Source organism: the organism of the source record quoted next, unplaced genomic scaffold (assembly GCF_019419815.1).
Source record: "Pyrus x bretschneideri cultivar Hongxiangsu unplaced genomic scaffold, Pyrus_bretschneideri_v1 Contig3, whole genome shotgun sequence".
Taxonomy (NCBI): domain Eukaryota; kingdom Viridiplantae; phylum Streptophyta; class Magnoliopsida; order Rosales; family Rosaceae; genus Pyrus; species Pyrus x bretschneideri.
This window is the reverse complement of record NW_025999612.1, coordinates 13,280,323-13,349,410: the sequence shown is the minus strand read 5'-3', so window position 1 is coordinate 13,349,410 and position 69,088 is coordinate 13,280,323. Positions and strand designations below refer to the sequence as shown.

The 69,088-nt window shown below is 36.9% G+C and overlaps 10 protein-coding genes across 15 annotated transcripts in view; 6 read left to right on the top strand and 4 right to left on the bottom strand.

The window, feature by feature from the left end:
- Positions 1–4,282, bottom strand: part of LOC103946891 (transcription repressor KAN1) — a 5,022-nt gene extending 740 nt beyond the window's left edge. The window contains exons 1-4 of one of the 4 annotated variants that reach the window (XM_009357709.3): positions 2,641–4,256; positions 2,341–2,417; positions 1,463–1,508; positions 882–1,044 (exon numbers count right to left, since the gene is read on the bottom strand). In XM_009357709.3, coding sequence (XP_009355984.1) covers positions 882–1,044; positions 1,463–1,508; positions 2,341–2,417; positions 2,641–3,604 — 1,250 coding nt within the window. In that variant the 5' untranslated portion in view covers positions 3,605–4,256. Of the gene's footprint in view, positions 1–881; positions 1,062–1,462; positions 1,509–2,340; positions 2,418–2,640 lie in introns of those variants that run through there. The other 3 variants (XM_048589790.1, XM_048589789.1, XM_048589791.1) reach the window with 3 other exon arrangements.
- A 12,142-nt stretch (positions 4,283–16,424) lies between these two features.
- Positions 16,425–18,127, bottom strand: LOC103946896 (DNA-directed RNA polymerase II subunit 4-like). The gene is made up of 6 exons (XM_009357718.3): positions 18,027–18,127; positions 17,444–17,552; positions 17,209–17,286; positions 16,942–16,975; positions 16,797–16,865; positions 16,425–16,581 (listed from the first exon to the last, which is right to left on the bottom strand). Exons 1-6 carry the CDS (start codon positions 18,073–18,075, stop codon positions 16,504–16,506), a joined length of 417 nt encoding a protein of 138 aa, XP_009355993.2. The 5' UTR covers positions 18,076–18,127; the 3' UTR covers positions 16,425–16,503.
- A 2,271-nt stretch (positions 18,128–20,398) lies between these two features.
- On the top strand, positions 20,399–22,426 carry LOC103946897 (purple acid phosphatase 17-like). The gene is given in 8 exon segments (XM_048589704.1): positions 20,399–20,504; positions 20,507–20,592; positions 20,721–20,877; positions 20,998–21,105; positions 21,220–21,347; positions 21,507–21,635; positions 21,728–21,795; positions 22,055–22,426. Coding segments are annotated over 8 exon segments (996 nt in total). The 3' UTR covers positions 22,269–22,426.
- A 1,227-nt stretch (positions 22,427–23,653) lies between these two features.
- On the top strand, positions 23,654–25,938 carry LOC103946899 (purple acid phosphatase 8). Its single transcript, XM_048589499.1, has 6 exons — positions 23,654–23,926; positions 24,448–24,604; positions 24,816–25,051; positions 25,286–25,414; positions 25,516–25,583; positions 25,661–25,938. Exons 1-6 carry the CDS (start codon positions 23,735–23,737, stop codon positions 25,878–25,880), a joined length of 1,002 nt encoding a protein of 333 aa, XP_048445456.1. The 5' UTR covers positions 23,654–23,734; the 3' UTR covers positions 25,881–25,938.
- On the bottom strand, positions 25,884–28,153 carry LOC103946898 (UV-B-induced protein At3g17800, chloroplastic). 2 transcript variants are annotated; one of them, XM_009357720.3, is made up of 3 exons: positions 27,986–28,153; positions 27,360–27,667; positions 25,884–27,026 (listed from the first exon to the last, which is right to left on the bottom strand). In XM_009357720.3, exons 1-3 carry the CDS (start codon positions 28,127–28,129, stop codon positions 26,189–26,191), a joined length of 1,290 nt encoding a protein of 429 aa, XP_009355995.2. In that variant the 5' UTR covers positions 28,130–28,153; the 3' UTR covers positions 25,884–26,188. The 2 variants fall into 2 exon arrangements, with proteins under 2 accessions (XP_009355995.2, XP_009355996.2); XM_009357721.3 differs by having other exon boundaries at positions 27,360–27,664.
- A 9,329-nt stretch (positions 28,154–37,482) lies between these two features.
- On the top strand, positions 37,483–41,373 carry LOC103946900 (RNA polymerase II subunit A C-terminal domain phosphatase SSU72). Its single transcript, XM_009357723.3, has 5 exons — positions 37,483–37,633; positions 38,937–39,007; positions 39,520–39,661; positions 40,749–40,867; positions 40,955–41,373. The coding sequence occupies exons 1-5, from the start codon at positions 37,483–37,485 to the stop codon at positions 41,054–41,056; spliced, it is 585 nt and encodes a 194-aa protein (XP_009355998.2). The 3' UTR covers positions 41,057–41,373.
- Positions 41,374–41,683: 310 nt separating this feature from the next.
- Positions 41,684–46,701, top strand: LOC103946901 (extra-large guanine nucleotide-binding protein 3-like). Of its 2 annotated transcripts, none has more exons than XM_018647403.2 (8): positions 41,684–42,753; positions 42,841–42,978; positions 43,322–43,426; positions 43,545–43,730; positions 44,560–44,737; positions 45,289–45,521; positions 45,842–46,011; positions 46,099–46,701. In XM_018647403.2, exons 1-8 carry the CDS (start codon positions 41,707–41,709, stop codon positions 46,679–46,681), a joined length of 2,640 nt encoding a protein of 879 aa, XP_018502919.2. In that variant the 5' UTR covers positions 41,684–41,706; the 3' UTR covers positions 46,682–46,701. The 2 variants fall into 2 exon arrangements, with proteins under 2 accessions (XP_018502919.2, XP_009355999.2); XM_009357724.3 differs by having other exon boundaries at positions 45,286–45,521.
- A 5,522-nt stretch (positions 46,702–52,223) lies between these two features.
- LOC103946902 (U-box domain-containing protein 21-like) lies at positions 52,224–53,996 on the top strand. Its single transcript, XM_009357726.3, has one exon. The coding sequence runs from the start codon at positions 52,429–52,431 to the stop codon at positions 53,761–53,763; it is 1,335 nt and encodes a 444-aa protein (XP_009356001.2). The 5' UTR covers positions 52,224–52,428; the 3' UTR covers positions 53,764–53,996.
- Positions 53,997–56,313: 2,317 nt separating this feature from the next.
- Positions 56,314–58,456, bottom strand: LOC103946904. Its single transcript, XM_009357727.3, has 4 exons — positions 58,195–58,456; positions 57,862–57,944; positions 56,760–56,815; positions 56,314–56,620 (listed from the first exon to the last, which is right to left on the bottom strand). Exons 1-4 carry the CDS (start codon positions 58,364–58,366, stop codon positions 56,542–56,544), a joined length of 390 nt encoding a protein of 129 aa, XP_009356002.1. The 5' UTR covers positions 58,367–58,456; the 3' UTR covers positions 56,314–56,541.
- A 2,255-nt stretch (positions 58,457–60,711) lies between these two features.
- LOC103946987 lies at positions 60,712–61,233 on the top strand. Its single transcript, XM_009357813.2, has one exon. It carries the CDS (start codon positions 60,712–60,714, stop codon positions 61,231–61,233), a length of 522 nt encoding a protein of 173 aa, XP_009356088.2.
- Positions 61,234–69,088: the final 7,855 nt, after the last annotated feature.

Sequence of the window (69,088 nt, the reverse complement as noted above, 5' to 3'; positions counted from 1 at the left end):
CATTGGATTAGTTATATAGATTCATAAGAACTTTCTTATAATATGAAATTACTTGGATATCTTACTACATATCACAACTGTATAAATTAATGTAGTACACCTAAATCTATATCACCTTTTCATGATCAGGTTGGATAATCCATTTGACAATTTATTTTTGTTTCGAATGATAAATTTAGCATATTCTTACTCATCACCTTAAATATGTCACCACTGAGCTAACCCAGGTGACTTTTTGTCAATTATTATTCTTTTTTTTAACATGTCTTCGTGTATAAAAAAATTAAAAGTAAAGAGTAGCTAAAGGCTATCACGATTAATGTGGCATGAAGCTCAGAGAGAGTGAGTAGGTGATTTCATCATCAAGAAAGAGAGGCTATCTCTCAACAATTAAAGGCATGTTTTCATATTTTTTTTTCTAAGTAAAGAGCCTAAATTATAATTGGAAAATCAAATACAAAAAGTTGGAATGTACTATTAGCTATAAGCTATTATATTGCATTCTCTTTGATCTTATTCTTCCAGACATACGTATTTAACTTATCATGCTCTCAAGTTTCGAGATTTTAGTTTTGGTAAACATTTGCAAGAAAGAATGGTGATGCATGAACGACGCCACCGCATAGATTATTAGAAAGAAAACATAAAAAGAAAACAAAAGGAAAGCAAAGGCTGTAAAAAGAAGTACATTTTAGTTGCAGAAAAGGAAGGACGTGGATTCTGATTTCTCAAGCAAAAGCTACCCATACCCATGCAGTTATAGGAGAAGAAAGACAAAGCAATCACTCGAAAAGTACAACTTTAACCAATGATAATAACACAAAATCAATATATTAATGAAAGGTTATTGATTCATAAAGAGAGAGTTAAATATTAGTCACCTGGAGGAGTTGCCCCACAGATTGTTAAAAGGGCGGTGTTCCATATGATCGTGCTCTAAGTTTAAAGTTGCATTTGAGGCTCCTCTTTGGTTAAGTAAACCATTTGAATTTGAATTATGATGATGGTTCGTTATAGACAAAAGATCTTCATCCCCAGATCCATCTGTTACATATATCAAGCTAACCAGATGTTCATATCAATGTTCATGACACGAGAACAAAAAGTGGCCGTAGACGACATAACTTGTCGATGTTGTTTTCTCTTTTTACATTATATAGGTAATAAAATCAAGTTTAAGCTTTCTTTTATTTTTGGTCATATACATTACAAGTTATAACATGCCAAAAATCTAAAGAACAGTAAACAAAAAAAAGATACACTTTTGTTTCATGCATGCTTAGTCTGAATTATGTGTCTGAATACAATAGTATTATATATGTGGGGTTGTAGGTAGCTAGTGCAGAGGAATGGTTGTAAGAATTTCAAACTTCAAAAGGGTACGTACGTTGTCGCGAAATATTCATGGGAATAATTAGCAATAATAATTAGGGAAGTACCAGTGAAGAAAAAAATGAATTACCTGAGGAAGCTAGAGGTTTGTCAGTGTTCTTAACAGTTCTATACATCTACAAATCCAAAAAGAAGATATTTAATAAGAGAATGAGATAAATAACTGATTAATATGTAAAATCTCACTCAGTCAAAAAAGCAAAATAAAATAAAATAAAATAAACAAAACAAAATCAAAGGAGATGCTACATAATTCACTTTGTGGGATTTTTTTTGGTTTGTTTAATAACCACGAGGTTGATGTTTGGTAAGGTCAGTAAATGCTTTGTATTATTGAGAAATGATGGCTTGGCTACTTTCTTTCTTTATCTCTAAAAGTAGAACTTGTCCTGTGTATATCAGTTATCACAAGAACAGAAACAGACTCAACTATTCATTCATCCATTTATTCATGGATCAGTAATTCATCACAGTATCAGTAGCTGCATCTGCTGCGTCGTCCCTTGGCTGTCGTGCCACTTGGAAGGCCAAAGTCTTCAGTCTCCAGTCTTTCCCCAACACACAAACAAACACACACACACACAAGACACAACCCACAGAAAAAATCGTGCGTAGTGAAAGTCGACAGAAAAAAATAAGAGGGAGAGAGAGAGAGAGAGAGAGAGAGAGAGAGAGAGAGAGAGAGAGATTTAGAAAAAAAATATAGGGTTTGAATCCGAAATCCGAATGTGGTAGATATATCAAACATTTCAGAGTGCTAACTTTTTTTAATTTCTTTCAGTAAAAACATAACAAAAGAGGTCACTGGTTTAGCCTAGGGGTGAGGTGGGTAGAGTGATGGTTAAGAACTTAAGAGTAGCGTTGGTCCAGGCTTTGAAACTCTCCAATTTAATTGAAGAAATAAAAACACAACAAAAAAATCAGGTGATGAGATGAAGCTAGCTGTACCTGCAAATGGCTCTTAACATGAGCAAGTGTGAGATCCTTGACGTCCATGAGCTCCAACACTGACTTCGGAGTAGCCCCTATATATATAGACAAAAATTACCAAAGAATTCCCGAAAAAAATTATGAAAAAACTAAAAGTCTATTCAATTCAAACTAATTAAAGAAGGAAAAAAAAATTATTAATTTGAAACAAGCTAGGGTGATAAGTGTTGAGATTTTTCCGGCGGCTGGACGGGCAGCTGCCCACACTTTCCCTAATGTGCGTCCGCCCCTGAAGGTGTGTGAGAGAGAGGGACTTACTTTCATGACCACCAAGGAGCTCGACAGCATGAACAAAACGAGCATGAAGAGAAGTAGTCCATCTCATCCTCGGAGCCCTCATGTTCCTCTTGTTAATATTTTGACCTATGAGCTTCGGCGGCGTAAATTTCGATCTCATGGTGAAACCATTCGACGACAAGTCGGCGTTGTAATTTCCACCTCCTCCAACACAGTGATGCTGCTGCAGCTGCTGAGGATAATAAGGATTCAAATTATACGACGGAAAATGGTGTTGTCGTTGATGCTGCTGCTGTTGTTGTTGCACTCCTCCTACTCCTAGGCTTAGACTGTCCATCGTTATCCCGTTAAACCCTCCCAATCCCATTCCCATTCCCCTGCCACTACAATTCCGAGCAGGTGCCGCCGGTCTGAAGGAATTAGACAGATAAGGCGCCTTTTGGTACACAGGATTAGGGGAAAACGAAGGAGGAAAGGAGCAATTAGTACTACTAGTACTGTAAACGGGAATCCCTTTGATGGGTTTGAGTCTCTCAAGCATCGAAATCCCATTACTACTAGTTACACTATTACCGCTATTCTTCGCTTCGTCATTGTAACCGTCTCCACCGCCGAAATAGTTCTTCTTCCAGGCGCTTTCGGCCTCTAAGGCCGAGGGGTTCGCGAGGGAAAGCTCAGTGTCGGCGGCAGCAGCTACTGGTGAAGAACTGGTGTAGCTGGCCCTAATACAGCTGTCGCTGTGGGATTTGTTGGCTAGGGCAGCGCCGTTGGTGTAGTCCTCGTCGGTGTCTCTTCGCCATATGTCGAAGCAGCTGGTGGAGTCGTGATCGGGCGTCACTCGGTCGGTGCAAATGGAGGAGGGAGCACTGTTTGTGTTTGTGTTTGGAGGGCTTATGTGGAGTGAAAGATCAGGAATCGGATTCAAAGCTAAGCAGCTTCTACCGCCTGCAGCTGCTTCTGATGAAAGCCCTTTTTCGCGAAGCATTTTTGAAACCCTTTTATATATATTCCCAGATTCTATCTATGGCTACAAACCCAGCAGTTTTGGGTTCTTAAAACAAAGTGCAAAAAAAGCACACTACTCCTCTCCTGACAGATTTCAGAAACTAAATCACACACTCATAGTAATATACAGATGTGATTGTGAGATGTGGGTTTTTCTCTAATTTCATCCATCTTCTTGCTCCAAAAATAAAATCACTTCACATATATATATAGAGAGAATAGATATATATAATATAATTTAGTAGAGAAATAGTACTGGTGATTTTTCAGCCTAGGAGGAGTATGGAAGACAAATTAAGAAAGTAAAGCCTTTCAAAAGAAAATTGGAAAAGGGAGAGAGAAAGAAAGAAATTGCGAGTGTGCTGTAAAGAAAGTAAGAAAGGCTGAATGAAAAAAAAAGCAAGACTTTTCTCTTGCTCAAGAAACAGACATCCTCATCAGGAGAGAGAGAGAGAGAGAGAGAGAGAGAGGTTTGGTATTTTGCTAAATATGTAATAATTGGTAGTAGTAAAAAAAATAAGTAGGAGAATGGGGAAGGGATATTGGGAAGGAGAAAGAAGATGTGGGTCTGAGTTTGTAATGCCTCGAGAGTATATATAGGAAAATGACGCTCCAACAAAGCCTGTCTCTCTCACTCTGCTTTAGTCAATATATAAACTCAGCACGCAAAATGCAGCAAAGTTTTTTGCACATTTTTTTTAAATTTGTTTCTATAATTCTTTGGTATTTTTATCTTCCCCGGAGACGACGGGATAAAAGTTTAGAGGACAGGGTGTAAGAGAGAGAGAGAGAGAGAGAGAGTGAGCGACAAACAATCTAGAATTCCTATTCCCCCACCCTCTTCTCTATAAACCCTCCCTTCCTAGTTCCTGTAGTCCCTTAACTCTCGCATCTCTCTCGACATTCATAAATTGACACACAGTGTACGTGTACTACACATCTATATGCTTTGTTTTTCTTAATGCCATCTAAGTGATCAGTTTTAGTATAAATATCTCAATTAGTTTCCTTTCACCTTATGGTTAGTTATCTTAATTTCCTTCTACCTTTTTCTGGTGCAATGGCAAATGTCTTTGGCTCTCAATATCTTATCCTAAACCCTATCGTGATCAGTTTTGTGTGTAAATTCTCTTTCCTCTGACCTCGTTATTGTTTAGACTAGCTAGTAAGGAGCAGTGTACTCGTCGAAAAGAGTTGAGGTTTTACCAGTAAACTAATTTGCAATACGACCAATTTTTTATAGACGCATAAAAAGTTTGGTAAATTTCCAATGTAAGACATCTCTTCATCCTCACACCCACACCCTTAGATCCAGGTTCAAATCCTTATCGTTTTACATTTAAGTAGTTTAATTCGAATATCATTTTGTAAAAAAAAATATATATATATATATATATATATGTCACATCCTGCCCTGGGCTCCACCACTCCTTATCGTTTTAAATTTAAGTAGTTTAATTCGAATATCATTTTGTAAAAAATAAAAAAATAAAAAATAAAAATATATATATATCGTTGAGGTTTTACCAGTAAACTAATTTGCAATACGACCATTTTTTTATAGACGCATAAAAAGTTTGGTAAATTTCCAATGTAAGACATCTCTTCATCCTCACACCCACACCCTTAGATCCAAGTTCAAATCCTTATCGTTTTACATTTAAGTAGTTTAATTCGAATATCATTTTGTAAAAAAAAAAATATATATATATATATATATCGCTTGTGTCACATCCCGTCCTGGGCTCCACCACTCCTTATCGTTTTACATTTAAGTAGTTTAATTCGAATATCATTTTGTAAAAAATAATATTATATATATCGCTTGTGTCACATCGCACCCCGGGCTCTACCACATCCCAGGCTCGACTCCGTTGTTGTAGGATACTGTCCGCTTTGGGCCCCGACCACGCCCTCACGGTTTTGTTTCTGAGAACTCACACGAGAACTTCCCAGTGGGCCACCCATCCAAGGATTGCTCTCGTGCGAACTCGCACCCCAGGCTCTACCACATCCCAGGCTCGACTCCGTTGTTGTAGGATACTGTCCGCTTTGGGCCCCGACCACGCCCTCACGGTTTTGTTTCTGAGAACTCACACGAGAACTTCCCAGTGGGCCACCCATCCAAGGATTGCTCTCGTGCGAACTCGCCTAACTTCGGAGTTCCAATGAACTCCGAAGCCAGTGAGCTCCCAAAAGGCCTCGTGCTATATGAAGGTGGGCATGTACATATAAGGCATAGAGGATCCTCTCCCCTGGGCGATGTGGGATCTAACAATCCACCCTCCCTTAGGAGCCCAACATCCTCGTCGACACACTTCCAGCCAAGGATTGGCTCTGATACCAAATTGTCACATCCCGTTCCGGGCTCGACTCCGCCATAGCACGATATTGTCCGCTTTGAGCCCCGACCACACCCCACGGTTTTGTTTCTGGGAACTCACACGAGAACTTCCCAGTGGATCACCCATCCTGGGATTGCTCTCACGCGAACTTGCTTAACTTCGGAGTTCCAATGAACTCTGAAGCCAGTGAGCTCCCAAAAGGTCTCGTGCTATATGGAGGTGGACATATACATATAAGGCATAGAGGATCCTCTCTCCTAGGCGATGTGGGATCTAACAGCTTGTGCATATAAAACAAAAGAACTACATATGTATTTGTGCAAACAAATATTTTTCCATGTCTAGACCTTTGAAGTGAAGATGCCAAATACGATGTGTTTACACGCATCTTATCTTAATTAGAGTTCCAAAATCATTCAGTTGGTAGGTTCGTTACTACAACATATGTAGAAAGCTAAATGATGATTAGGCCCCAAATTGAGATCATTACACAAAATCCATCGTTTTAAGGTTATATAAAAAGACAGAAGCTCTTTCGATTGTTTCTCCTTTCGTGGAAGAAGAATTGCATCCAACCAAAAGAAAGCTGCAAAACAGCATAAAACAAGCCCAAAGAGAGCTGCAGAAAGTAACGGAACATGCACAAATTCTGTGGTGTATGGTATATATCCTATCATCATGTGTACATTTATCCACGATCTGACCCTTTCTCAATAATTCCCTTTCATTTCATTTATCACTTTAAAACGTGTTGTGATTTTTGTTAGGCCATCATGTGACACGTGTCAATGAGATATCACAAGAATTGAAGTTCCAATAATGCTATACAGGGGTCATTGTTGTACCATGGGAGAAGTTTTTTTTTATACAAGTATCTGCATCACTTGTCACGTGATTTATTTATTTATTTATATGTTATAGTACATTAATAGATGATAGAGTCGATATATTTTAAATTTAAACATATACTATAAAAAAAAAAGCAAATACATATTTTATATTAAGAACGAAATTATAACATCAGTATGATATTCTGAATTTAGAGAAAATCTTGATAATCTTGATCTCATAGCGTATATTGGCAAATGAATGATGGAACAGGGTGGGCGTTGTAATAGTCAAGAAATATTGATTAACTAGGTGGACCCTTTGACCGTAAAATTTTTATTTCGCGGACCCTCTAAAGTGTTGTTTGTTTGCATTCATATGGTTGTTATCGTAAACCCTAATTCCACATATTAGATTTCTTATATTCCTTTTCATCCTCCAAAATATTCCCTTCTAATCCTCCAACAACCCTGTCTAGTGTCTAGCATTTTGCGTGTGATATGTCATTCCCACATGACCTTCAAGCCTTCACCACAACCTCCCCTCATTGACTCGTACAAATCTTAATCAATTCCAAAAACCTAGCTAGGCCAAATCAACTTATTAAACATTAAAAAAAAAAGTAATCAAATCAATTCTCCCTACTAATTCATTTTTCTTTTGAGTAATGCTAGGGAGACCAAATTTTTTAAGCCAATTTGAAAACTAAATAATGTGGTTGTAGATGATTGAATTATTAATTAAGTGTCGATTAACGTGCTTATTTCTTATTGGAGACACATAATTTTGTTTACAATTTGATTTAAAAATTTTGATTTTCCTAGCATTATCCTTTTTTTTTTCTACTGCTCATCTCTTTAATGCATTCACCAGATGTAGATTTAAACATGTCCTCGACTGCTTGACTAACGAGTTACAAGGCCCTATATATTCCCCTATGTCTTAATTAATTTAACTAATTAATTAATTAGTAATTAAACTAGTTCAGCTGAGGCAAGTGTATTACATTGAAAAGGTGAAAGATTTAATGCATTTAATGCTTCAAATTTGTTTAGTTAAATTTACTTATTTCCATAATACATAAGTAGATTTAAAATTTTGAGCCATGCATCCTTTGTTTCCGATGCAAATTAAGATATTAAGAAATGGTAAGGAAGACTTTTTAATGTGGGATTTTTATGGATTTTTTGTCATTTCACAGTTTAATGTCAATTTTTGTGCTAATATTATTAAATATTATGCAAAAAAATGAGGTGATAGAAAGTCTATAAAAAAGTCTCACTTTAAGAGTCTTCACATTTCTCCAAATATATATAACACCTTAGACCATCTCCAATCCTTGGAGTAAAACCTAAAATTTTAAGCCCATAAAATTTAGGTTTTAACCCAAAAACAATTTTTTTGCTCCAGCTCTTATAACCTAAATTTTTTAGCCCGAGGTCATTAAAGAATAAATTTAGGTTAATTTTTTTAAGTAATTTAAAAAAAAAATTATGTAAACTATCCTAATTTAATTTTATGAACATTTTTAACCTAAAAATATTTAGATTCCAATAAATATTGAAAAATCATTAAATTTGGATGAATTTTGGGTTAAATAATTTCTTTTAATTATTTTAGCTGTTGGATTCAAATTTGAGCTGTTAAATCTTTTTTTATACCATTGGATTTGAACATATTAGGTATCAGCCATTGGATTCAATAAAATTATAAATATAAAACAAAAACATTAACTAAATTAAATGTGGACCGTTGGATAACCAACGGCCGGTTTGAATTTCAGCTGTTGATCATCCAAAAGAGTCGTTGGCTCACTTTTCTTTGCCGACATTTGCTGGACACACCTACTCGGGTGGGGCTACCCTTTGCAACAATGATAAATGTTGGAGCGCGTCCTTCATGTGGCGCGAGTGGTTTTGGGCGCTTGTCGTCCAACTCCCTCTCTTCTACTCGCACAAGTGGGCTCCTCCACTAACTCAGCCTTCTTTTCTGGTCAGTATTTGGCCCAATTTTAGCTTCTAACCCAAAATTCCAATTTGGCCTAAGGGTTCGAAGGAAATTTAGGAAGGGGAGGGGGAGAATACATGGTAAATTTTAAGACTTACTCCAAAGGTTGGAGTTAGTCTTATGGGTGGAATAATAATATGCTTTGTTGCTCAGCCACTCAGTACTCATGGGCATTCTTAAACCACATACTTATCCCCTACTTTGTGCTTACAAGTATGGTTTTCCTTTTCTTATTCCAAATGAGTATTCTTATCCATCGTTTCTAATCATAACATTAAGCAATAGTATTTGGCATTATTCCATTGACATGTAATAATGTTGAAGCCTTCCATTCGAGACAATTTATTGTCTCACCGAGTTATTTCTCTAATTGTACGACAGATTTTCTTCATCCGTTTACAACCAACAAAATTTTTAACTCAACAATAAGAAATTTAAATCGCTCCGGAGAAACCAACGGGTTAAATCCCTTTTGTATGGAAATTGAAATAACCTGAAGTATGAAATCGATATTGTTTCCAACTTGTTAATTACCACATGCACAGTCAACAACACCGATGTTGTTCCCAACCTGTTAATTACCAGTTGCACAATTCGGCCAACAATACTGATGTTGTCCTCAACTTGTTAATTACCACATGCACAGTTCGACATGTTTGGAGTTTTATCACAATAGACTTCGATATTAGTTAAAATGAAGTTAGGATATTTAAACTCTTTTTTTTTTCTCTATCTCTACCCGATATGGGAAATTTCAACAAAATAGAATATTTGACAGTTGCTACTACTATAATTCTTAATCTTCTTATTGTTCCGGGATATATAATTCATTACCATCTGCCCATGCAGTGAGAGGGTAGAGTCAAATTATTCATGCTTACATAAATTGTACGTTGGTATACGAACATCACAAGTGAGGTTCTAATCGCCAAGTCTTTTGCTAAGCATTTAAGACCTCGTTTGGCAGCCCATATAACACACCTAATAGGATAAATAGTATGAACTTAGGTGTTTGGTGCAATTTTGTACTAAATAGTACCCGGATTAATTGAACTGGCCCCACACATTTATACGGTGTACGCCCGCTAAATTATCCTCCCAAAATCCTTTGTATTATTAGTCGGGTAGTTTCGCTTCCTCTGCCTTCTCCTTTCCCTCTAACATTGCGCCCTGCGTCTTCTCCTCCTCCTTCTCCTCCTCCTCTTAATCCCCTCCCTGCTCCGGCCAAAACCAACCCCTCTTCGCTTTCTCCAATTTCTCTATCCAACCCCACGTGCAAATTTCTTCTTCTTCTCTCTTTGTTCCGCCCAAACCCAAGAGCTTTCGTTTTCCCCAATTTTGCTATCCAATCCCACCTGCAAATTTCTTCTTCTTCTCTATCTGTTCCGCACAAACCTAGCCCTTTTCGTTTTCCCCAATTTTGCCACCCAACCCCACATGCAAACTTTTTCTTCTTCTCTATCTGCTCCGCTCAAACCCAACCCCTTTTCGTTTTCCCCAATTTTGGTTTTGGCTGGATGACGAAAATTATGAACAATTTCGTTGAATGATATTAAAATTTTACTTGTTTATTCCTATCTATTTGTCCAATCTAATTCCCTCTGCAACATTTAGAGAACTGTAATCGAGTGGGGGACCTGGGGGTGGAGCTGAACTTCTGGAATTGCGCTCCATGTTTGCTGCTCTCACTGGCTTGGTGTACTCCCTCAACAATTCTCTCACAATTGAGTTTCGTTGGGTTGGATTGAAATTTGGGTTTTGATAAAAAAATAAAAACCAAATTAACAGTTTTAATTTTGTAATCTGTGATGTTTAGCAGCGTTTTCATTAATCATCAATTAAAGTTTCAAGTTCTATTATCCAGCTCATTATCAACACAAAATAAATAATACGGTTATTAGTCCGACATTACATCAAACGTCCAACTAATTTAATCAGTACTATTCGACGACTATTTATTATATTCAACTAAAATAATCAACACTGTTCGAGTTGCCAAACGAGGTCTAAATAGCTACCTAGTTTTAATCTTTCGGTTGTAACATCCTATCAAGTAAACAGTACATATCTTTAAAAACAAACATGTATGTCGTAACCATGTCGGCAAGCAGTGGATCTAATACTAGATTAACATGATGAGTTTGTACTCTTTCACTTTTTTCGATGGAATAGATATTTAATACTTTTTTAATAGGGCAAAGTGAATTAAATAGTTAGTTGTTCAGATGAAAAGAATCGGTGAGAATCGAACCCACATAATAATTCATAGACAAGATTGATTTCGCCATTGCAATAAAGGGCATACATCTGCTTTCATATCACCTTTTAGTTGCTTTACAATTGTCAATGCAGATGTAAATTTATGGGTTATTTTTTTTAATAAAATTATAATAAGATGGTAAATTCATGGATTTGTTACCCAAATGGTCACATATAATGTTAAAACTTATAAACTTTTTCCTCAATGCATCACACAATTTTAGGTAAAGAAAAAGAAGTACGGTTGTAGAGGACTCTGCTTTTTCATATAATAACAAAAATTGACTAATTAAACATCCTTTAACACAACAGAAATCAAGGAGATTTGATTTCCCTAGTTAACTATCGACATCCATATTTTGCAAATGGAATGATTAGCTAGCTTCTATTTCTACCTGCTGAGTTAATACGCGTTCACTTTCCCGAAACCAATATACAGACAATGAACCTTGTATATTTGGTCAGCACTAGTGATCAGGATGGTCACTCAAAACCCAATCGTACAGATTAAAGAAAAACGAATAAAAATGATTTGAAAACTTTGAGTTTTAACGATAAGGACAAAATAAAGGGTAAAATGAATAGTACCAAAATTGACTTTTTAGTGTAAAAGTATGATTTTTCGTTAAAGTAAACAATATCGGAAACTTTTCGTTAAACTTCCCTTAATTAAATGATCAGTTGTTCTTCAAAATTAGTAATTAATCTTCAATTATCCCCTATTATTTTCTACCCCTTTATTTTGCTCTTGAGGAAATAAAGAGAAAATCACAGATAAAGAGTGTCACTGTCTAGTTCTTAATTAATATACAGAAAAGGGCATCTCTAGCTAAAAGGATGGCCGGTCGAGGATATCTAAGTACTGAAAGAAGTCTGGTGGGACATTTTACATAATTGATCGACTAGCAATAGATCGCCATTCCATATGCATTGAACAGCTCAAGCTACTCATGTAATTAAACACTTTAATGAAAATCATACTTACAGATTATTTTCAATGTGTAGATCTTTAATATAAACTTGGAAAACTATACCAACTCACTCGCACCGAATCCCCATAAGGTCTCTCAAGCAGTACTGATTCATCTTCAGGTCCTTGTGGCTTACGATTGGTAGCAAGGTACTTCATCTTCAAGTCATTGCTCATGACAATGGCAGCAGCAGGAGGAAAGCTGGCCTTGGAAATTACGTACTGAGGCCTCACTGAATATTGCCCTGCTTTTTACAATCTTACCTTTCTTAGAAGCACCCACAGCCATCCTTTCTTAGGCAACAGGTCCACCATCTGATGATAATCAGATAGCTAGACATGGACCCTTTCAGCAAAACAACAGGCTGGCCGGATATGTAATTTCAATTTTAATCGAGGGTATGTTCCGACGAGAGATGTTCAAAGTCCTAAGGAATTTTAGATTTTTTCTTTTGGGCTAAAAAAAAAAAAAAAAAAAAAAAAAAGAAACCTACCATGGAATACTAAAGCTACTAACAAATACGCTAGACAAATGGCTTTCAAAATGACGCATTTTAAAGACTTATGTAAAAGTTCTCTCAAATGTATTGTATCAAAACATTTTGCAAGTCCCTCATCTATATCAAGGTCGATCATATGTATGTTCAAATTGAAGCATATATGTATATTGTCCGTAACTTTGTATAAAAGCATGTTTGTTGCAGAGGATTGTCTTGGATATAATTATTGACTATAGTGACATACATTTTGAATGAAGAAATAAAAGACAACTTCTATATTTTGTCAAAGGTAAAGGTTACTCATGTAGAAAAAAAAATATCCCTACTAATCGCACAAAATGGTAGGAATAAATGAGACAACTTTCTTCGTGAGTAACTTTCAACTTGAAAAATAAGCATCCACTTCTTCCAGTAAAATGCCTTGACACATGAATAATTCTATCTAAGACAATCTTCTCTGACAAACGAAGGCATCATCAATTATTTAAAAAAATTTGTGTATATGCTAAGCTTTCTCTACCTCACTTTTCTCTCTCATCCATTAATGTAGGCAGGATTTGATTGAAGCGCAGAAATTCTGTGCTGTTTGAGTTTGTTTTATGTGTTCAAATTGATCTTGGTTTATGCAAGTTCACGTTTTCGCCGAAAACTCAAGACATACACAGAAAATACAATCTACAACTACTCCACATCGAATATTTAGTTTCAACACTTTAATTTTAGGCTTCATTAATTTGTTTCTCTTTATCAAGCGATATTTTAAATCTTTAATATGTAAATGTCCATTGAGGTCGATCAGATATTTATTTCTACTAGGAATACTTTTACACAAACTTGTTCAATTATGTAGTACTGTTAAAGTTATTGTGATTGCAGCTCTCCACTCAAAAACCCAGTAGACTATCTTTTTGCTTTTTTTCTTTTCTTTACTATATAACAATGTAGATAAATGTTCTCTTTGACCACTTAGTGATAAAAATGTCCGGTCACTCACTTATAATTTTATATCAAAAGTTGAGATTAAAACATTAAAAGATTCACATTCATGTATTTTTCGTGTATTAAGTGAATTTTTTTATTATACATATAAAATCTAACCACAGTCAGGATCATATATATTTTTATATTAATTCAGTTTTGTGCTACAAGGGCGAGTCTATACCGACTCGAGTCAAGTGGGTGGGGTGGATACTGGAGCCAGTGCGGGTAGTGACCAATTAGTTTATTTATTTACAGGGACTGGAGACTAAAATTTATAATTTTCGGAAGTAGAGGGGAAAAAGTACGTAGGACGTCAGTTTCAAGGGAAACAGTAGTTGAATTGAGTAAGTGGGTACAGGAAACAAAAGAAAAGAAAAGATGCATGAGAAATGATTTTGCACTCGATGGCTTTATGATTGATGGAGAGGAGAGAGAAACCACACACAGACACACACTTTATTCAGCAATTCCAACGCCTTTTTGACAACAAAAAAGAAGGGCTACTCGTTACGTATAGCTTTAGCTTGGACTCCAATGAATTACGTCTGTCGTTTTTATGGTGAAATTATGAAAATTAGGGTTTTCCCTCTGCCCCCCTCCCACCCCCCTTGAATTTGTTTGGGATTTGAGTTCTTTTGACTTTTTCTTATTTCTCTTTCTTTCTCCTGCTTCTTATTATTCATACACAGTCCCCCAGGCAAATATTGAAATCAACCACCGCCCTATTGGGTTGGTGGTCATAAATCAAGAAGAGAGAGAAACAAACTAGAGAGAGAGAGAGATAGAGAGAGTTTGATAGCAGCATAAACTGGATGTCACTGAGCCTTCACATCGCATGGAATACCGAGAAGAGATGTAGACGTTCCTCTGCATGGCTTTATAACAAGTTACATATATACATACAGACGCACTGGGGACCCGGCTTTCTCTCTTTCTTGCCTGCTTCTCCTCCTCCTTCATTCCTGCAATTTCCCTCAGTTTCTCCAGCTTACACCGTGAAATTAACTCCTTGTATTCTTGTAACTCACATAATAATATTACACTATAGTTAGCCCACCACTTAATAACCAAACTACCCCTTAATCTGGTCATGCATAGCATTCTACTTTGATAGTGCAATGTATTATAAGATCCGCAACGTAAAAATCAAACTTGTTACAACATTCACGATGTCATGTTATGTCATGAATTATACTTTGTTACTATTGCGTTGCTTTAGACTGTAAACTTTGACATATTTATGACTTGATTTTTCCTTTTCTTGCAATTCAGACTGAATACATGAAAGTAAGGAGCTCAAATATGAATAACGATAACGGGTAATTTTTCATGGCATGCACAAATAATTTCCTACACATACTATACCAAGATGTAACAACCAACGTTAATAATGTTATAAATAAGGGTAGTACTATCCACACACTTATTTTTACTTCTCGCACACTCTTTTCAATTTCCGGCCATCTAATAGAATGAATTGAAGAAAATGAATGGATAAAAGTTAACAAAAGTGCGTGAAGCAAAAATGAATGTGCAAATAACACTTTTCATAAACGATACCATTTTTTAACCTCACCATAGTTATGTAACATTGGAAATCTATACCCATTTCTTTAGAAAGTACAGTAGAATTTCCCTTACAAAAGAAAAATAATTAAATTATTGTTAATAATTATCTTCTCTAGTACTACTTCTAATTGTTCTTGGACAGAGTAAACTAAAATTTTCTTTATTATACAACAATAGGCATATATAATATTGTTAAGAGGTGTCAGTCTGTCAGGTCAGGTTTGAATTGAGGAGTAACAATCGGGAGAGTGGATGGAACCACCAAGTCCTCCCTTTTCCTTCCACAGGCCGTACAGGGCGGGACCGATACACCTACGCACATAATTACTACTTAGACCCATCACATATTCACATTCACACCCATATTGAATTGCATCGTGTTGTTAATTTACGAAGGTTGCTTCCTTGGGGTCCAGATTCTATTCGGTTCTCTCTCTCCAGATTCTTTACAAAACTCTAATCTTAGCCGTTCACAAAGATCATGTTGCGTGTAGGGTGAAAAGGAAGAAATTGAAAATTATTCGTGGCCTAACAATTTGCGTGAACGATCAGAATTAAGAAGGGAAGATCCGGAGAGGGGATCTAAGTCTTTGTTGTAAACTCTGATAAGGCATGACTTAAAAGTCATAAATAGTGTAGAGTTGGGTTATATGCTCAACTTGATTATTGCTGCTAAATTTAATTCATGCATATAGTAAAGAATATAAGTATATATGGTTGGACAAGATATAAGATATGCATGTTGAATTCTTCTGCAATATAATTACAAAAAGTTTCTTTCTTGTATTATTAATTAATATCAAGAGACAGGAACTGATTGAAGAAAACTAAATTCTAAGAAGAATAGGAGTTCTAGATTCCATGAGTGTATGTTAAGCCATTAGATAATTTTAACATGCACTCAGTGCATGAATTTCTTAATTGATGCCTCGAATAAAAAACAATAAAAAGAAGAAGAAGAAGCATCGATAAGATCAACCCTTAACAAGATCGAGCCTGAAGCGTATACGTTGAGAAGTTATGGCATACAAACGCATATAGGTAAAGAAGGTCTGGCATGTGTTAGTATGCCAAAACTTCTCGTATAGGCCAAAGTCGGACCAAATTCTAATGGATAAATAAGAATAGACCAGATGCTAAGCCTGCCTAAGACATGGGCCAAGACCGAAGGGATAGACAGGTCCATTTGATTAGGTCAGGTGCTTAAACCCTAATTAATGTGTCTTGTATCTCGAACGCTCGCCTAACTAACAAAAAGTTGTGGACTGGTAGCCTAGGTTAATTATCCAAGTTTCAATGTGCATTTTGAAGAGAGAAATTAACTACATATTGTGGATCGATTTGAACTTGAAGTAGAAATAAGCATAGTATTCACCAAGAGATGAGAAAATCAAATCACCAAAACAGTGAAACATAATATTCACTCAAACTTTTTAATCATCATTAGGTCATTCAACAGTCTGTCAATGGCTTCATCGTCGTGCCCACGTCCTTTCGTCTGCAGTTTGATCAGGCATACATACACCAAATTAACACAATAAGAAAAGTAAAGTAAAGATATACAAAGTTGCCATATTACGCCAAATACTGAAAACTAATTAAAAACCTAAAGACTATCATACAGGCATGAAGTGGTGCGATGCTGAGATATAAATATTTGCCTTGTTGTAACCTGAGATATGTAGACATGAAATATGAGATTTACAACATTACCTTGAGAGAAGGCACAACTGCCTTGGCTTCCTCCACAGTTTCAGGACAAAGATTTCCAATCACAGCAAGCTGCAGAGTAGAAAATATATGAGGGCTACTATCTAAAACGAAGCGTAATTTGTTCTTTTGATTCTTTGTACATTACCTCGAATTCAGCCAACTGGTATCTACTGAGAACTCTGAATATTTACTAAGGATTAAACGTGTATAAATGATGTATAGTGAAAAGAAGAATACTATAATTATATTATGAAGTGCAATTGGATAACCTATATCAATAGTAAGTTTCTCCATTATATTGGCATTGCATGCTTGTATTGAACCAACATGAATCCTAAAGATTTCACCAGACCATACATAAACTAATTCATCAGTGTGACGATATCTGAATTATATCAACAACGAAGGATACTCTCGAACTTGCTTCACAGAGCCCTGATTCGTGAAGCGACTAAAGCGCTTAACATACTGCAGTGATTTCTCCAACACTCTGGCCATGAAAAAAACATGTGATAAGTAAGTTAATAAGCCTGGACAAGAAAAAGTTAATAAGCACCTTTTCTATGAACCAGCTAACTATATGTTAACTGATAATCCATAATTTTGTACAAGATTTTGATGTCAAGAGTACTAGAATTAAATCTTACTGGGGAAGTTGGTGCATTGATTCGCCGGACATATGCTTCATCTGATCACATCTGTGCTCAAGAAGAATGGCAACCTCACTATTCATTAGACACTTTGCCTTCAAAAAATCTGACAACCCCAACCTCAACGTTACTAATCAATAATTCCCAACGCAAAACAAATCACGACGGGATATTACCCTCTGATTGAATCAAACTAGGTTTACAATTAATTCTGGTGGTAAGTTAGAGAAATTGAGTGCTTGAAGATACAAAAAGTTATGCCCTAGCATGCTTTCTTCAAACAACGATAATGATTTCATGGAGTAATGTTTATCTTTACACAAATTCAATTAAAGTGCACAAATCCAAAAATATATATATATATATATATATATATATATATATTTCGTCTCACATCTTAAATTATTATATCTTCGAATTATGAATGCAAATTGTTGTACAATATCACATTTATAGTGCCATCGGTTTTGTGCCCTTTTGAGTTTTCATACACAAAAGTTTATGCCTAGATCATAACTGAAAATCGCAATCGCATCAAATTAAGAACTTTGAAAGAAATTGATAATAATTAATCAGTTACCGTCTCCAAGTTTGAGTTCTGAAGCGTCTTCATCTTCTGCTCTTAGCATTTTTGAGAGAGCTATCAATGTGACCCCAACTAGATATGCTTTCTTGAACGTAAACAAATCCCTATTGAGGAATTGAATTCTGTAGTTCTGGCCTTCAGCTATTATCTAAAGCTCTCAAGTGTACGGACCTCAGGTTTTGGGCCGACTTAAAAAATAATTCGATTTCGGGATTTAATGGCTGAAATTTATAAGGCCAACTTTAGGTCAAATATTAGATTTTGGGCCAACCCAAAACACTAACCCTTTAGCTACGACACAACTTCACAACCCAAGTTTTTGTTTTAGGTTAATAATCGAATTCTGCATATGTATGTTAGATCAGTTGGTTAGGATAACGTGTCTTTTACATCCAAGTTTGTGTACCCGTCCTTTAGATTAAATAGTTTTTTACTTTTATTACAAGCGATATTCTTACTCAAAGCTAAATTAAGGGAATAGAAGAAAGGTTTCAACACGGAATACAATAAGTTGAAGAAGAGTACTTTATCCATCAGTTACACAAATATTAAAGTAATTTAAAATATTGTTTAATCGAAAAGAGTTAATGGGATTCTTATTTAATGACATAAAGGTATACGCCAAAATTACTAAACCACGTGTTCTTGTTTTTTTTTCTTTTCAGTTTTCATAATCTTCAAAGTGTGAAAAAACTATAAAAACAAAACGTAATATGAGATTCTTGTAGCTATGATCGAGGAAGTTCAGATTACATGGGATAAGAAAAGACATCATATTTGGTTAGAGACAGATTCTATTCATCTCATCCACCTTCCATCAGCTTGTTCCATGGATGTTCTATTGTTTCTCGAAGTTTCTTGGGTGAATTTTTATGGTATATTACTCACTTGCACTTTCACGTATTTTTAGAGAAGGAAATTGTTTAGCAGATGAATTTTCTGATTTTGGTGCAATGAATAGTAGTTTTACGTGGTGGAACTTGGTACCTGATTTTGCTGAGGCGTCTTATAGAAGAGACTACATTGGGTTTCCATTCTTGCATTCGAGGTCATGAGGAGAAAATTGACGATGAGGAGGTGGATATTGCCAGCTGAAATATGAGCAGCAGAATTATGAAAATCCAATTTCAAGTGACTGAAGCTGAAGAATTTTTAAAATAGAACATTTCAATTTTGTTACTTGTTTATAGTTTGTATTGGCCTAATCTCTCCGCTTGTTTCATTTTTCACTAGTCATTTCTCTTTAGGGAGACAGTTGGTGTCTCGCACAAGATTTTGAAATAGATTATAAAAGAAAAAAAACTACATGGTCTTGGGAAAGGGATCCTTTTCGAATTCCTTCCTTCTAATCCACCAAATCAGGGAATTCGAACCATTGAAATTTGATCCAACGGCTACAAACAGAGGATCACTTTAAAAATTATAATAACTTCAACCGTTAGATCAAATTTTAATGATACGGATTCTCTAATTGATGGATTAGGAGGAAGGGGTCTTTATCCCTTTCCATGGTCTTGAACTAAAAAAAATAAAAGATAAGAGTCTCTGACTGGTGCCGTCCAATCCAACATACGAAGGTTGAAAGAGACCATTTTGGCTTTGAATCTTATTTGGAGATGATGGCATCAACCCTGCCATAATACGAGTCGGGAGGCAAACTGGTTTTTACCGATCTTCGATTTGGATCCTCCGAATATTCTAACGGTTCCAACATATATGCCCGCGCATATTCGCATCTCGTCATCGTATCTTTGCTTATCAAATCCTTCTTTGCTTTGGTGGCGTAATAATTGGTTCAACCTGCAAACCCCAACATTTTCTGCCAACCATTTTATAATCCATGAAACTAATATTCCCTTCTCCCTGCCAAACCCAATCATATTCAACCAGTATTTTATACACAAAGAATCTAAAATACTTACAAATTTTACAAATTAACTAATATTTACGGGATAAATACAAGTCCGATATTAAAAGAGATTTCAAGTTCAAAAGCACGACAGCTAGATAATTATGTTCACCAACTCACCCGTCGGTGAGTATATCTGTGGGTACACTCAATTCTTCGCATACCTTGTTCTAATTTCTTGGTTATAACTTGAGATTTTTCTCTAATTAGTATTTATCTAGTCGTGTAACATACTAGCATTCCAAAATTGATTGGTAACTAATCCCAACCCTTTTGCATCATCACCATAACAATTATAATTAAGCATCTCCTACTTAATTCTCCTAGATAATTATCAACCTTGTTATATATAAAAGCAGTGGACCGTGACACTTTTAACAAGGAAGAAGCTTACCTCCAAATATTCAACAAGTCTATACCATTTGCCTCGGTTCATATATTTTCTCCAAAGCCATCCATGGCTATTCCTAGTAAAAATTCTAGGACCTCTATTTTTTTCTCGATCCTCAGTTTTGGCCTGTGTCTGGTAATTACATCTGCGGAGCTTCAGAGATTCGACCACCCGCCAAACAAGATGGATCACTCAGTTTCTTGGTGGTTGGGGACTGGGGAAGAAGAGGAGATTTCAACCAATCTCAAGTTGCCTTTCAGGTTTCTTCCAACAACTTCCAAACCTTCTTCTCATTCATATAATATTCTTCTTAAAATTTTGACGGAAGTAACATTTTTGGAATGCTAGTAACAATTTGCTCTGGCATGCACAACTACTTCTGTTGCAGATGGGAAAGATTGGAGAGAAACTCGACATAGATTTCGTGGTGTCGACGGGAGATAACTTTTACGACAATGGACTCACCAGCGAGCATGACACAGCATTTGAAGAGTCGTTTACCAAAATCTATACAGAAAAGAGCCTGCAGAAGCAGTGGTATAGCGGTAAGTTTCTTCTGTGAGGACGTGGAGAGTTGTCTCACGTTCGAAAGTTAATGAAAATGAATATTTTATTTATTATACTAAATCTTAATAATTTTTTTCCTTGGTTTACTTTGAACGCAGTGTTGGGAAACCATGATTACAGGGGAGATGCAGAGGCTCAGCTGAGCCCCCTTCTGCGGAAAATCGATAGCAGATGGCTTTGCTTGAGGTCTTTCATTGTGAATACAGGTGTGCATAAGATAAGAACTCGAGTTTCATCTGTTGTACACAATGAATTCAAATTCCTATGAAATTCGATCATAATTCACAACCAATTTCTTCCTGTTGTCTTTTTTCCTCCAGAATTAGCAGAGCTTTTCTTCGTCGACACCACGCCTTTGGTGGATAAGTACTTCACAAACGCAGACGAGCATACTTACGATTGGCGCGGCATTGCCCCTCGGAAGGCTTATATTGCAAACTTGTTGAAGGTATAATCAATTTTCTGCTACCATTTTGAATTTGAAGGTCTTGCCTAAAATGTTAGAAATTTAAAACGCATGGAAGTGCGCAATTAGCGTGAGATACTGCCAAATTGACTGTCTTCACGAAGACAATGATGCATATTGATATATCTGATGTTGTAATAGGATGTGGAGTTGGCATTGAAGAAATCCTCTGCAAAGTGGAAGATTGTTGTTGGACACCATGCAATTAGAAGTGTAGGGCATCATGGTGACACACAGGAACTATTAAACCAGCTTCTCCCAATCCTTCGGGTATGTATATCTATAAATCTTCGATAAAATTGATGTGATGAAATAATGTCATATGTAGAAAGTTAACTCTGCTACATCTTAGTATATCTCAGGTCAATGACGTCGATTTTTACATGAACGGGCACGATCATTGCCTAGAACACATTAGTGACTTAGAGAGGTAAGTTTAATTTAGGTAGTCCTTTTCAATTTTCATGCTGTTGCTTAAAATTGGAAGGCCTTGTTTGGTACCCTGGATTGGAAAACTCACTAGATTTGGAAGTTAACATTCATTTCTTGCTTCAACACATTGAATCTGGTGGTGATTATCCCATTCAATCCAATCCTAGGCACCAAACGTGAGCCTTGACCGAAAAAGTTTAATTTTTATGTGACGCCATATGATGGTGATGCTGATTGAAACTCGAATGTAAATGCAGCCCGATACAATTTCTAACAAGCGGAGCAGGGTCTAAAGCTTGGAGGGGAGATGTTAAGGGGCTGAACAAAGAAGGGCTCAACTTCTTTTATGATGGTCAAGGCTTCATGTCTGTGAAGTTGAATCCCACAGATGCAGAGATTGCATTCTATGATGTTTTTGGCAACGTTTTACATAGACTGAATGCTTCCAAGCAGCTTCACCCCTCCATATAAATCAAGTTTTGTAGCTAGATCCTATAGGGAACGTGTTATATATAGATTGTTGTTGCAAGAACAAAATTGTAGTTGGATTCAATTCCCAAATTGTTCTTATTCTTAAAATGTACCTCGTTCAGCTACATTGATCCTTATCAAATTGATCGATTTTTTTTAATTTTTTTACAAGATGATATTCTAAATTACTTTGATGTACGACAAGAAGGATCGAACTGCAGAGCAAGGAGAAAAGTACACTGCTGTACACACATATGCAATTAGTCGATTTCTTTCGATCACCACAATTTTATTGCTCAATATAATATTTTAAACGAACCCAAATTCAAGCTACTTGGCAAATATGTTCTGAGCCGGAAACATTCCCTCATGTATGAAACTCAAGAACCTATAATATATAAATAAGAGGTTTCTTGGACAAGAATCATGATGAGGTAAACCTAAATAAGGACGTTTAGCATGGTTCTCTTTCAACATATCCTAGGTGATGAGAAACTAGAACACAAAATTAAGCCATCATTTCAGTTCTTCCTAGCACGTTGTACAAAATATACTAAGACACCATTTTAATGTTACCAAGATATATATTGTTGGAGTTTGTACGGCTCGGTATAAGTCATGGGTATGGACCAACTTAAGCGTTTAAGTTTGTTCCGAATTATTAAGTTAAAAACTATATTAGTGTTGAATCGAACATAGATGTAAGCTCACGTGGATTTGTTTCACAACTTATATATTAAGAGTTGTTTTATCAACAAATGACCTAATGATTTGTAGAAAAACTTATGCATCATGCTTCATTCCTTTCTGTATATATTTGGAATTGAGCTAGCAAGTGATCAGTGCAGGACATTCACTCAATTGCCAAAGTACGATCCCATAGCCTGAAAGTGAAAGAGAAAAACAACATGTAAGAAATTGCTAGGAAATTGGGAAGGAAAGCAACCCTAGGACCAAGACCCATCGATGGGACCCAGCATGATCATATTTTGCACTGCAGATGCCGACTGAAATAAAATAGGTTTCTTTTCCCACCTATTCTCATTCCTTTCTCTTTCATCCTCTCATACTTTGATTTTTATCTTATTATCTTTATAAAAAAATTAATATAAGATGTTAACATAGTTTAACGGTAACTATTCAAGTAGGAGGGGAGAGAATCCTCCTCGAGTGAAATAACTTCAAACAGATAATTAGGGGGGGTCTGCGTAGGATTTACTTTCCCTTGTATGTTTATGCCTACATTTTCCTATTTCAGTATCTAATTGCATTATTACATGGCCCTCACAACAATAATTCATATTAACTAAAGCACTTTCTCTTTATATATATATATATATATATATAATAATAAAAGGACGTTATACTTTCTTCTAGTTCCAACTTCCAACCATCTCTCCCTCTCTCTCTCTCTCTCTCTCTCTCTCTCTCACACACACACACAGAAGCATAATATTGGCTACCTGATGTCCATGGCCATGGGGTTGCTGTGGATGGTTCTTTGCATGAATATTATTTGGTTGAGCTTTGTTTTTGTGTCGACGGCGGAGCTTCAGCGATTTGAGCACCCTGTGAAACCTGATGGCTCACTCAGCTTTTTGGCGGTTGGTGACTGGGGTAGAAGGGGTGGTTACAATCAATCACACGTTGCTTTTCAGGTTCACTTTGTTAACTATATTTCTTTACTTTGTTGTTCTTTTTTATTTTTTTTATGCAAGTTATGGAGGAGGAACACATTATTCTGACCAGCTTTCGCCAGGATTTGTTTTACTTTGTTTATTATAGACACAGAGTTGGACAGAGATATTGAAAATGCTTTTGATTGGATTTGGATCCTCTCCTGAGCCAAGGAGAGGATCCTCCTAACCAAAGTACTTGGATCGTTGGATGAAAATCCAATGGCCGTAACTATTATAATTTTAAAAAGATCCCCTTATTTGTAGTCGTTGAATTTTTATCCAACAGACCAAATACTTTGGTCAGGAGGATCCTCTCCTTGGCTTAGGAGAGGATCCAAGTCCCTTTTGATTGACTCATAAAGCACATTTAACTTTTTCAATGCTAAAAGCGCTTTTGATTATGATTTGAAAGCGTTTTTGGCTATTTCAAAAAGTAACGAGTGGCTGTTCTTTTCCTCTGTGTACAAGTACAATTGCATTTTGTAAATACTTAATTGCAGATGGGGAAGATTGGAGCCAAATTAAACATTGACTTCGTCATCTCCACGGGTGACAACTTTTACAACAGGGGATTGACCAGCGTCAACGACCCTGCATTTCTAAAGTCATTTACTGAAATCTACACTGCTCAGAGCCTGCAAAAGCAATGGTATCTTGGTGAGTTCGTTGCTCAGCTCTGTACATTTTTAAGTCCTTCAGATTCACCCGCTAAATTCTCATTGATTCTTCAATGCACATCCAATCGTGAAATTCAGTAATATATGTTACATGAATGTCCTCTGATTTTCATAATATCGTGGCAATTGAATTGGGATGGAGCTCAGCTGACTTTGTTTTTATGTTGGCGGGAAAATCGGGTCGATTTCAGTTCTCGGCAACCATGACTACCGGGGAAACGCTTTGGCCCAGTTGAGTCCGGTCCTTAGGAAGATGGACAGCCGGTGGCTTTGCCTCAGGTCCTTTCTTGTCAATACACAAGTTGCAGACTTCTTCTTCATTGACACCAACCCTTTTGTGGACAAGTACTTTTTGAGGCAAAAGTACTACAGGCATGACTGGAGAGGTGTTCTTCCTAGGAAAGAGTACATCTCCAACCTCTTGAAGGTACTCCTCCCGTTCCTCATCGGCTTGAGAACGAAAAAGGGATTTCACTTGACAGTATCTCAAATCAATTATAAATTGCTCTACGAGAAATTTAAAACGCATGTGGTGTGTTATTGACTTGAGAGTTGAGATACCGCGACAGTGGCATTCCTAATTTTCTCCCATCATGTTCCCATTTACAACAATGGATTTTCCTGCCAGTAAACATAATACATTTGTTTATGTTGGGAACAGGATCTAGATTTTGCATTAAGGAAATCTTCTGCAAAGTGGAAAGTTGTCGTTGGACATCACACAATCAGAAGCATAGGGCATCATGGAGACACCAAAGAAGTAGTAGACCAAATTCTGCCCGTTCTTGAGGTAACTTCTTATGCTGCTATGCATGAGAGAGAGAGAGAGAGAGAGAGAGAGAGAGAGATGTTGAATAACGTGTTTTGATCTCTCGTATGATTTTGATGCAGGCAAACAACGTTGATGCGTACATAAACGGACATGACCACTGCTTGGAACACTTACGTGACACCAACAGGTAAAGATGAATAAACAGTTTTTACGTTTTGTTTATGGATGAACAGAATCTGTTAAAAATCACCAATTTGTGTGCAGCCAAATGCAATTCTTGACCAGCGGTGGTGGGTCGAAGGCATGGAAAGGGGATATCAAAGCGAAACGAAATGGATTCAAGTTCTACTATGACGGGCAAGGCTTCTTATCTGCACAACTTACAGAAACTGATGCAGAATTTGCATTCTATGATATGTTCGGTACAGTTCTGCATCGTCTGAATCTATCCAAGCCTAACAAATTTCTTTACAATTCCATGTAGAAGTGCAACAAAAGAAAGGATGTCTCATAAATAAAATGATCAAATGTTGTTCTTGTAACCCATTGCATCGATGAGAAATAGTTGTCACGCAAATATATCAAAATTACACAAAGTTTGACAATCCTACAAAGCCTTTTATTACACGAACAAAAGCAAATCTTCAACTGTTTATATACAGCAATTAGCACCAAATAATTGGTATTCTTCACTAGGTTTACAGTCAATTATCCCATTTGAGAAGGGCAGTTATGCCTCCACATGCACCACCGTGTTTTACTATAGCAGGACCGATCTTAACTTGACATAACTCAGTTTGCAACAAAATGATACCTGGAATCGACATAGCTCTCGACGTCCCAAAGAAAAGAGCCAAAAGTCACAGCTTCCAAAACAAGTCTCCTCAAACCACCAAAGCTAATTTTGATGTGATCATCCTTGGAGGAATCAACAGTTCCCTGAGGTGTGATGACAATATCGGGTCGCCCAAACAATGCCTCAGTGTGCTTTTCAATGATGCTAACGGCCTCCCTCGATCTAATTGTTGCATACCTATGAAGGGTCTCTCCATCAAACGACATCACATAAGTACGCAAGCGGGAAGGCTTGATCGCATTACCAAAACCCCCAGAACTAATGCCTCCAGCCCAAGAAGAGACTTCAGGATGCGAAGAAGCCCCTGCTTGCAAAGTATCCTCTCCACTGCCAGGCCTCACATCCTGCCCCACAGATGTCTGAATATCACTGTCTTCGGGACCCATTGCACTTGGAAGGATCTTCATTGTCTTCTCAAGCTGAAACCTATGGTCAACCCGTTTGAGGAAGTACCCATACATGACAGAGGCCGCATAAACCTGTCCGACTCTGAGTTTGCTAATCTGAGCTAAGGAGGTCGAGTCACCCAACCGATTTCCTAGGATGAGAGACAGGTGGTTCTGAATCATCTCGTACGCTTCGGGAGAGTGAAGCTGCTCGAGCTTCTCATTTTGACTTGGCCATGAATCAACTCGGCCAGAAGGGTCCGAAGCAGTAGGGGTAATGGCGGGTACTAAAGAAACATTAGCGTCCATGAATTTCTGCACCACCAAAGTATACAAAATCTCTTCAAGGGCCTTTCTCCTTTCAGTAGCCTTAACCTCAGCGATCCTCCTGATAATGCAGAAGAAGTTAGTAAAAGACCAATATCTCACTCCAAAACTACAATTCTCCATTTCGTTTGCACATGACAAATGATGGCAAAGAGGGAAACATAAAACAACATAAAGAACGAAATTTCTGTTTCTTTTCATTCTTTTAGATTATTTTCATCCCATGTCTTGTCTTCTGGACAATTACACAAAAAATTCAAGCTTGCTTCCTTTATTCTGATTTTCATATGGAAAACAGCATCATACTTATGGTTCATTTGCGCAGCGTAACTTGATTTGATTGAAAACATCAGTGGCTATTAGCTTAGCACTCAATCTCGAGATTGCTACTAACCTGTACAAAACGATGTCAGTACCAGAAGCAGAAGGCTCTTCCTTCTTTTCCTCAGCATCACGGTCGGTTAGAAGCTGTTCAAGCTGCTGGTCCACTGCACTAGGCACGAGGTGCGGGTGGCTTATCATTATCTGTGAGAGAAACTGCCCAATTGGAGACTCCAGCTTAAGTGGGGCAATTGGAGAATCAGAACCAGCTGAGTCCGGAGACGAAGATGCAGCTGCCGCCCTAACTACCAAGCCTCTCCTGCTTCCATATCCCATTCTCCTATGCCCCACCTTCGGTTGACAGATTGAAAACCGATGCTGCTAAACAAGGAATCAGATTTCAGATCAAATATTACTCAAGTACATCTCCATTTTCTATCGTAGATAGAAATATTCCAAAAAAATCAGATGAGCTCAGAAATTGATTTTTGGCATAGACAGTAAATCATATGCTATAAACAACACAATTGAACTGCATCAACTAAAAGCGCTAAAATCCTAATCAAAGATTGAACATTTATGAACTTAACAGAAACCCTAGAATTCTCATGAATTATAAGGGGAACCGATTACTCACAAACTATTCGGGATCATGCAAAATTGAAAAGCAACAAGAACCCTAGAATTCTCATCAATTACCTTGCTTGGCGAGTGAGCTTTGGGACCCAAACGCAGAAATCCGGGGCCATTGGCCGTCAAAATCCCCGATCGACCAATCGAATTGGAAGGCCTGGAGGCGGCGATTGATGATTGGAAAATACTCGATGTGGCCGCTGCTTCCATCTTTCAGCTCCCGAACCCAAAACCCTATAATTTAAGATTAGAACTGAGAAATTTCCCACAATACAAATGAAATTCTGATTCTTTTTCGATTTACAATGAAATCCCTAATTGGAAAAATGGGAATCGAATTGAGCAGATTGACTTGTGCAATTCGTACCAGGGAGAGAAATTTATAGAGAGAGAGAGAGAGAGAGAGAGAGAGAGAGAGCGAAAGCGAAAGCGTGTGTTATCTGTGTGTTGCGTGAAGGGATACGTCGGCGTCTTACAATTCAGAGTTTTTGTGGCCGCAGATCAAATTTGCCTTCTTTCTATTTTTAGTGATTCTCGTTTATGCTTTTTTTTTCTGTGGAAATAACAGGCAGCCTTGTATCGTATGTCCCATTTCCATTATTTTTTCTATATAAATGAGATATTTAAATTAGAAGGGTGAAAAAAAATATATTGATACAAACGATGATGTTTATGCTTTACATTTTATATTGTGAAATAAATTTCTGAAGAGTTGTCTACTTATGATCATTTTCATGTTACGTGATTGAAGTAGTGTTGAATGACCAAATTTGCATATCAAATGATGTGGTCGTTGATAATTGAATTATTATTAAAGTCATGATTAACGTGTTTATTTTATACTAATGACACATTATTTGATTTGTAAATTTAATTTAAAATTTTAATCTCCTTAACATTGTCCCACATACAAAAGATTTCGAAATATAAGTAGCATGATGTGATCTAGGACATCTTTACTCAAGTATTTCTTCACTATTGTTTGTAGTAAATCAATATATTTTCATTTTGGTTCTCCCTAAATTTCAGTCATAATAAGTTAATGACTATTTGGTTGGTTCCATTTAAAAGAAAATTAAATTCATATTTCATAGTCATAATAAGTTAATGAGCTATTTATTGTGAAGAAGAGTTTTTCGTCTTATTGAATAATTTTTTATAAATATTTAAGGAATAATGGATATCAATTTTTAAACTAAATTTGTAGACCAAATGATGTATCACCAATAAGAAACAAACACGTTAATCAACATTTAGTTATTAATCCATGAGTAATGCTAGAGAGACTGAAATTTTAAATCAATTTTTTTGCAAACCAAATGATGTCTCATCAATAAGAAACAAACATGTTAATCAACGCTTAAGTAATAATATAATCATCAACAACCACATCATTTGGTTTGCAAATTTGGTTTAAATTTTTTTTTGTCTCCCTAACATTATCCATTATCCGGTCATCTACAACCACATCGTTTTAGAGTCAGAAGCTGAGAGTATTTCCTAAATTTCATATTTTAGTTAATATATTTTATATTTTGAGGTGTGAAATTCATATTTGAGTGTTTAATCTGCACTTCGAGATGTGAGATTCAAACTTGAGTATTGTAGCGTATAACTATAGCAGCAGTCCACATGAAACCACGTAAGTGCACACTTGACCGAATTTTGAACCTTTTTCTGATTGGCCGGAATTTCGGGTGATATTATCGGTCGGAGCTCCCCATGATTACGACTGCGCCGCGACCAAATCCAGAAGTTGTTGGTCGACGTAACATCTTTCTTTCCAGTTCTGGATGTATCCAGAGAAGTATGGGGGATTACCATTTTGTTTTGTTGGCGCATCTCGATTGCGCCCCGACAAAAGACATGAACTTGCATGGATTTGGACTTCATATTACAACCACCAATTTTCTAATTTAACCCATAATTTCATTCCTCCAAAATATTTCCATCACCCGTCCAACTTTCACTGGAGATCTTCTTTTGCCCAGGCACATCTGATGAGTGACAGAAAAATCTTACCCATACTTTGCACATTGAATATTTTTTTCTTGCTGTGAGTTCGAATAGTTTAAAATATCGATTCGTTATAAATAACAAATGTTGAGTTTTATTTTTATGAGTGACATGATGTAATTTGTGTTATTAATGTAAGGATAGTATTATTTACATATTCGTTTTCACCTCTCACACATTTTTATTAATATTTTTGTTATCGATCTTCTTCAACTATTCAATTCGATGGCTAAAAGTTGAGAGGACCGTGTGAGAAGTAAAAATAAGTATGTGGATAACATTACTCTTAACGTGATTAAACTTGACATTTATACTCACGTAGTTTGAAAATCTATTTTTCTTAGATCTTAAGTATATTCCTCTGAATAAATGCCAGGGGGACTCGTCCCAAAGCGAGTCTGAAAAGACTATTCGCCCATGAAATACTCCATCATTTGATCTTGCTAGTAATTATGGGTTCATGTCAATTTAAATTAAGGAAAATTAAAGAAAAAAATTTTAAATTTTTGAGTTTTAACGAAAATGACAAAATAAAGGGTAAAATGAGTTCACTGTCAATTTAAATTAAGGAAAACTAATGAAAATAACTTGAAATTTTTGAGTTTTAACGAAAATGACAAAATAAATGGTAAAATGAATAGTACCAGGATTGACATTTTAGCGTAAAAATGTTATTTTTGGTTAAAATAAACAGTATCATACTATCGTATGCTTTTCGTTAAAATTTCCTTTAAATTATAGAACCCGTAATTAGCATTAACTTTTGAAGTACTATTACATGAAAGGAGAGTTCTTCCACACTCGCTTGGGGCGAGTTCCTTAGCATTTCCCTTTCTTTTGTCGTTGCGATCGGGTGGCTCACCAACTTGCCAGGTTTTCTCTAGACACCGATCACAATGTAATTCGAAAGGAGTATCTTCCTGACATCATTCGAGACGTTCTTCTCCAAAATTCTAAGTTGAGGTTATTTTTCTATCAATTCTCTTTCAAAAAAATATACAAAAGTACGTAAGTATTTTGAGATTTTATGACTCACTCGCGCTTATGATACTTGTGTAAACTAGTGGAAAATATTAGTATTTATGATTACTTTAATGTTTGGTTTTCAAGGCTTATGTTTCTTACTTTTTTAAGGTTAGGGTTAATTTATTATAAATAACATGTTTGTTATTTAGTTGATAATAAGTTAGTTATAATGTAGTCTATTCGGTTCATGTAGCATTACTGTCTAATAAAATTTTATATTCAATTAGTTCGTTGCATACTTTGATATTCAACTTGGTATCAGAACAAGTTAAATCCTTCGAGAATTGATCTGTTTTGGGGTTGATATCGATTTGTTTGTTTGTTCATTTTCAGTTTTGTTTTAGTTAGGTTTTTTTTTTTTTTGTTTGAAAACAAAAGAAAAAAGTTGAATCTGTTTGCTTGGGAGGCACACCGCGCAAAACCCAGAACCCAAACTCGTTGCGACCGTTCACAGTTCGTTATCTGCTAGAATCCAAACCCTATCGAAGCTGCCATTTGCACCCATTCCCACTCCGTCAAATTTTCTGTAGCCACCACGGCACTGTCGCACCTAAAACCGCGCACACCTTCTGTCCTCACTGCCCCGAAACCACCACTGTTGTTGAACCACTGCCACCCATTCCCTTTTGAATCCGTCGTAAGTTCAAGACTACCGCCACACCTGATCGATTCTGCTTATACCCCAGATCAGCATCACCATCGCAGAACCAGAGCTACCCTGGTCGTCGTCGCAGCTGCCTCATATCTCTGTCTGAACCACCACAACCAAACCCTTGCATCCACGAGTCTGATCCTCTTGCCTCAACCTGTAACCAGAAGTCCAGAAATTCCCGGCGATCCTACCTATTGTTATTGATCAAGGTTATCTTTAAGATGCTAGGTGCTAATCGGGCTGTAGGTTAGGTTCTAAGACCTAGGCGGCTAGGCGGGCTAGACATATTGAAGTAAATCTATTATATTTCATTTAAATAAATGTATGATTATACTTCAAAAATATATAATTTCATCACAAACTACAATATAGAATGACATATATAATGAAGTATTGGAACATAATGAAAACATAGGAACAAACATATAATGTATGTTCATTTAAGTATGTAACAAGTCTTCTACAATTTATTTAAGAAAAAAAATAAAATGCAAAATGAAAGTTATTTATTTTCTGTCTAAGTGAGTCGAGACCAAGACGGGTGCCTAGGCGATCTAGACTACCGACTTAATAGATCTAGGCATCATTTCTTAATCTTCAAATGTCTAAACATCAATTAGGACAGTAATCAACTGCCTAGCGTCTAGACGGAGATTTTTAGAACAGAACCATTTAGTGAACCACAATTACTGCATTCCATGGTTTGCATGATCGGGGAGAAGACCCCCACCAAGAAAAAAAAAGGAAAAAAAAGGAACAAGAAAAAATAAAAAGAAGGAAAAAAAAAACAAGAGTTTCTTTATGAGATAGGCCCACACGGGCAAGGAGAAAAATTGTTAGTTTTTGAGTTTCTGAGAGGCCCACACCAGCAATGTGGCATGTTGTTGAAATCTTTTGTTGTCGGTGTTAGTCTATTTGGGATTTTTTTATAACCGTCACTTGAGTGCTTGGACCTGTGACCATTCGAGTGATAGTATTTTGTTTCAGTTTGTTTGTGCACTTGGGATATGGAAATCTCGTCTGTTTAGTGACGAGAGCACTTATATGTTTATTTCGCCAGTATGCTAGTCTACCTAACAGAGCTAGTCCACCTAACAGAGCCAGTCCGCCCAATGGAGCTAGTCCACATCCGCTTGTTTAAAACCCATGTCATATACCGACATGAGTTTGACGAGGGTATTGAAAAATATTAGTATTTAGGTTTACTTTAATGTTTGGTTTTATGGGCTTAGCCCGTTAGCATTAGGGTTTCAGTTTCTTACCTTTTAAGATTAAGGTTAGTTAATTATAAATAGCATGCTAGTTATTCAGTCAATAATAAGTTAGTCACAATGTAGCCTCGTAGCATTCTTGGCAATACCATCTAGGTACAACTTGGGTTAGGCCAATCCGAACTCGCTCATGTCCAACCGGATTTTAAACCCAAACAAGTGAGTATTTTTTTTTTAGTTATAACCCGCGGGAACCCAACCCAATTTCAACCTGTTCATTGATTGTGTTGAGTTGGATTGCTCATTTGCCCATCTATCCCTAGCCTAACCTAACCCGATTAACCAAACCCTATCTAATCAGATTGTTACTCATATCAATTAATTCTCATACCACACCCAAGTTGGCTAAGTCCAAAAACCAACATCCTTTCTAATATTTTTTTAACAAATTACCCTTTATAATTACTTAAACTTTTAGAAAATAAGAGGCTTTGATTAGTCAGCTCGTATTTGTAGTCTCTAAATCCTAAAACTTTTATAGTAGATTGTTAGTCTCCAAAACCTAAATTTTTTGTTACTCAAAGCAATTGCTCAACAACTTTGATTGATTTATGAAATTAAAGTTAACTAGCTTTGATGCCACTTGGCTTAATTTTTTTAGGAATTCTTGAAAACTAAGTTGTTGCAAGATTAAACTCAAAAAAGTTGGACAACCTGAACCCAACCCAAGTAAACCCGAACCCAATTAAACCCAAGCTCAAATAAACCCAAGTAAAACCCAACTCAAACCCGAGCTCGAATTATAAAAGTTGAGTTAGGATTTGATTGACCTTCTAACTTGCCCAAATTGCACTCTTAATACCGTCTAATAAAATTTTATATTCAATTAGTTCATTGCGTAATATGATATTCAACTTAACAACTTGTCAAATCCATTCTCAACTATTGGATTTTCTTTTTGGAAAATTGAAAATAGACATTACCACGACAAAAGCCCAAGATTACATAGAAACCCAAAGAAAGGCTGACAAACAAACGCAAGATAAACAAGACAATAGAATTCTAGAAGATGTTGCTCTTGCTAACCCAGACGTCTAGTTGGAAATATTCTCAACTGGTCATTAAAGTCAACATATTTTCTAGAAGACTAATATTAAAAAGATCAAATTTTTTAAACTAAATTGCAAACCAAATGATGTGTCATCAATAAGAAATAAGCACGTTAATCGACACTTAATTAATAATCCAATAATTTACAACCACATCATTTAGTCTGCAAATTTGATTAAAAAAAATTTAATCTCTCTAGTATTACTCGTTCTAGAAATTGAACTCCATAATATCCAATACATGCTCCAAAATAAATCGTAAAAACTTTCAAGATGTAACTTACAAACATCACATGATCATGAGGATAACGGAAGACCAGACAATGTGTAGACATCCAAATTGTCGGGGTGAGGTGTTTTACCGCCGAGGCATAAATCAAAATTTCCGTTAATCATTGTATAGTGGGCGCTTTGCAAGTGAATGAGTCGGCAGCGCGTGATTCGGTTGCTGCCCTCAGGAGTTCCGACACTCTCAACCTTGAACAATGTGCACTCCCAATTGTCTATATTTTCATTTCGGTCGATAGCCGCGGCTAAGATCTGTACCCTGTTTTGGTCCACCCTTCCCAAGTAGTTGTTGTTGTAGCAGCATTTGATATGCACAAAATTCTTGTCAGCGTAGTTCTCATTGTTTGGCTTCTCTGTGGTGAATTTTATGAACCGGCTGTTAGAATTTTCTTCAGAAAATCGGAGAATCTCGTTAGTGCCGCTTTCTACATCAAGTTGGTAGCACAAATATTTGTTGTTGGTGTCAGCTTTCAAAGCGAAGGAGCTTAGTGAATTTTCCTCTGTCACTACGCCGAGGCACGATTCGAATTTTCCTTCAGTAATTGGCCTTACACAGAGCCCGCTTTGCACGTGGATTAATCGGACTTTGTCGTTGTCGTGGTATTCTTTTCCGGAAGGCTCAAGCTTGAACAATGTGCACGTCGGTTGGTTTCTGTCTTCAACTGGTTGCTCGGCCGCGGCCAGGATCCATGGCGTCCCTTTCTCCGGCGCCTTTTTCAAGTATTTGCGGTTGGAAGAACATTTGATATGCACGTACTCCGGATTGGTGTTTGACCTCTCCACCAGGAACCTTGCGTCCTCGCCGTTCTGATCATTTCTGGAGAACTGGAGAATCCCATGAAGATTTTCGATAGGTTCAGGTACGTGCCTCAAGTACATGCTGCTCTCGTTTGATTTCAGCGCATAAAATTCCATCCTCTAAACTCCAACGATCTCTCTCTCAATTTTGACGTGATTTTCTAGCTTGCTAATGTTTGCTCCTTAGCTCCAAGTTAACCTGGTATATATCATATTAGAGCCAGTACAATCCCCCATGCGATGCAACCGTCTATTTCTCTTGCTATTTTTTTATTGACAGTTACGTTTTAACAATCCAACTATTCAATAATTTTTATATTTTAATGACTCGTTAAAAGTATGACTTGTTCATTGACATTTCAACTTGTATTATGTTTTTTTAATCAACAAGAATTATGTTAAAATTTCTTGATTTAAACGTCATTACTCGTTATCATTGAGAATAGGAATCTCATGTAAAAAAAAAGAATAAATCATGCGTGTGCTTTATAAAAAATTGGGCTCTTCATATTTTTAATATAAAATGTATACATTGTTCGAAATCTCACTTCAGGAGTATGACAAAACCATTTTCAACTCATAATTACATGGTACCATTTATAAGTACGCACTCATGCTGGACAAGTAAATGAATATGTAATTAAATTGGAAATAATATTAGTGTAAGACCGTTCACCAATCCTCGATTCTGCAAAACCTCCATGAGACCAATTTCCAGAAGGTTAATGACGTATAAAATTGTGACGTAGCTACTGAGTTTAATTGACTTTGTAACGTGCAGTCGATAGCTGAGTCATTGTATAAACTTTCAATATTACAGTTGGAAGCTGTCAAGTTTGATTGAATCTGAGGCACATCTAAAAGTATCCTCCTAGCTGTTCTCTCACAACATTTCCTCATTTATCTAGCAACTTGCAAATAATTAATCATGTGCAACACACACACATGTATAGTTTTAATGTCTGGCATGCACTTCTGAATTAATGAGTTCTAAAAAAAAAAAAAGACTAATGGGTTCAAACAGAAAGAAAACATTAAGAAAAGACTACCGAGTTCTAAAAAAAAAAAAGGACTAAATGTAGAGGTATTCAATCAATATTTTAAAGTGATTATTTGAAATTCAACGTGTATTCAATTAGAATGTTAAGATAATTTATTAAAATCTTTAAAAATCTGGGTATAATCAATAAGAACTTTATAACACTCCGGGTGTATTCAATTAAGAATTTATTTGAAAGAATTTAAAAAGTTGAGGAATTGGAGAAAATTTGAGAGATTTCATATTATTCACAAATCTCAACTCCTTTATGAGATTTCGAGAGAATTGAATCAAAATTTCACATAAAATCTCTACTAATCAATCAAATTCTAACAAAATCCATAGAATTTATAAATCCATTCAAATCTCTCAAAATCTCAATTGAATACACACCCCTAATGATGGACAAGTTGTTTATCAACTTTACAAATTCAAGGGTATTCAATAAAAATTTAGTAATTCTTTGAAAGTCTAGATGTATTCAATCAGGATTTTAAATGAGTTTTTAACATCCTAGGTCGATTTAATTAGAAACTACTTTTTAAATTTTAAAAATAGGGAATTCAACAGAATTTAAGAGATTTCGTAATATATTTTAAGTCTTCTCAAATCTGATATCTCTCTCCTAGGAATTTGAGGAATCAAAATCTATATATTTATAAATCAATTAAAATCTCTCAAAATTTTCATTGAATATATACCCCTAAAGTAGTAATATTATTTGTAATAAAAAAAAATATTTGAACTCATAACTTTTATCTCCATACCCAACATATTATTTACACCCATATTTAAATTGACTTATTTATCAGTATCTTTCTACACCCGTGGTGAGTTCCTTAACCGCCCTCACTTGAATTTCCTCGTCTAAACGAGTCACTCCAAAAAATAAAAAAGAAAAATAAAATGACAACTTGGGATAAACTAGTGAAACCCCGCCCCATGAAGTATGTTGATCAAGTTTAGACGTTAGTTGGACAACGGGTTGGAATTTAGTGTTTAGATGGCTAGGTAGGTTCTAGGCAATTAAGCCGATTTAAGTATCATATAAATTATAACTTATTTATACTTAAAAAAATACATAATTGTTTTGGAGGACATAAATTGTAAAATAAAATTACATATAAATTATAAAGTACTAAAATATATTGAAAACATAGAAAACAAGCATATAGTGAGTGTTCACTCTCGAGTACTCAACAAGTTTCTTACATTTTATTGAAAAAATAAATGCAAAATGAAAGTTATTTATTTTGTATAATAGTGAGAGTCGCGAGTTAGACGGGTTCCTAGGCGGGTCTAGATGCACCATTTCTTAATTTTTAAACGCCTAAAGATTAATCAGAACGGTGGCTAGACGGAGGATTTATAGAACAGTGATTTTGACTTGTGAAAAATACAGAGACAATGAAATTTTGTTAGCCATGAAGTTCCGGTATGCCATGGTGTGTTCGTCGAACCAGAACTGGAGCATGGTGGCTCGCTCACTCCTTAAGCGACAAGGCTTCTACGTCGATTTGTACGGCACCGAAGCCTACGTCAAGCTCCCTGGAAAATCTCTAAGACCATCTCCAACCTTTGGGCTAAAAGTTAAAATTTTTAACCTAAAAAATTTAGCTTTTAGCTCAGAAATAACTTTTCTACTCCAATCATTCTGGCCTAAAATTTTAGCCCCAGCTTATTAAAGAATGAACTTGGGCTAATTTTTTTTTAAATTAACTTTAAAAAAAAATTATGTAGACTATCGTAAATTAATTTTATGAACATTTTAATTTAAAAATATTTAAATTTTGATAAATATTGAAAAATCACTAAATCGATACATGAAACTCATGAAACACTATAGAAGAATATGAAAATCATGATAGAGATGTATAAACGCTAACAAGAGAGCTTTTTGAAAGCATCTTGAACACAGTTGTCAATCATGACCACTGATTTGAAAGGAAGATAGATGTCGTATAACGACAAAGTCTATCACCTCATCAGAAGCTCACATCTGCATTTCGGATGCTAGCTAATGGGTGCTATGTAGATTCAACTGACGAGTATTGCCGACTTGCAGAGACTACTGCTATTGAGAACTTGAAGCGCTTCGGTAGGGCAATTGATGTCACATCTCGGCCCAGGGTCCACCACATCTCGGGCCCGCTCTACCATCGTAGTACGATATTGTCTGCTTTGGGCTCCGATCATGCCCTCACGGTTTTGTTTCTGAGAACTCACACGAGAACTTCCTAGTGAGTCACCCATCATGGGAATGCTCTCGCGCGAACTAGCTTAACTTCGAAGTTCCGATGGAACCCGAAGCCAGCGAGCTCCCAAAAGGCCTCGTAGATGAGAATACATTTAACGCTCACAGGATCCACATTGCCACATGAGAAATGGTAGAAAGAAAATTGGAGGAATTGTAGGAGAAAATTGAGTTTTGTGTGGATGTTTAAACAAATAAATAGGTATTTATAGAGTTTTTAAGTGAATTCTGAGTTAAATAAATAAATATATATTTAATTAGTTTAGGCGTTGGATTTAAATTTCCACCGTTAGATCTTTTTTTCTTTTACCGTTAGATTGATTATATTTGATCTAACGGTCCAAATATGTCAGTCGTTCAATGCAAATTAGAGCCATTGGGCTCCTGCAAGTGGCCGATTGCTGCCCTGACAGTGGGCCCCCCCATGTCGGACATTGAAGGCTTGATGCCGCATGGGGCGATTAGGGCGAGTGGGGGGGGGGGGCTGCGGCTGGGCTTGTTTCTGGTGAATCCACTTGCATTTGGGCTATTTTTTTAAGGAAATTTAGCTTTTGTTTGGTTTTTAGCTTTTTGTTCACATATTTGGCTTGAGTTGGGTTAGGTTTTTTGGTGTTTTGTGGGTTGACATCTACGACTTTGGCACTCCTTACAAGCAGATGTTCGACCATGTCCGGCGAAAAGACCCCGAACTGTATCCTCCTCTAAACTTGTTCTTCTTTCGATTTTATTCAATTGGGTTTTTTGGAATTCTGGGTTTGGGGACTTTGATATTTTAGTGATGAAATAAATTCCTATAAATATCCAGAAAATATTGCAAATAATTTTTTTTGTAGGAGCTAATTGGTTAACAGAAAAGAAAAAGAACTTTGAGATTCTCTGTTGAAATATGCAATCGGGATTGTAGGCTCAAAGCTTCAATCTTTGGAAATTAAGTGGGCAGTCTGATAGATTTTGTGCGATGAACTTACCCTTGTGGCGTTTATGCGCAAAATTCGATATTTGTGGATTCTACGTGTTTATCGAATAGTTTAGTTGATGACAACTATTGATTGGTAGGTCTGAGTAGCAATGCTCTTGATTGGTAGGTCTGAGTAGCAATGTTCGAGTTTTGTAGGGTGTATGAATTGAAATTTATGTGCGTACATCGCATTCTGAACTGTGTTTTCTATATAACCAAAATGAAACCTTGACGACGATTACAGGTACAACGCGTAATGGTATCTTGCCTATGCTTAAAAGAGACTCGGGAGTCAAACTGGCACATCAGCGGTGGCAGGACAATGCTGCCGACAGTTCCTTTGATGTGGTGATAACATTCGAAGAAAAGGTTTTTGACATGGTTGTTGAAGGTTGGTTCTAACTCCCTTCTCCCAAGTTTTGGCTGGTATCTTTTGGATTTCAATAGTAGCAATTCGAAAATCGATCAATTATTGCTCTTCTTTGTGTTGGTAATTTTGTTTCTCGGCAATCTCTTTCTATTGAGCCGTTGGAATATGAATTGCTGGTAGAGTTGTTTTTAGTTACCTTCAGAATATCAGTCTACGTGTTTTAGTCTAGCAATGTAGATGAGCTGATCAATTGCCAAGTTAACCTTGAGCTCTAAAGTTATACGCATAAGATTCCTCTCAGCTTAACGTAATCATTGGAGATGGTAACGAAAGCAGGGCAATGATTGATATTTTGAAATGGATTCTTTTCCAAGGGGGAATTGTAAGAAAGTAAGAAACTTGGAGTTTATAGGTTCCCAGGATTATTGGAACTTATCATACAAAAGAGTTGCTGGCTTTAGAATCTTATGCTTAAATGAATCTCAAGGAAACGTAAATTTTAAACCTGGATAGAGTTTTTGACAAAAATCTTATCGGATGGTTGAAATTATCTGTTTCTTTAGTTGAGCTTGTGGCAGAATTTGTTTTGAACCGGATTTTGAACTTGTAGGATAGTAATAAACCAGAGCTGGACAGTCGGGGAGAAAGTTGAATTTTGTTGGCTTCAGACTGCCTGCTTCAAACTTGGTGCGAGAAGGCTGTCGGTGTGAGGGACTACTCTTCTTACGATTAAAAGATGACAGTTTAATAACTTAATGAGACTGGATTTGATCAGAGTTCTCTACGAATTTGATTTCATTAATCTTTTGCTTGAAAGACCTTACAAAACCAAATCTTTCCATGTTTAGTCTTCTACTTTTGGTAAATAATCTAACTGTGAACGGTTCTTTAATTTAAATTGATCAAAGCTGTTGTTTTAGGAGTTGCTTTTATGTTAGTTAGAAATGAATCATGTGGAACTTTGAACTTGTGTCCCAAGATCCAATAGAAGCTTCAAGAGTTGTGGTACCATTTGCTTTTGTTTATCTTTTAGTTTATGAAGTTTATCTGTAACTCGAAGATGCCATCCTTGTTTGCTTGTCTGACCCGTGTGCAACACAATGTATAGATCTCAACAACTGGGACCATGTTCTTAGGAAGTGTGTACTGATACTCAACTTGGAGGTAAAAGATAACCACGAGGAGGCGGCTGTAGGAGCTCGTCTTGCTTTCGATCTTTGCCCGGAGGTCTGTATTTATGGTTGCATCGACTCCCAATAATCTGTAACGCAAAATAGTAATGCTGACGGGTACATTGTCGTTGAATTTTTCCAGATTGAAGCGGATGAATCGTGGGAGGAAGCAATTGATGACATTGTGTCCGGTTTTGAGAAGCAGCAGCGGCAGAAGTTAATGTATACCATCTCATTTTATTGAAACGGCACTAATGGCATGTTAGGGAGATTTCCACCAGCGAAGTCCAATTGTTGGTGATAAGTACCGTACGGCTACTCATGACGTGTCGACCTACTAAAAGAGTAGTAACTCAATGTATAAACTTAGTGCTCGTTTGGATGTGCTTTTAAAATAGCTGAAATCGCTTTTACATAAGATGTTTTTGGGTTCCAAAAGCACTTGAAGTGCTTTCGGTAAGAAGTACCAGTTATATACTTCTTTCATGAAGCACTTTTAAATATTTTTTTAAGATTTACTTGTATTTTTAATAAAAATTAATTCAAAAATATTTTTAATCATTTTAAAATCACATTCAAATAAGTCGGTACGCTACCTCGCCGTCCCGTGCCAAGTTTTTCCTGGTGTCAGCCGTCGAGGAATATTGTCTGTCAAATTATCTCTCTCTTCAAAATTGATATTTTATTTGTAAACAACCAAAAACACCAATTTGAAATCTCAAAAATTGTCGTCGTTATCGTTGACATCTCTCCACTCTTCTGTTAGTAACGGAAACGGAATCCCTCCATCCTCCACTCTCCCTCCACCAACTTCCCCCCAACTGCTCTGCACAGCAAAGCAATCACCTTTCGTTTCATTCTCCCGAGCTTTTTTTCTCGGGAACCAAGCACCCCATGGCTTCCGAACCGGAGGACGAGAAGAGCTGGGAGGACCTCCTCAGAAAGATGCTGCCTGCCGGCGCACCATTGCCCGACGAAGAGCACCTCGATTACTCCATCGCCATCGAGTACGAAGGTCCCCCGCTGCCCTACGACCTCCCCGAGGTTGATCCAGTTAACATCGACTCTCCCAATCTTCACTCTTCTTCCGTGGCCGCCGGTTCGGTTGAAGCCGCGTCTTCGATTCCGGTGGCTTCCCCGGTTGGTCAGAAGGTCTCGCGGTTCAATCGGGCGAGGAACGGCGGCGTTGTGAAGGAGACAAGTAGAACGGTGTCGTTTCTGACTCCGAGGAGGCAACCGGAGCTGCGGAACAGCAAGGAAGGATCGGAATTTGAAGGAGCGGAGGAAGGTTTCAGCTCTGAGTTGCCGGTTCAAGACTCGAACTTGGAGCAAAAACCGATCGGCGGCGCCACCGGAGTAAAGAGGGCGGCTGTCGTGACTTTCAATGAACCAAGAGATTTGGAGAACGAGGACGACCCCGAAAACGATAACGACGGCGGTAGGTCGTCGTCGCCGCAATCAAGCGCCGCCACCGAACAGGTGGGGTCGCCGGTTGCATGGGCCTCTTCGCCCGGGAGGCGATCGAGTAAGAGAGGAATTTGCAGCAGGTGCGGGAAAGGGAACAGATTGAAGGAGAGAGAGTGGTGTTTGGTGTGCGACGCCAAGTACTGCAGTAATTGCCTTCTGAAGGCGATGGGGTCGATGCCGGAGGGCAGGAAATGTGTAAGCTGCATTGGGCAGCCGATAGATGAGTCGAAAAGGTCGAGCTTGGGCAAGTGTTCGAGGATCCTGTCGAGGGTTTGCAGCCCTTTGGAGATTGGGCAGATAATGAGGGCCGAGAAGGAGTGCCCCGCCAATCAACTCCGGCCGGAGCAGTTGGTTGTGAATGGGAGGCAGCTGAGGGAAGAAGAACTGGCTGAGATTTTGGGATGTGAATTGCCTCCTCAGAAGTTGAAGCCGGGGAGGTATTGGTACGATAAGGATTCTGGTTTTTGGGGAGAGGTGAGGTTTTCTTTGCTAATGGATGAGCATTTTGCAGTAGGGTTTTGTGTGTTTTGTATGTTTATAGTTCTGTGTGTTTGATTTCAGGAAGGTGAGAAGCCGGATAGGATCATTAGCTCGAAACTCAATGTTGGGGGTAAGCTTCGGTCCGATGCTAGCAATGGGAACACCAAAGTGTTCATGAATGGTCGAGAGATCACAAAGATTGAGCTTAGGGTGTTGAAGGTATGCTAATGATTACCTAAAATTTCATAATGAATGTGTCTGTCTGTAGTACAGCTTCGTATTCAATACAAACAAATGCAAAGCTAATTTGGAAATCTAAACCCTAAACCTCTACTATGAAATAGTGAATCCGTCATTCCAACGGTTACAAATGTGTTTGTATTGAATGTGAATTCGTACTACAGGATTTTCCCATCATAAATAATTCTGTAAGATAATCATGTGTTTAGGTTAAAAGTCTTCTCACAAAAGTTAACAATAAGATGACAATTCTTGAAATTTTGTGGCGACTACATAAATCATTTGATTACAATATGACAAAGCTTATGATTTTCCATTTCAGCTGGCCAAAGTGCAGTGCCCTCCGGATACTCATTTCTGGGTGTATGATGATGGCTCTTATGAGGAGGAAGGTCAAAATAACATTAAGGGGAATATATGGGGAAAGGTTCTTTCGTTACCTTGAATGTTGGTTATTTGTCGTTTGGTGCATGTTTGAAATTGTGTGTGACGGATGATTTTGAGTCGAATTTTTATACAGTTGCAGTTTGGTTTTTGGTAGGCAGGCAACCACTCGTTTCATTTGTTCATTATTCTCATTGCCCGTACCATCTGGTAATCAAAGTGGGGCAAAAGAAGATCCTATGACACCTTCAAGCAGGTCAGTTCCGGAATACTTGGAACAGGGAAGAGTTCAGAAACTTCTGTTATTTGGCTTGGAGGGATCTGGAACTAGCACAATCTTCAAGCAGGTATTAGTCTTTTATTTTCAAGCCCCCTTCTCTTCAGGGTGTCTGTATGGCACGTCTTTTTGAGTTTACGTGTTTTGTAGTTTCTGCTCCAGTCAACCTAGACTTTGGATAGACTTGCTCTACCATGGTTCTTGGTTTACAGTTGTCCAACTATCAAGTATTAAAAACTTTCTTCACATAATGCAAAGATGTTAATAGTTGCATTTGCCTTCTATTCTTCGTGACTCATTAATTGACGATTAAAATGTGTTTCCTTTACCGTTATAGTGAAATTACCTTATCTTCCCATATGTCATTACATAGTTTGCAATCTTTCCTTGAAATCATTGGCTGTTTTTGACTGAACAACCTCAACTAGGAATTTGGAATGTGTGATAAAACTTCTATCCTGCTGCATGTATGAGTGGATTGAGATTATTAATAGAAGCCGGGGAAATCCAATTAGCTGAATTGTTGATATATTGCAAGTATGGTAAGCGTGGGCATTCACCTTGCAAAACATTAATTTGTACATCAACATAGATGTGCAGACGTATGGCTTCGTCAGTCATTAGGTTTTGTGTGAACGGTTTAGATTCAAAGCCAAGGGAAAACAAGCATATAAAATAGGATTGGAGTCCATTTAATGTACTAACTTACCTTTTGTGGATAATCAAACTGCATTATACCCTGAAGACCGGTTAGCGAAAAGCCCTAGGGCTCCGTGCTTTTGTTTTTGTTGTATATTATTTCATTCGCTTTTTTTTTTTTTGGTATCAGAAGCTTTATTTGTTGGACAGTATAACATCCTAAAAATGCTTATGTTATCCTTCTTTTTCCCATGGAACAGGCTAAGTTATTATATGGGAACAAGTTCACTTCCGAAGAGCTGCAAAACATCAGACTCATGATTCAAAGCAACATGTATAAGTATCTAAGTATTTTACTTGAGGGCCGAGAACGTTTTGAAGAGGAAGCATTGACAGAGAATAGGATATCTTCGTCAGCTGCTCATGATTCCCCTTCAGGTCTCTATAAGATAATGAACATGGATTTTCTCTTTTTTCTGATTACAAAATTGATAGGTGACTGCTTGCTATGTTCATGTCCATCTTTTGCTACAAAACTCTAGATCCATGATTCTTGTAGTTGTTTCTAACAAAGTTACATTGCAATATCTACTGACATTTTTGGATACTTTGAGATTACTGGATGGACGGTGGTCATGTCAATAGGAATTGTCTGCTTTTATTGATAGACAGATCAACCTTTCTCTTAGTCTGATTATCTGCTGCTGCTGTTGGTCAACTTTGTCTTTCCGAAAGTGAAAACTACTGTCCCTTTTGTCGTTTTTTACCCAAGGGAGTGGAGTTAGTGTTATTGGTTCCATCTTATGTCTATCATAACTTAAACTCATAATTGTCCCGTTGACATTGATGCTAAAATAAAAATATTCTACTGGTTGAAGTGGAAAATGTTTACATCTTAAGAGAGATTATTTTGCTTATTTGGTTCTCTGCTTCTAGGCATGGATGAACCTTAGTGGTTAACTGTGAAATGAATTTATGTGAAACAGTAGTTGATGAAAGTGAGCGAAGCATCTATGCAATCAACCAAAGGTTCAAGCACTTTTCTGACTGGCTACTGGATATCATGGCAACCGGAGACTTGGATGCATTCTTTCCTGCTGCCACACGTGAGTATGCTCCTATTGTAGATGAAGTGTGGAGAGATCCTGCCATCCAGGAAACATACACAAGGAGGGAGGAATTACACGGTCTTCCTGAAGTTGCCAAATATTTCTTAGATAGGGTTAGTTATTACTTGTTTTGGCCTTACATATTTCCTCCCCAAATTGCATGTCTGTTAACACTTTATTTGGAAGATCAAATTTGTTAATCAGAGGATTGGTAGTATTCCACTGATGGTATTTTCATATTTAGTTTATGATCTTTCACATTTACTTTGAATTAATACTGGATATATTTGGAATAAATGTGGTTTAATTGATTGATATATACGTGATGACATTTCAAGCAGGCTTGGATTGCATTGCTTTGTCGCTAGCTAAACTAAATTTCCTATCTTCCATGTTTTATTCTTATGTACGTTCGGTGTTTCATTTCTAACAGGCTATAGAAATATCAAGTAACGAGTATGAGCCTTCCGAGAAGGACATTTTATATGCTGAGGGCATTACTCAGAGCAATGGACTTGCCTCTATGGAATTTTCATTTGATGACAGAAGTACCATGTCTGAGCTATACAATGAAAACCATGAATACCCCCTTGCCTTGACTAAGTAAAATCTTCATCCTTTCATACTCAATCGAGCTTCCTATCTTCTGCTCTTACTTTTTCTTTTGCTCATTGGGTTTCCTTGTCCCAGGTATCAACTAATTCGCATCAATTCCAAGGGACTGAGTGAAGGTTTCAAATGGCTGGAAATGTTTGAAGACGTGAGGGCAGTGATATTTTGTGTTGCGTTGAGTGACTATGATCAAATGTGGGCCGACAGCAATGGTCTTCTTCGTAATAAAATGCTGGCAAGCAGAGATTTGTTTGAGATTTTGGTACGGCACTCTTGTTTCAGGGACACCGCGTTTGTGCTCTTTCTTAACAAATATGATGCCTTTGAAGAGAAGATAAACAAGGTTCCGTTGTCTGCCTGCGAGTGGCTAAAGGACTTCAGTCCTGTTAGGCCCCATGGTAATAATCAGTCTATGGCACAGCAATCATATTATTACGTGGCAGTGAAATTCAAAGAGCTCTATTCATCCATAACTGGCGAAAAGTTGTTTGTGGCGCAGACCCGAGCTCAGGAGGGTGCCTCAGTTGACGAGGCATTCAAGTACGTGAGGGAGGTCCTTAAGTGGGATGAAGAAAAGAATGACAATTTCTTTGCAATAAACGGGGACGACTCATTTTACAGCACAGAGATGAGTTCTTCTCGTTTTGTCAGGCAGGAATAGACCAGGCTACTACTTGGCTCTGCAAGTGAGCACCATTCGAAGTGAAAGATTGAAGGCGTGAAATTGTCGCTGTGGAAACACCGAAACAGCTCCAACGGACATGCGCGGTTCCTTGCTGCCATTTGATTAACTGATGGAAGGACGATTAACGGAGACAGTCGGCTGCATTTCTTTGTTTCTTAATTCTTTTCCTTCTTCTTCTCAGGCCGGACTTGTTTTCGACGTAGGCCGGATTTGTTTTCAACTTAGGTCGGACTTGTTTTCGTCTTAGGCCGGATTTGGTTTCAAGGTTCCTTGACAATCTTGCTGGTTAGGTACAGGACGAAAAATTGATTTGTAACATAAGCTCATTTTCAAAGGAGTGGTTTTCTTTTCTGTACAGCATTTCAAAAGTGAATAAAAAAGCAACTTTCTTAAGGTTTTCACTTTTTTTTGGTTAAAATGTCCATTTGCTTCGTTCGAATTAACCTGGTTTAATTATTTATTTCTATTTTAAGGGGAATGTATAACATGCACACGTGGTATCATTTTTTTACCCAACTTTTGACACACTTTTTTGTAGGTCCATTTCCTAACGTACTTTAGCTATCCGAACCGTTTATCTTTTAAGTCTTCTTTTAAAGATCATTTCTACCAAGGATTACCCAAACTTAAAATCATATGCCTGTTACATTAAGAAATTAAGGTCTCTTTGTAGAACTGTATTTATCTATTTTTTCACTAGAAATGAATGTTTTAGGATTTGTCTAATTTTTTGTAAGGATGATCTATGAATGATGTTTTAAAAGATAAAATGGTTAAGGTCATTAAAATACATTATGAAATGGACTCTACAAAAACGTGTAAAAAATTGCGTAAAATAAGTAATGCCACATGGAGGCCAGGATGGGACCAGCCCCATCTTGAAATTATGTGCGTTTGTTGCACCGGACTATCTCGGACTGGATTAGTTTCAGAGATTAAGTTGGATTGATTTGGTACAGTGTCAGACTAAAAAACAAAATAATTAACAAATCTTAATATTATATTATTTACTCTACATATATTAATATTATATTATTTAATTTATATTATTAGGATACTCCATTCTCTTTTTTTTGGATAAAGTACAAAAAACTACCTTAACTATTGGTGTCACGACACTTTTATACCTCATCTTTTAAAATTGACAATGTCATACCTCATCTCTAGAATTTGGTCTATTGTTATACTTTCCGTTACTTGGCCGTTTACTTTTCACTTAAATGCTGACGTGATTTGATTCGGGGCCCATTTTCTATTAAAAAATCATTAAAATTTTATTAAAAACTAAAAAAAAATTATTTAAGATTTTTTAAATATTAAAATAATAATAAAAAGTAAAAAAAAAACAAGAAAAGAAAATAACCCTCAGTTCATCCCTCCCCTCCTCCTCTCTTTTCTCCCCATCTTCATCTTCTTCTCACCACCTGCAAATCCCAAAAAAAAAAACAAAAAAAAAAAATTTTAAAAACCCATCAACCCCCCCCCTGTGGAAGAAGAAGGAGAAGGAGGAAGAAGAAGAAGAGGAAAAAAAAGGAGGAGGAAGAAAAAAGAAAAAAGAAAATCCCCCTCCCCCCCTCCCCGGGTGGGCGCAGAAAAAGAAGGAGGAAGAAGAAGAAGAGGAAGAAAAGGAGAAGGAGGAAGAAAAAAAATAAAAATTTTAAAAATCATCAACCCCTCTGCGCAAGAAGAAGAAGGAGAAGGAGGAAGAAGAAGAAGAAGAAGAGGAAGAAAAAGGAGGAAGAAAAAAAAAAATTTTTTTTTTGAAAACCAATCAAACTCCAAATCCACCACTCTTATCCATTCTCTACATCCTCTTCCGCACCCATCTTCCACCTTCTCTGCGCACTCATCTTCCCACCGACGGGATCCGGTTTTTTTTTTCTGCGTTGCAGGAGGGAGAAGAGGGGGGAAACTGTGTGGCTGTGGGGGAAGACAAATTGAATTTTTTTTTTTTTTTAATTTTTGGGGGGGTTTGCAGGTGGGGGAAGAAGATGAAGATGGGGAGAAGAGAGAGGATGGGGGAGGGGGAGGGGAGGGACGAAATGAGGGTTTTTTTTTTTTTTTTTTCAAATTTAAAAAAATACTTTTTATTATTATTTTAATATTTAAAAAATATTAAATAATTTTTTTTTTAGTTTTTAATAATATTTTAATGATTTTTTTAATAAAAAGTGGGTCTCGAATCAAGCCACGTCAGCATTTAATTGAAAAGTAAACGGCTAAGTAACGGAAGGTATAATATTGGACCAAATTCTAAAGATGAGGTATGACATTGTCAATTTAAAAAATGAGGTATGAAAGTGTTGTGAAACCAATAGTTGAGATAGTTTTTTGTACTTTACCTTTTTTTTTCATAACAATTCTCCATTTTTCTATTCTCTCCCTCCCCATCTTTCTTCTCCGTCCAAGGCAACCCAGTCCCCAGATCATCCCAATCACCATCCAAACCCAGAAATAGAAACTTGGCCTCCCTCTGCCACAACCTGTAGAAGTAGTCCAACAGAAACATGGCGGCAACTGATTCTTCTCCAGGAGCAGATTGGTGGAGTTATGAGTGAAGGACCAAAATACCCAAAATGAATCGAATGAGGATAGATCGAATACAAAAGTTGTCTGGCGAAGCATTGCAAGTTCGTTAGATCTGTATTTGAAAATGGTTTTGGGAGAGCAAGATTGGGAGTCGATGAAGCCGAGGAACTAAGTAGAGAAGTGTTGCCTCTCGACAATGAGCTCGGCGATAAAGCATCTTGGTGATGGGCAAATCTGAGGTCTAGTGATTGTGGGTTCAGGGCGAGGGGGGAGAGGGGAGAGGGTGGTGGTCGTCTGGTGGTGTAAAAGGGAGAGCAGGGAACGATGTGGTTGACATCTTATGAAACAGAGAGCAGAGAGAGGTCTTAGCTAGTCCCATGGTTTCTAGGGACTCTCGCTAAGAACCTCTAGCGATGTCCTTAGTCTAAGCTAATCCTACTAGTCTCATTAACATTAGTCCCGTGCAACAACAAACACAGGACTAGACTAATACTTAGTCCAGTTGAGTCCAGTCCTACTTAGTGAGGGCAAACAAATGCCCCCTTATATAAGTATTGGCTGCCTATTTTAAACGTGAAAGCCGGTGGCCTATTACTTAGTAGAGTTCCACGATTCCTAGGGTGACGAGTTCGAAACTTGCTTGAGCCAAAAATTTTGTTTTGTTTTTTAATTGAGCCTTATGTTTTACCATATAAAAAACATGGTCTATATTGACTCTATCTGTTGAAAGGAAAACAGGAATAGTTTTGATTCTTGACAATAAAATTTTGTTCAAGCCTAATGTGTGGATCATTTTTTTTTTATCAAAACCCATAAAAAAATGTCTGTTCTTATGATATAATTTTCTCAATACCAAATTTTTCATACAATTTTTAAAGCTCCATCACATTTGTTTGATTAAAATTTTCCATACCAATAAAAAGAACCTTTAATTTTTCTCCAATTAATTGTATTGCTATATTATGTAATTTCTCATACAGCTTAAAGGCGATTGATTATTAACTCCGCCATTGACTACAAATCTGCCATATATATAAATATATATATATATATATATATATATTATATATTTGCCTTGTCAAATTATGCAATGGGAGTTTGAAATTGAATGGCCCATGACTCCTTCAAAGTCAAAACTGCTGTGAAGAAGGCAGCTAATACCTTAGACTGATACGAGAAACCTGGCTAGCTCGGACTCGTTCTTACATTGTTGAAGACTTGAGGCGACCGACTTTGTATTCCTGTACATCCGACTGCAAACAAAAAAAAGACCAATATATATAACATAGAGGAGGACTCAGAGCAAATGAATAAACTAATGACCAATAATTCTAGTTGTACCATATCTATTCCTATCATTATTATTTTCGTTGAAATGAGAGAAACTTGCTAACAACATAATATGTTATTTTGTGAGCATCTTTCTTTGACAAAAGTCGTGTTGGGAGAAAAATTTCAGTAAAAAAAGTCTTGTCGACGTACAAATTTCTATATGGTAACTTGACAAACTACTCTCTCACAAAAAATAAGACCGCGTGCATTGAGAATTGTACTTAATCTAGATGAATCGTTCCCTTGTGAGAGTGTTAACCATTCATATAGTGAGACTTTTTTGATCAACTTATTTGAGAAGTGATCAAGAAGATACTAACAATAAATGTCATGTTCGTTATTTAAAAAAAAAATAACAAGGTAATTATACTAAATTCATTTAAACTATAAAGAAAAAATAAAAACTCCGCTAAATTCAAATTTGAACTTCGACTAAATTCAAGTATATTGTTAGCTATTCCTCCTTGTTGTTATCTATTAATTTTACCAATTCCTCCTAAAAAAAGGGGCAAGATAATTATACTAAATTCATTTAAACTGTAATAAATAAATAAATAAATAATAAAACTTGGCTAATTCGAACTTGACCAAATTCAAGTATATTGTTAGCTATTCCTCTTTGTTGTTATCTATTAATTTTACCAATTCTTCCTAAAAAAACGACAGGATAATTATACTAAATTCATTTAAACTGTAAAAATAAAATAAAAAAATAAAATTTGGCTAAACTCAGATTCGAACTTGACCAATTCAAGTATATTGTTTTTTTTTTTTTTTTTTTTTTTTTTAAGAAAACTAATGAAAAGGGCTTGAAAACTTTGAGTTTTAATGATAAAGAAAAAATAAAGGGTAAAGTGAATAGTACCAGGATCGACTTTTTAGTGTAAAAATGTGAGTTTTCGTTAAAGTGAACAGTACCGAAAGCTTTTCGTTAAAGCTTTTTTTTTTTTTTTTTTTCCTGAGTACATCTATATTTTTACACTAAGGGGAGGGGAAGTTCGGATAAGCCACATAGCGGCCAACCTAATTTGGTATTGAATTCACCATCTAAGAGATTTGAACCTCAGATAAGCCACATAGCGGGCAACCTAATTTGGTATTGAATTCACCATCTAAGAGATTCGAACCTTTTTTTTAAGAAAACTAATGAAAAGGGCTTGAAACCTTTGAGTTTTAACGATAAAGACAAAATAAAGGGTAAAGTGAATAGTACCAAGATCGATTTTTTAGTGTAAAAATGTGGTTTTTCCTGAGTACATCTATATTTTTACACTAAGGGGAGGGGGAGTTCGGATAAGCCACATAGCGGGCAACCTAATTTGGTATTGAATTCACCATCTACGAGATTTGAACCTAAAACCTTTCAATTCCGAGTGAAAAAGAATACACCAGACCATAATACTGAGAGGCATATTGTTAGCTATTCCACGTTGTTGTTATCTATTAGTTTTACCACTTCCTCCTTTGACGATTTAAGATTTAAAATTCTTTCAAAGCTTCAACGGTCAACATTCAAATCCTACCCCCACATCTGGAATTTCCTTTCTTTGTTGTTATTTAATACTATTACTAAAAAGAGAGAAAAAGAAAACCTATTCCTCCCCCCCCCACATCTGGAATTTCCTTTCTTTGATTCCCACTTCTCATACTTTGAACGCCGCGTGTTAAAGCCTCAAACTTGTAGTTTGGACAACAAATTTTTAGTATATAAACTACATCATCTCCCTCCTAATTTTTCCACAACCAAAAAATCAAACACCAACAAAAACAAAAGAAACAAATTCTCTAGTTCTCTTCTGCTTTTTCGTTCGTGATCTCTTTAACCTATAACTTCTGTTGTGTCAGTGTACGAGCTTGTACCAATGGGTTTAGGCTGGAGAAGGAGGAGAACCGGCCACCGCGCCGCGAAAAACCAGCCAGGGGACCTCGACATGGAAGTCCTGATCCCGGACCAGTTTCTCTGCCCTATATCGCTTGATTTGATGAAGGATCCGGTCACATTGTCATCCGGAATAACCTACGATAGACAGAGCATCGACACTTGGCTCGAAGGTGGGAACTTTACTTGCCCTGTGACAAATCAGGTGTTGAGAAGCTTTGATCAGATTCCCAACCATAGTCTCAGAAAAATGATTCAAGAATGGTGCACCGAAAACAAGCGCTACGGAATTGAACGTGTTCCAACGCCGCGAGTTCCTGTTATGCCAATCGAGGTCTCCGAGAATCTTTTCAGTTTAGCGGGCTCAGCTCGAAGTTTGGATCACCAAGGGTGCTTCGAATGTGTGCGCAGAATCAAGAATTGGGCCGCTGAGAGTGAGCGAAACAAGCGGTGCATATTGGAGAACGGGGCTGCATCTGTACTCTCTGCCGCCTTTGATTCTTTTGCAGGCGATTGCGAAAAGAAAAATGCAGTTGTGTGCGAAGAATTACTCTCTGCGTTGAGTTGGATGCTTCCAGCTTTCGATGAAGAATCACACAAATACTTGGGATCGAAGGCATCGTTGCGTTGCATGGTTTGGTTTCTCAAGGAAACCGATGATCTTTCCGTCAAGCAAAACTCCCTTCTAGCATTGAAACAGCTTCTTTCTTGCGATGATCACACTAAACATGCTGAAGCGTTGGCGGAAATTGGTGGGGTGAATGACATTCTGTTCAAGCTCATCAGAGACAAAATTTCGCCGGCGATTACCAAGGCATCTCTGATGGTAGTTTTCTACTTGATTTCATCATCTTCTTCCGCCGGTGAGCAGATCAAGTTATCATATTTGGAGATGGGATTGGTTTCTGTGTTGCTGGAAATGCTTGTGGACTCGGAAAGGGGCGTAAGCGAGGGGGCATTGGCGGTTATCGACAGTCTTTGTGATTGCGAAGAAGGGAGGGAAAAGGCGTACGCTGATGCGCTAACCATACCGGTTTTAGTGAAGAAAATTTTGAGGATATCGGAAATGGCGACTGAGTATTCGATTTCAGCGATTTGGAAGCTGTGTAAATGTGCAAGCAGGCAAGAAGAAAGAGTGCTGGTTGAGGCCCTTCAAGTCGGTACATTTCAGAAGCTCTTGTTGGTTTTACAGGTTCGTTGCGGGGACGATCACACGAAGGAGAAGACGAACGAGCTTCTGAAGCTCTTGAATCCTTACAGAGCTGGATTGGAATGCATTGAGTCTGTAGATTTCAAGAGTATTAGAAGGTCGTTTTGATGATCTTTTTCAAGAGAAAACATACATATTCTTTGTGTTAATTAATTCTTAATTTTGGTTTCATCAAATGATGAGCTCTTGAAATGGTAAACATTAATTAATTTGTTTTCCAGTTTGTTGATGCAATTCTGCAAGTTGAATTGGAAAGTAAAAGAGAGTTTCAATCTGTTCTTTTTACATGTAACAGTATTATATCAATGATCATTTGGAACTCGTTCTGAGACTTTCTACAACACTTTGCTTATTAGCGCTTTTGAGAGAAGTGCTTTTATAATAAACACGTAAGGCTCGTTTGAGAGTATTTTTAAAATGACTTAAAACATTTTTGGTAACAATACTTTTGACACCAATTCTTAGTAAAACGACAAGTGAATTTTGGAAAAACATTTTATTGCTTTATGCAGGAAGTACGCACTTTAAGTGTTTTTGGAATACAAAAACATATTCTCTATAAGCGGTTTTAGTCATTTTACAACCAGTTCCAAACAAGTTCTTGTACCTTGACAAATTCAAGTGCTTACAAGAAAAATACATCTCCATAAAAGTGCTTTTACGACCTATAAATGCTTGTTAAGTCTTGGGTCAAACGTTTTTTGAAAGCACCTTCATTTATCAGAAAGCACTTTTTAATAATTTTGAAAGCAGTTCATAACATGTGTTTCGATTAAGAGTCGCACCAGCTGGTCATGGTTATATCAATTTAAGTCTCCTTTGCAGAAAAAGATCGAAACACATCTTTTTTTGTGTGTCAAATTGTTGGTGCCGACTGATGGACTCATTTTTATGCACCTGTTTAAACTAAACCAAAACTAGTTGTATAATAAGGACATAGTTTCATACCTACCAAAAGAAAAAAAGATGGGAACACTTTGTACGATGTGAGTTGGGAACGACAAAGATGTCAATTTGCTGCACATTAAGAATGCGTTTTCCTTTTCAATCTTTTCAACTTTTTTAGCTGTTCGTGTTTTAGCCCTTCCTCTTCTCCGAGTGGGAACTATGCATAGGACACAGTCCGGCCGACTCGAGGCAGCACATTCTTAAAAGACATGACGGGTTGAAAAAATTCTCGTAAAAATATCATTTTCTCAGTTAACATGTTAAATATTTAAAAATTAAAACAATTGCCAAAGAAAACATTATCAAGCGGCATGTATGTCAACAATCAAGATGAACTGTTACGAGCTGGTCTAGTGGTTAGGAATGAATTTTAAATTCGTATTTTATATGGCACGTCTTGTGTTCGATTTCTAGCGCTTGTGAATCACACGATGGTGGTCATGGACAGGCTGAAATGCATTTGTGAGTATTTTCGGCCCTTGAAAGTATAGATTGTGGTGACAAAACCATCGACTGTCCTCTTTTTTATAAAAAAAAAAAAATTACAAAAATCATGACGTGTAAAAAAATGATTGTTAGGTTTTCTCAAGATATTTTGCAAACTTGATAAAAAAAATATTATAAGTCATCCTGAAGCTTATGTTGTGGTAAAAATGATACGAAAACAACTTTTGTGATGGTTTCTACAAAAATTCTTCTAGTTTTATTTTCGCTCTCCAATCGGTTGATTTTGGTCCTTCTTGGCCTCTTCGTACGCAATGGTTTATTTGTTTGAATTGTATTCAGTAGATGACTTTCTAAACCTTTAACATTTATCGCGAAGGAAATGTTGTTCTTGACAATTTTGCTAACATGGGTTTGTCTTCTCCAACTTTGGTATGAGATTATTCCCCTTCACTAGTGGCTCGTGCTGCGTTGTTTTCGGACTATGTTGACTTGCCTGGCTTTCACTTTTCAAATTAATGTACATCTCGACATACATGTTTATCTCATATATATTTTTTTTTCCTAACCTTGTGTGGTTCGACTTATTTTGCAGGTTTAGACCTTTTAGGTTTGGCTTTAGAGGGGTTAGGTTTCATGATGTTCCCTCTCTATCCTTTGTATCTTCTTTGTTTTCGTTTCTGGAGGGATAAGGTTTATGTTCCTCCTTATTTTTCATGCATTTTTCTCTTTTTTTTTCTTGTTTTATGAGATGTAAAATTTATGTTTCCCTGACTAACTGTAACTTCTTGTTTCCCTCGTACTGTCAAAGTTTAATTAAAAAAAAATTATAAATCAAATCTTGATTGTTGAACTAATCAAAATTAAAAAAATCATAAATCAAACCAAAACATCATCATTCAAGAGTGAAAAGAAGTTTCAAGAGCAATTGAGATGAAACGAAAGCGTGCGTTTGATGGGTCAATGTCAATGCAAACGGTATATGAAAACCAAGTCAGTCTACGCTGCAATTCATTCCAAATGACCTCATGAGAACAATTCAACTGAATTATTTGAATTTCGCTGGCATGAAGTGTAAACAAAACTTGCAGCAAAACATACGCCAATGAAACAAAGACCATGCCATAAAGCATCTGATTGCGATTGCTCCATCAACGAAATTCAAATGTCTAATTGGACCTAGACAGGAAACCGCCTGTTCGTATTGCCCCATCACGCGCACCATCTTTTGATCCTCATCGAATCGAGGGAGATTGAAATTTCATATACTCAACAGCGATCAACGCCGTAGTTTTCATATATAGTAGAAAACAAAGTGTACTTCAGCTACACGAACAATGTGCCAACAACAACAACATACTAGATGGCTACAAATTACGCACACAAATTCAAGACACTACAGTATTACAAACAGTAGCATCAGTTTCTCATTTATGATGAAAAAGTATTAACTCGGTTGTTTCCGCTCCCAAAGAAGAGCCTACGTCGGAAAACCTATTCGTCCTTGTACCTCTTCTCCACTTCCTCCAAGTTCTGAATGTCCTTGTAATATTTACAGATGCGAAAGAGACACCTGCGCCCAAAATTTGTAGATTGCTATCAAATGACATGAAATATATCAAAGGCCTTAAGTTTATCTTCTTCTTCATTTTTTTTTTCTTTTAAGAATTAAAAGCAAAAGGACAGGGGCATTTGATATCTGGCCAACGTACCAGTAAAGCAGACATGCTGAAGCACAAAGAATTACATTCCTTTGAGCCTTGTACAGCTGCATGACATATTGTTCCCAACAAAGGAAATGAGTCAAAAACAATTGAATATAACACGGATATAGACCGAACTTGATTTTTGTCACTTTAATGGCAGAGGGCTAAATATGCAATCATTAGACTGAGCCGATCAGCTCTTTTATCACCTAACCAATTTAAATATGACAAGACTAATCAAAATACGTACACAAAGTGAAAGTTTGAATAAATTTTCCATGCATGAATGGTGCAAAGACAATGCACGAGTGGTTCCAATTTCCCTAATAAACAAAGAATCCCGAAATTTGCACATTCTAAACCTAAAAAGAAAGACGATGAACTTGGCTAGGAAACCTTTGTATCTTTGATACCTAGAAATCCAAAACAAAGGTGCGCGTCGTTTTAGCAGTGGCATTAAGATGAAATTTTTTCAAACACCGTTTGCATTGACATATCTATTCTCGATCTCTCTAAGACATCCCAAAGCTGAATGTGCAACAACTTGCAACAGAAGAACTGGACCACATATAAAAATTTCACGACACGTACAGCCCAAATGTAGAGATATCTCCTACTAGAATATTTCAACAAACATAACCCCTTCCTTCACCCTTCATTCACTAGTTCCCACGAAGCTCCAATAAAGAAAGTCCAACAAATGATAAAGAAGCAGGATTCAAGATACCATCATAAACAAAAGCCGAAACAACCTAACAATCTAATACCCTATATACACATGTGTGTGTACTACGGAACACAAGTTTCGGAGGACTAATTTAAGACGCAGTTATGCGTTATTGAGCATTATGATTGAGTAAAAATAATCACGAACTTGTGATGAACCCAAAGCCCCCTAAATTATTACTATGTTAATCTTTAATAAAGCTGCAAAGCAGCATTCAACGGGGAGATCAAAACGTAATTTTCTTTTTGTCATATGATTTCTACTTCAACAAGTTAATTTAGGTGGCTGATCATGAATCCGAAGGCATCATCTCATCAATTTGATTAAATATTGCGACTTTAGAAGCAATGAAACCAGAGAGAGTGAGTAATGGGAACTGACGGATTTCTCATAGCGGTCACGGTCAGAGGCGGTGCAAGTCTCAGAGGTGCAGGCCAAGCGGTGCTCATTCTTCCAATATATATCTACACACAATCGATCAAAAGAAACACAGAAATAGCAAAGTCAAAGATTAATTGGAAACCCATTGAAACCAAAAATCAAAGAAAAAAGATCAATTGGGAAATCCAATGTTATGCAATGCCCTAAGAACGAGAAATTCGAAACCTCATTCGATTAAAAGGCCAGATCGCAGAAATGATTATAATTAAGGACAATATAAGTGTGAAGAGAAACCGAACGGAAACGGGAACGAAATCGAGAAAAGAAACGAACCCAGCAGCTGAAATCCGGCGAAGGGGACGATGAAGAGGGCGGGTTGGAGGATTAGAGAGACCAGCGACACGAATCGATTCTTCAACGGCTTGGGCGCCGGAATGGTTAGCAGGAACGCCAACGCCGCCTCTGCCGCCACTACGTACGTCAGTATCATCCACTGCAATGCCATCTTCGGCTCCAATTTCTCTGCTTTTTGCTTACTTCGCTATTACTTGCTCCACTTCTTCCTCTGATTTTGCAGCTCCCTCTCTCTCTCTCTGGTGTGGTTTACTTTGTGGCGGATCGGATCGGTTGAGTTGGCCCAAAATTAACACCATTTGGGCCATATCCATTAAGCAGCTATATGGTCCACTTAAAGCCCAATCTATATATCCAACTATAAATGGCCCGAAGGCCCAAATTAGTCACCCAGTGATAATGAAAACGAGACTTTAACGATAATTTTATTTAGACACATAAAAATAACTCACTTGCAACGCACTCTCTTAGATGTGTATGTTGCCAACTTATCACTGTATCGTGCGAAATTCACTTGCAATAGAATTATAACTTTCAAGGATTCCTAGTGTAAAAGTGCAAAGTTTCTCTAGATGGAAATAGTGTGCAAAGAGCTCAAAATATTTACAATGAGCCATCTTATCAAGTCAACTGCAGAGCGTTTTCGAGACTCCTTACCTAGTTTTCTCGACTCTTTATGCGCGTGCGGTTGAGTAGGCATTTCGTCAAACAGTTGTGGGCACAAAAGAGTCTCGTCCTTGTTCGGAGCATTCTTGGAGGTCCTTCACAAACGTGTTCCATGGGCTTCTATACGTCTTGAAACCCATTAGTTTAGATATGGATCCGCTCATGGTCACTTATATTAGAAAGTGCATGAATAAATGTATCAATGTTGGCCCTAAATAGTAAATTAGTAATGTATTGTTTCTTCTGTCTCTGTGGATAATTCTAGATATGACTTTAATTAATATAGTTTCAAGGACATGGTATTTCTTTTGTCTTATGGAGATTATGTTCCATTTCTTCGTTGTTTCATATATCTCAAGTATAAAAATTATGTTTGTAGATCATGTATATATACCTCAACGTGAGTTGAATAACATATTTGTCAGAATTAAACAACGTCATCTTCTATTACTACTCAAAAAGATTGTTTGATGTGGGATAATATCTAAGGGACTTACAAATATTTTAATAAATCACCAATGATGAAAACTCAATTCAACCCCTTGAAATATAAGTTCATTGAATTCATATGTTACAAAATTTTAATTTTTACCAAAATACTTCTTTCATTCCTCATATGTTCCAACCGGATTCTCTTCCGATCCTTTTGGTGAGGATCCTAGGAATCTGTAAATAGTGTCATTTCATCGTACATCGTGCGATCAGTTTTTGTTAGGTACTGTTTGTGTTTAATTTTAAATAAAAATATTTAAAATGATTTCTGATCGCACGATATACGATAAACAGATAAGATTCACGAATTCCTAGAATCCTCACAAAGATGATCCGACGAGGATCCAGATTCTCATGTTACAAAGTTTCACTACAGGATCTACCTTTCAAACAATTCTAGAAGGGAAAGCATATCTTCTTTCTTCGAGTCCTTGTCTCTCGTTTTTTATTTTTTATTTTTGTGAATGCTACACAAAATATATATTAGTAATCTCAGTCATACAACGATGGATAGGGTACATGTGAAAACTCAAATTCTCGTTGAATTAATTTGAGGTAGTAGAAGCCTTCAATACAGACAACGATAGCTAGATAACTAGTACAAGTCTCAATCCTCATGCGGGTTTATGTCCCTCCCCGTCTAGGTGTAACTTTTTTTTTCGTTATTAATAAAATTACTATCGTACCGTCGAGGTTTCCAAAAAAAAAAAAAAAAAAAAAAAATCATATTGCATCCGTGCTGTGGGCTTATCCTTGCTTATAAATAGAGTAGCAGTTAGTTAACATGGCAGAACTTATTAGTCATACTACGTCCCAGTTAGTTGACATGGCAGAACTTCCAAGGTTTTTTGCACTGAAATCAAACCACAGCAAAAAATGCTTGCGCATCATAAATCAAAACATCGGGAAATATCATGGGGTGGTCCAGTTCTCGGGGGATGATGTTAAGAGCTCACAAGCAGGGTTCCAAGTGGAGAGGGCCGACGGTAACGGAGAACTGTGCATATTAAATGCACTACCAATGGCAAATACTTGAGAAGAGGAGACGAACGGGAGTGGTGGATTGTGGCAGCCGGTGATGAACCAGAGGAAGATCAAAGCCATTGGACCTGCACTTTGTTCGAGCCTCAGGTTGTCCATAAAGACAACAAAGCAGTCATCCGTTTACTCCACGTGCAACTCGGGCGTTATGTAAGGTTGTACACTGCAAACCAGGGCACCGCATTCATCGGCTGAAGACTCCCCACGACAGTGGGAAATCTTGTAACGTCAGCCACTGCAAACGACTTCCATGAATGCCTCTACGCAGAGGAGACAGCCCCCAACCTCGAAAACCGTATGGATGAGTACACAGTCATCGACTTGGATCCACTCGCACTACCTAACCCTTTTGTGCTGAAATCAAACAGCTGCGACAGATACTTGAGCTACATACTTGATGAAGAAAACCACAATCATGAGATTGTTCAATTCTCCGGAGAGGATCCTAAGAGGGAGCAGTCAATCTTCCAAGTAGAGCAGGCAAACAATAAAGACCATCAAGAGAATCATTACGAGCACATCAAATGCTCGTACAACAAGAAGTACTTGAGAAGGATGGACATAGACAAGCAATTGATCATGGCAGTGGCTGACCGACGAGACGAAAGCACAAAAAGTTGGGGTTGCACATTGTTCAAGCCCGAGCGTGTCGGACAGGCCAGCAAAAACCACAACAACGTGCTCTGCCGATTGCGCCACGTGCAAAGCGGCCTCTACACAAGGCCATTTGTTGAGAATAGATTCGAATTACGCCTCAACGATGAAAGACCTGACTCTCATGGAGTGGATGTCTACACAGCCATCTGCGGCCTTCTATGATCATCGATTCATCATGATCATTTGATGTTTGTGGGTAACATCTCTGAAACCCTCACGAAACTCCACTCGCTCCATCAAGATCACCTATGGGTTTAAAAGACATATCCTTATCCTATAATATGCATGCGTCGTGTTCCTTGTGAAATTGATTAATAAAGCAATAAAAACAAATTCTATGTGTGCGGAAAGGTATTTTGTGTATGTTCTATGTGTGTGTAGAAAGGTATTTGTGTACTAGTGGTTTTAGTTAATAATACTAATAGTGCATGTAATGAAATAATTTACATTGCATATAATCAAATAACTTTGTAAGGTTATGTACGGTAATAAAGTTGTACTTATTGCGAATTATAGCTTGCAAGGGAGTACATATGCTTTTAGCTGTGAAAAAGGTGAATTTACAAAACTTTTGATACAATTTTCAAGTATCTTACGATGCATATTACTGGAGCAATATTCCTTGGTATTTGCCTGTTGATTGGAGCAATTGCTTATGACAGATTTGGCATATGCATGTTTTTGTTTTCCATATTTTTCGCGAGGGCAATTGTGTAGCCGATACCTTAGCCAACTTTGGTGCAGATCATGATGCATATTACTAGTGGTCTAACGTTCATTCATGTGCAGCGTTTGCTTATATTCATGATTTTTCTACTTCTACCAGCTATCGTTTCAGATGATTTTTATCATATGTTTTCTTTGTAAGTTAGGTTCCCTTATCATGTTACTTGCTATGTTATTTCCATCAATGAGGTTTGGCTTTATGTCCTCCTCATTTGTGTTCCTTCATGTGCAGAGTTTTTCCTAACGTGAACGGCATCAAAGATTATAAAAGGGTGATTATCCATTAATAACTAACTCCGTTAAAAACTTCCTAAGCCATTTCCTAGAGTTTCATATAATTATCTGTCGTGAATTTTTACAACTTCAGATAGTTTTGCAAATATTACTTCATGTTGGTTCTCTGTGAGTGGAGGCCAAATTGAGGGGAACTCTAATGCAGTTGATGCTCTCCTATCTTTTGCGGTGCTGCTCTGCCACTACAAAAAAAGAAAACACCTTGCCAGACGGATAACTTCCGTCGGCTAAACGCTTGTTTCGTCGCCGAAGTCTTTAGCCGACTGAGGTTTGTCGGGAAAAATTAGTCAGGCAAAACCTATCGACTGAACGCTTCAATGACCAAAACACAATTCTGTCGAGCAAAAGTTAGTTAACCTGTCGGAAATTTTCATCGGCCAAACAATTGACCTGAACGAAATCATCTTGCCCGATGAAAATATCTCGTTAGCTGGCTAAGAATTAAATAATGTAATGAATTTGACCCGAAGAAAGAGTTGTTGGGCCAACTCTAAGAAATCAAACTTAAAAATATAGAAAATTTTGCACGACGAAATATCTGTTAGGTTAACATTTTTCAATTTAAAAAAATATTAAATAAATTGTAATAAATATTTAAAAACAATATTTACAATCAAAATAAAATTGTTCTTATAATTATATTACAAAAACTAAACAGAAAAAAACGTTAACTATTAAGGTGATTGGGGGAATGGCTGCAAAAGCTCGGCCGGGACACCAGGAATCTTGATGCCAAAAACTGACAAGGACGGGGCTACGACAGCGAAGTACATGGGCACTAATTCTTGATCTTTCGCAGCAGCCTGTGCCAACCGCGCTACTTCTTCTTGTAGGTGCTCACATTCTTCCTTTTGGCGCGCTAGCTCCATTTCCACCTACTGAAGTTGGGAATTAGTCTCGATTGATGAATAAAGCTCGCTGAAGAAGAAAAGCCCCCAACTTCCTGAACTCGACTCGTTCCTAGGCCACGAACTTTCTTGGCTTTCTGTCGCCTGATTACGTCCATTAGCAACTAGATGGACACCTATGAATCAAGTATCAGCTCCTCCATAGGCATATTCAATTATAATCTTGCACAGATGATGGGATACAAGTTTGAAAGTCTTATTTTATATGTTATATAAACTTTTTGTTTCTTAATTGAGTAAATTGTAGCAATAGTCCCTTAACTCTAACTCAATTGGAGTAAGGATCCCTCAACTAAAAATTCATTACCATTGGTCCATCAACTCATCAAAACGTGCATCTATGGTCCATCAGATAAAAATCCATTACCATTTGTCCCTCAACTTTAATCCAACTAGAGAAATGATCTCTCAACTTTAACCCAATTAGAGCAATGGTCCCTCAACTCTAACCTAATTGTAGCAATGGTCCTTCCAACATAACTCGTTTTGACAAAATTCTGATAAAGTTGACGAAAATGACCATAGCTACGCTTTTTAATGAGTTGAGGGACCCTAATTATAGCCATGGTCATTCCAACATAACTTATTTTGACAAAATTCTGACGAATTTGATGAAAATGACCACAACTACACACTTTGATGAGTTGAGGGAACAATGGTAATGAATTTTTAGTTGAAAGATCATTGCTCCAATTTGATTAAAGTTGATGGATCATTGTTACAATTTACTCTTCTTAATTTTATACGAGTGTTGGCTTTAGTTTATATTATTTTGAGAATTATATCCTTAAGTAGCATTGACAGGAAAAGGATCCTCACCGGATCATTTTCCTAGGGATCCCGTGATTCTAATCGTTTATCGTATATCGTGCGGTTAGTTTTCATTAGGTACTATTTATATTTAATTTTATGAGTTATACAAACAAATCAATCAATGTCAACTATTTTAACAAATCTTGCATCACACCAATGAGAGCTATGTTCATATCAATGAGAGAAATGGGAAATAGATTGAGGAAATTAATATTAATTAAACTGCTCCCCTCAAGGGGATATAGAGAATTGATATTATCAAACAGCTATTAATCATTGTCTTTATAAATTGCTCCTTCCTACATTTCTTCGAAAGTACAATTAGCGGATCTGTTCACGAAAGAGTAATGTTAGGAAGACTAAATTTGCAAATTACATGATGTGTCATCAATAGGAAATGAGTTTATCAACGTTTAAATAATAATTTAATCACCAACTTCCATATTATTTAGTTTACAAATTTAGTCTCTTTAACATTACTGTTCATGAAAACTTTAGTAATTTAGTAATATTAATTATAACATTCGCTATTCAACTTGGGGATTATAGAGAGTTGATCTGGTCAAATCATTTATTTTTATTTTTATTTTTTTACAAATAATAGCGTTTGTAGGTTAAATAATTAATTGTTAAGTGGAAGGAAAATCTGTGGGGATTGAAGTCGCACTAAGATGCATAAACATTATTATTTTTCATCAGTGCAGAGAAGCGCGGTTAAGGTATGATAAAATCATATCATCATAGCATATTCTATTATTTTTTTTTATATTTACCATAAATAGAAGCCAACCCCACTGATTGAATAGTGCATAAGATGATCAAGCAGAGGAAGATGGACTTCGCTGAGAGCAAGGCATCACACACCCAAAACACATTGTTACATATGGTCATGACATATGTGTTTATTGTAAAACACTTCTGCTTCTCCCTGAAGAAGCAATCGCATATGAGCCTTAGTTTATATATAAGGCTTATCAAGTGAAGGCCCTCAGCGCTAAGAGATGATAATGTAAGGCACCCTTTTCTCAGGAAAATCATGCATCAAGTCATAAAGCACAGGCCCACAAGAAAACTATAACAAATTGAGAATTCGAATAAAGTTTTGATGTAAGTTAAATGGGATTCTGTTTATAGGTTAATCTGATGGCATTGTTTACATGATAAGTTGATAACCACAATTTGCTACTTGGTTTTTATGTGTTGATGATTATGAAGTTGAGTTTATTTGAGTAGTTAACTGGCATATTGGATGAAAGGAGTGCTCGCAGCAGTACAGCTACCATCTCGTATAAAAAAATATGCCAATGGAACTGGAAGAGTTTTGATTCATACATTGTACTCGCAATTGTTTATTTCTTTGCTCGATCAATCGTGAGAGCTATAGATCTACATCCTGAGTCGGACTGAGAGAATGGTATACATAAAGCTTGTGGAAGGAAGAGTTATTTGATTAATCAGGGCGTCTTATGATTTCTGGTTGATAAAATAGATCCACCATCACTGATTCACTATGATTCATAGAAATCAAGAAAAGAAAAGAAAATCAGATAAACCAGTTTTTCATCCTTATGCTTTACTTTCTTGGGCTTTTTTATTTTGAAGGTGGATTGTCTGCCCTCCCATTTCCATACTCTCTCCATGCCCTCCTGTTTGTGTGATCACGATTAAGCCACGTCAACATTTTATATTAATTTTTTATAAAAATAATAAAACAAAAAGTAATAAGAATATAAAATGTTGACGTGGTTTAACGGTGACCACACAAACAGAAGGGCATGGGGAGAGTATGGAAATGGGAGAGCAGACAATCCACCTCCTTTTATTTTAGTATATTTCCAATTATATTGGAAGGTTTTGAAGATTGAACCTAGCATATATAATGCCCATTATATATGATATTCGTACCCACCCACCCACCCTTACCATTACAATTCGAGTAAAATAGTACGCCATGTCGCTATATCCAGGTAAACGAAAGAAAAATTCTAGTTAAAAATGCCCAGAATTCATTTTAAATAAATCACAAATGATAGAAACAAAATTGAACGCTTAAAAAATCAAGTCTTTGAATTTACCATGTTACAAATTTCATTCCTCATCATGGCTATAAGTGGCTCCATATCTAGGTAAACCACTCTAATTAAAAATGCCCATAATGCGTTTGAAATAAATCACAAATGATAGAAACTAAATCCAAAGCTTCGAACATCGAGTCTTTGAGTTCACCATGTCACAAATTTCATTCCTCATCATAGCTATAAGCCACTTGCTTGAAGAAATTTATTACAAAATGCTCCTCACCTATCCACGTTCTTTATGAAATTTGACAATCTATTGCTCATTTAGTTGTTTGCAATATAAACTATTCCGATAGACCAGGCTACAATGGAACAGAATAGTTTGGAAAAGATATAAACCAACCAATTAGATCAAGCTATTTTACCAAATCTCGCGTTACTCCTATGAGGTCAGCCATGTTCATATGAACCAAAAATATTACCACGTGCATATAGAACTATTAAACAAAGACGAAGAATGTGAAGGAAATGGGACACAAGACAAAGTAAACGGTCTCAAGCTGTGTAGAGTTGGTTGCATTGCACGCAAGGTGTGGGCTTATAAATAGGATAGCTGGTTTGGAGCAAGCAGAAAGCAAAGAATAAAACAAGAGAGAATTAAGAGAGGAGAGAGATATATCATCCCAGTTAGTTAAGATGGCAGAACTTCCGAGCTTCTTTGCGTTGAAATCAAACCACAGCAAAAAATGCTTGCGCATAATAAATCAAAATATTGGGAAATATCAAGGGGTTGTCCAGTTCTCGGGAGATGATGTTAACAGCTCGCACGCAAGGTTCGAAGTGGAGAAAGCCGACGGTAATGGAGAACTTGTGCATATTAAATGCACTACCAACGGCAAATACTTGAGAAGAGGAGACGAACGGGAGTGGTGGATTGTGGCCGCCGGTGATGAACCAGAGGAAGATCAAAGCCATTGGACCTGCACTTTGTTCGAGCCTCAGGTTATCAATAAAGACAACAAATCAGTCATCCGTTTACTCCACGTGCAACTCGGGCGTTATGTAAGGTTGTACACTGCAAACCAGGGCGCCGCATTCCTCGGCCGAAGAGTACTCCCCGCGGGCGTGGGGCATTTTGTAGAGGAAGCCGCTGCAAACAACTTCCATCTATGCCTCTACGCAGACGAGATAGCCCCCAACCCCGAAAACCGTATGGTTGAGTACACAGTCATCGACTTGAATCCACTCGCACTACCTAACCCTTTTGTGCTGAAATCAAACAGCTGCGACAAATACTTGAGCTACATACTTGATGAAGAAAACCAAAATCATGAGATTGTTCAATTCTCCGGAGAGGATCCTAAGAGGGAGCAGTCAATCTTCCAAGTAGAGCAGGCAAACAGTAAAGACCATCAAGAGAATCATTACGTGCACATCAAATGCTCGTACAACAACAAGTATTTGAGAAGGATGGACGTAGACAAGCAATTGATCATGGCAGTGGCTGACCGACGAGACGAAAGCACAAAAAGTTGGGGTTGCACATTGTTCAAGCCCGAGCGTGTTGGAAAGGCCAGCAAAAACCACAACAACGTGCTCTGCCGATTGCGCCACGTGCAAAGCGGCCTCTACACAAGGCCTTTCGTTGAGAATAGATTTGAATTACGCCTCAGCGACGAAAGGCCTGACTCGCATGGAGTGGATGTCTACACAGCCATCCATGGCTTCCATGATCATGATTTATCATTATCATTTGATGTTTGTGGGTAACGTCTCTGGAAATCCTCACGAGACTTCACTCGTCCCATCAGGGTCACCTATGGGTTTAAAAGACTTATATATGCATGCATCGTGTTCCATGTGAAAGTGATAATAGCACTTATCACTAGTTTTATTCTTGTTTCTTGTTTTTAATTTAACTTTAATTGGTCCGTATTAAAGCAATAAACACAAATCCTATGTGTGTGGAAAGGTATTTGTGTAGTAGTGTGTTTTTTTTTTTTTTTTTTTTAAATTTTTATCCAATCAAGTTGTGTCATCTAGCATTTTAATTAATAAAAGAATTGATGTATTATTCAACCATTCCTTTTTATATCACATGTTTGACAACGTTATTTCTTTTATAATTCACTATAAATTCATACGCTCTCTTAAAAGTATTTTGTAAAGTACTACGAACTTGTAATCACTTGAACTTTCATCGCATACCATCAAATTCGCTAAAATACTAAAGAAAAGCCTATGATATTTTTGTATGATTTTGAAGTGTAAATAGACACTTATTTGTATGATATATAGTAAACTTACTTAAGCCCCCGAGTTTGTCTAAACCCTTGCCTAAGCCCTGTCTAGGTGCATACGCGCTATATAGGCTCCAATCATTTGCCCAACTAGCGTCTAGTGTACCTTAATTAGGACCACCCAATATTACAATCTTGACAAGGCTGGCCTTGAGAATTTGGGGCCTTAGGTGAGCCTTCGGACCCTTGACTTTTTGTACATTGATATATATAAAAACAAATTTGCTAAATACATGAAATAGTCTATTTCTACATCAAATATCATTAAAAATTAATATCAAAAGAAGAAAGATATATGAACACTACTTAAATATTACACACCTTGCGTTTTTAGACACAAATTAATGTACTAATTAAGTTTACATAATATAATTTTTCAACCTAATCTTTTTTCAATTGATAAAATAATTAATCCATTCACTCTTTCTTGTGAGGTATATAGTTGATCAAAGATAAGATTTGATCAACTTTAATTTTGAATTTTTTTTCTTCTGGAAAAGCAACTAAACTGGTATGGTTAACAAAGTTCTATAAGCAACCCATGCATTCGGGAAACAAACATCCATTTGCCTTAGATATTTCAACACTTTCCATTGCCTGATTTATTTCATTCTAAAAAGTTTCTCTCAAGATTCTTGGCTCTAGAAATAAGTTTTTCCCATGAATATCAGAATGATCACCAAGTGATCGAGAGAGAAGAGTGATAGTTTTTGTGAAAACGAAGAGAGAAAGCGATTGGGGCTATATCGAAAAAGGTTTGTGATTTTGATATTTAAATGTTCATTAGATTTGAAAGAGTAAAACTGCAGTTACATATGGGTGAGAACAAGAAAAAACAATAAAATTCTTTTTGTGAAAAATTATATTATTGCCTATGATTTAATGTTTTCATATTTTTATTGAATTTAATTTGTAAATATATATGTATATATATATTTAATAAAAATATCAAGGCCCC

What these genes read in the sequence shown, in the direction of transcription:
- LOC103946896 (XM_009357718.3), bottom strand. Translation starts at nt 18,075, where the DNA reads ATGCTAAGAGCAGAAGATGAAGACGCTTCAGAACTCAAACTTGGAGAC. An exon ending in AGAACTCAAACTTGGAGACG is followed by an intron (nt 17,553 to 18,026) that starts GTAACTGATTAA and finishes TGGGGTTGTCAG; the next exon opens with ATTTTTTGAAGGCAAAGTGT. An exon ending in TCTGTGAAGCAAGTTCGAGA is followed by an intron (nt 16,976 to 17,208) that starts GTATCCTTCGTT and finishes GTAAATATTCAG; the next exon opens with AGTTCTCAGTAGATACCAGT.
- LOC103946899 (XM_048589499.1), top strand. Translation starts at nt 23,735, where the DNA reads ATGTCCATGGCCATGGGGTTGCTGTGGATGGTTCTTTGCATGAATATT. An exon ending in AATCACACGTTGCTTTTCAG is followed by an intron (nt 23,927 to 24,447) that starts GTTCACTTTGTT and finishes ACTTAATTGCAG; the next exon opens with ATGGGGAAGATTGGAGCCAA. An exon ending in AAATTCTGCCCGTTCTTGAG is followed by an intron (nt 25,415 to 25,515) that starts GTAACTTCTTAT and finishes ATTTTGATGCAG; the next exon opens with GCAAACAACGTTGATGCGTA.
- LOC103946898 (XM_009357720.3), bottom strand. Translation starts at nt 28,129, where the DNA reads ATGGAAGCAGCGGCCACATCGAGTATTTTCCAATCATCAATCGCCGCC. An exon ending in AAGCTCACTCGCCAAGCAAG is followed by an intron (nt 27,668 to 27,985) that starts GTAATTGATGAG and finishes TTCCTTGTTTAG; the next exon opens with CAGCATCGGTTTTCAATCTG. An exon ending in ACTGACATCGTTTTGTACAG is followed by an intron (nt 27,027 to 27,359) that starts GTTAGTAGCAAT and finishes CTGCATTATCAG; the next exon opens with GAGGATCGCTGAGGTTAAGG.
- LOC103946900 (XM_009357723.3), top strand. Translation starts at nt 37,483, where the DNA reads ATGAAGTTCCGGTATGCCATGGTGTGTTCGTCGAACCAGAACTGGAGC. An exon ending in ATCTCTAAGACCATCTCCAA is followed by an intron (nt 37,634 to 38,936) that starts CCTTTGGGCTAA and finishes TTTTGTGGGTTG; the next exon opens with ACATCTACGACTTTGGCACT. An exon ending in GAAAAGACCCCGAACTGTAT is followed by an intron (nt 39,008 to 39,519) that starts CCTCCTCTAAAC and finishes ATTACAGGTACA; the next exon opens with ACGCGTAATGGTATCTTGCC.
- LOC103946901 (XM_009357724.3), top strand. Translation starts at nt 41,707, where the DNA reads ATGGCTTCCGAACCGGAGGACGAGAAGAGCTGGGAGGACCTCCTCAGA. An exon ending in ATTCTGGTTTTTGGGGAGAG is followed by an intron (nt 42,754 to 42,840) that starts GTGAGGTTTTCT and finishes GTTTGATTTCAG; the next exon opens with GAAGGTGAGAAGCCGGATAG. An exon ending in TACCCCCTTGCCTTGACTAA is followed by an intron (nt 46,012 to 46,098) that starts GTAAAATCTTCA and finishes TCCTTGTCCCAG; the next exon opens with GTATCAACTAATTCGCATCA.
- LOC103946902 (XM_009357726.3), top strand. Translation starts at nt 52,429, where the DNA reads ATGGGTTTAGGCTGGAGAAGGAGGAGAACCGGCCACCGCGCCGCGAAA.
- LOC103946904 (XM_009357727.3), bottom strand. Translation starts at nt 58,366, where the DNA reads ATGGCATTGCAGTGGATGATACTGACGTACGTAGTGGCGGCAGAGGCG. An exon ending in GTGACCGCTATGAGAAATCC is followed by an intron (nt 56,816 to 57,861) that starts GTCAGTTCCCAT and finishes TATGTCATGCAG; the next exon opens with CTGTACAAGGCTCAAAGGAA. An exon ending in TCAGCATGTCTGCTTTACTG is followed by an intron (nt 56,621 to 56,759) that starts GTACGTTGGCCA and finishes TTTTGGGCGCAG; the next exon opens with GTGTCTCTTTCGCATCTGTA.
- LOC103946987 (XM_009357813.2), top strand. Translation starts at nt 60,712, where the DNA reads ATGGATGAGTACACAGTCATCGACTTGGATCCACTCGCACTACCTAAC.